This window comes from Spinacia oleracea, chromosome 1 (assembly GCF_020520425.1).
Source record: "Spinacia oleracea cultivar Varoflay chromosome 1, BTI_SOV_V1, whole genome shotgun sequence".
NCBI lineage: Eukaryota > Viridiplantae > Streptophyta > Magnoliopsida > Caryophyllales > Amaranthaceae > Spinacia > Spinacia oleracea.
Genome location: NC_079487.1, coordinates 73,527,636 through 73,599,724, shown reverse-complemented (window position 1 = coordinate 73,599,724; position 72,089 = coordinate 73,527,636). Strand labels below are relative to the sequence as shown.

General features: G+C 37.1%; 1 protein-coding gene and 1 long non-coding RNA gene across 4 annotated transcripts; one reads left to right on the top strand and one right to left on the bottom strand.

Moving 5' to 3' along the window:
- Window positions 1-9,884: 9,884 nt before the first annotated feature.
- LOC110790954 (uncharacterized) lies at window positions 9,885-11,073 on the bottom strand. Its single transcript, XR_002533982.2, has 2 exons — window positions 10,479-11,073; window positions 9,885-10,291 (listed from the first exon to the last, which is right to left on the bottom strand). It is a non-coding gene; the product is annotated as an uncharacterized lncRNA (long non-coding RNA).
- A 14,514-nt stretch (window positions 11,074-25,587) lies between these two features.
- LOC110790960 (mediator of RNA polymerase II transcription subunit 15a) lies at window positions 25,588-47,724 on the top strand. 3 transcript variants are annotated; one of them, XM_021995709.2, is made up of 11 exons: window positions 25,594-25,950; window positions 32,678-32,789; window positions 32,916-33,009; window positions 37,290-38,720; window positions 39,193-39,263; window positions 40,414-40,488; window positions 40,822-42,177; window positions 42,289-42,633; window positions 45,923-46,111; window positions 46,206-46,294; window positions 47,206-47,724. In XM_021995709.2, the coding sequence occupies exons 1-11, from the start codon at window positions 25,841-25,843 to the stop codon at window positions 47,411-47,413; spliced, it is 4,080 nt and encodes a 1,359-aa protein (XP_021851401.1). In that variant the 5' UTR covers window positions 25,594-25,840; the 3' UTR covers window positions 47,414-47,724. The 3 variants fall into 3 exon arrangements, with proteins under 3 accessions (XP_056690285.1, XP_021851401.1, XP_021851400.1); XM_021995708.2 differs by having other exon boundaries at window positions 25,595-25,950; window positions 32,916-33,036; XM_056834307.1 differs by lacking the exons at window positions 45,923-46,111; window positions 46,206-46,294; window positions 47,206-47,724 and having other exon boundaries at window positions 25,588-25,950; window positions 32,916-33,036; window positions 42,351-42,491.
- Window positions 47,725-72,089: the final 24,365 nt, after the last annotated feature.

The following is a 72,089-nucleotide window of genomic DNA, read 5'->3' as shown; positions in this document are numbered from 1 at the left end:
TAGGGCAGCGGTTCACCATAAATGCAGACCGGGATTGGACAACGAACAATGACAATCAATTAACAATCATAACTAGGAAAACATGCATCTCTCGAATCTTATTAATTCCTTAGGATAGAACAACTAGCGGGCTCTCGCTACGTACTAGAAATAATTCCTATCTAATAGCCACAGACCAAAAATATCAGATTTATACCTCTCGGCGCATAATCTAAGGTTAATCAAACTCAAATCAAAATAGTCCGGCCGAACAGAATTGACGAGCAATAATAATAAGCTATAGAAATTATAATGAATCAATCAATAATCAAGTCCACATATAATCCCAATCATGCATTCATGGATCCCCTAAACCCTAGAAATTAAACTACTCACTCATGATAATAAATAACAACACAATTAACATAATGGAAAACATGATTAAAGCAATAAAACGAATTAAAGTAAGAAGCAATACAGAATTGAAGAACAATGAAATAATAAAGCTTGAATCTTTGATTAAAATTAAAAACTAAGTGTTTGGAGAAATAAAGAGAACTAAAAATATAACTAAGTATTCGAAACTAGAATAATTGATGTCACTAAAAATATAAGGGGCTAGTATTTATAGTTTGCCCAAAATAGAGCCCAAAATCGAAAATAAAAACTCGCGAAATACGCTGGAGGTTGGCGTCGCCTGATCGAGCGACGCTTCGCCCGATCGGGCGATGTGCTCGATAGTCGGCCCGATCGGGCAGAACCGATCGGACGGTTACAAAATGCCCAGAACAGCGCCTAGAATGACCGCCCAATCCAGATCGGGCGAAGCCCTCCCGATCGGGCGCGTATTGAAACTGCACGATCCTCTATCTTCAAAACGTCATATCTCCTTCGTTATTCGTCAAAATTAGGCGAGTGGCCACTTTTTGGAAATCTATTGAAGTCTAGAATCCAACCCAATTAGAATTATATCATTTGGAGTTGTAGAACTTGAGTTATGCTTAAAATAGTGGACTATAGTCATTTTTGTACTTCCTTCGTTATTCGCTTTGCTTCAAAACTCTTCAAACTTAATGTTTGTGCTCTCGAAAGTACATAATATCTTGTATTGATTCAAATGAGTAGGAAATGCACAAAAATATGCTAATTCCTACAATGATGAACCTGAAACTACAAACACACTACAAGGAGCACATTAGTACTAAAAATCGCTCCGAAGAGCTCATTTAAGATCAAAAAGTACTAAGGGATGGGGTTAAAAACTCTATATAAAACACACATATCACCCGCACCAAGCCTATTTACAGTTTTCCAAAGCCATGTTGAGCCTTCCTGCGCCTCCAACGCCTCAGAGGCGCGCGCCCGCACCAAGAGTGGTGCGCCCGCACCAAGAGTGTTGCGCCCGCACCGAAGACGGATCTTGATTTTTCTACTTTCTCTCACTCATCGATGCGCCCACACCCAATCCGAGTGCGCCCTCAAAGACCCATATTTGTGCGCGCGCACCCCTTGGGTGCGTCCGCACCGACGTTTGGGATTCAGATTTTTACTTATTTTTGTTCTTTTTCGGGAAAGGGTATAAATACCCCCTCTTCCCCACTTTTTAGGGAACTTATCATTTATTGCTCTTAGTTTTCAGTTTTTAGGGTTTTTTTAGGGAGAGAAACACTTAGCTAGTTTTATTTCTTTGATACTCAAGCTCAATTTGTAGAATCCTTTGAAGCTTCAAGTAATTTCTTTCCTTTTTCATCTTGTTCTTTGAATTTTGCTCTCCAACTTGGTTCTCTTTGTTATTGTTGTTAATCTTCTTCATACTTATAATTCCCCATTCCCAAATTCTTATATGAGACTGTCCTCACCATCAACTGATGGTGAGACCAGTACACTTGCGAATTTAGGTATGTTACTTCTATAATTTAGACATGTTACCTTTTTTTTATAATTTTAGAGAAGATACTTTTTTTAGTTTAGGTATGTTACTTCTATAGTTTATACATGTTACTTTTTTTATACGGAGTAGTTTTAGGGGAGATACCTTCTTAGTTTAGGTATGTTACTTCTATAGTTTAGACATGTTACTTTTTTTTTAATAATTTTAGAGGAGGTATTTTTTATAGTTTAGGTATGTTACTTCTATAGTCTAGACATGTTACTTTTTTTTATAATTTTAGATGAGGTACTTTTTTAGTTTAGGTATGTTACTTCTATAATTTAGACATGTTACTTTTTTTTATACGGAATAGTTTTAGGGGAAGTACATTTTTAGTTTAGATATGTTACTTCTATAGTTTAAACATGTTACTTTTTTTTATAATTTTAGAGGAGGTACTTTTTTAGTTTAGGTATGTTATTTCTATAGTTTAGATCTGTTACTTTTTTTTTAGTTTTAGGGGAGGTACGCTATTGGTTTCGCGCTCGTCACACCATCAAGTTGATGGTGTGACTGGTCTCACAGGAGACGCGTTGTTCCCCATTAATATGCTTGTTTGGTTTTGGTAATTTCTTTGACTTTTTCTTAATAATAATGGTTCTTTGTTTGAATTTCAAACTTAGTTTGTTGTTTCCTTTCATGGCTTGTGAGTAGTTACTTGCTAGGGTTAGGGGTGAAGCTTGGGGATGAATTAGGGATTTTTGAGGGGAATTCATGTTGATGTTGTGATTAAACTTTGATTCGATGATAAGGATATCCATGTCTTGTTATATTAGTAGTTGCAAATGCTAACTCTATTTAGTTGATTGGAATGCTTCATGTTAGTGTGGCAAGCAATTGTGAATTAGTGTGAGCATGTGGATGAACTAGTTCTAATTGTTAGTGACTTAGTCTAGGGGTCATGCGAAAGCTCTCCCTCGGATTAGGCAACTTAATGCATTCTATCCGAGAGGTGTTGAATGCAACATTTCCGATTTTTCCCCTAATTATCATGTCCTTGCAACATCCAAGTGTTTTAATCTTCTTCCTTCCCTAATAAACCCAAGCGGAACCCCAATTCCCCTAGCTTTTCCCCTATTGATCAACTTGTTAATTAGCGTAGAATTATTAGTTATTATAATCCAATTCACATTCCTATTCTAAGCTAGCTTGGTTTTGTTAGACTCGTTCTCACCGTTGGGACAATCCCGAACTTGCCACTATATAAAATCAATATAGTTGGTTGGTTAGGTGTTCTTACAAATATTGTTTGATTAGGTGGTTTTCGTATAACGACGCGAAAAATGCTTGTCACATGCCCGGATATCATTTTGGTGAGTTTGTTAGGTATTCTGGTTCTTTGCGGGACTTGCTCCCACGACATATCCGGTAACATCCTTCTAACTCACTTGCATTCTTTGGGATCGGGCATTATTCATGTTGGGCATTGGTTGGATGGGTAGTTGTGCCCGTCCTTGTTTCGTTTTAGGCCTTGAGGACATGGCCTGATTCAAGCTTGGGGGAGATTTTATTGTGTGGTTGCATGCATTATGATTTTCATGCCATTGGTTGCGTGCATTTGTGTGCTCTTGTATATATTTTCTTGTTTAGTTTCTTTAATTTTAGATTCCTTTTGTTTTCTTTTGTTTTCCTTTTTCGTTCATTTCTTTTCTTTTTCGTTTCCTTTTCCTTTTTCTTTCTTTTTTGTCAAGGCAAGTTCTTTCTAGTTTTTAGGCTTTATTTTTTATTCGGGCATAATAAATTTGGAACTTGTAGGTTAGAATTCTTTTATTCCTAATTGGTAGAGGCCAGTGTGCACGGTTTTGAATGTCTTGGTTCGAGTCCAGGATTTAGGTGTAAAGGTAGTCGGTTAGAACTTTGGATAGCATGAGTCTTGATTCTCTTGAACCCTTAGTTTTTGGTAAGATGGTGTCGTTCTCTCTAGTGACTTGAAACCGGAGAGGATGGTATTTGCTACCCATATGTGAGTGTAGACACCTACTTTTGTCCCCATTCCCGAAAGGGAAGGTTCGATGATGAGAACATAAATCTCCACTTGACAACGCATCTCTTATAAAATAACGAATCTCAATCACCCTTTTCATTTCACCTGAAACCTGCTATTTATAGAAACCTGCTGTTTATGGAAACCTGCTAAAAATAGTAACTGCCGTAATAGATAGCTGTTAAAAGTGGCAAGTCATAAAAGATAGAAACTTGTCAGAATTAGGTGTTGCACTCCAACATAAATCCTAAATGAGATAGAAATTGCGAGAGAATCCTATTCCTAATACGGTTCGAAAATAAGAGTTACGCATTAAATTAAAATCCTAACGAGCCTAGAGTTCGTAACGGGCTCGGACGCATCCCGTCATAAAATTAATACACACTAAAAGACTCGATTAAGTCTCATGCACTCCGGATTCTAAGAGTCCGAATCTGACAAAGAAACGGCCCAGACCCTATTTTCAACGCCTGGCTTTGGGCGCCGAAGAGCGCTGAAATTACCTGGGACGTGTTCTTTCCTAATTCCTCATGGATTAGAGTTCTACAATTCTATCTTTCCACGAACTCTTTTCTATAAATATAGCCCCAAGTTCGACGTGAAAAAGACAACACACACAATTCATATTCTGAGTATTGACTCTAAACCCCTAAGCCTAAGCCTCACGCTGCGAAATTGATCACACGTTCTGTCGCAATCGATCCAAAAATCGAACAGAACGTATCCTGTTCCGTAATTTGAGATTCGTTAAATAAAAGGAGAAATAGCAAAGTCAAAGTGGTTAGTTTTCTGAGAACCGTGACGCACCTCTCAAGGGTGCGTCGTAATGTGTCCCTTTTCCATGGTTTAATTGCTTTCCTCGCCCTTTTATGAACGGTTAAACTAATTAAATCTGATTGTTCTATCACGCCTAATAAAGATAACATTTTTGGGAAATTGGATTATCATGTTAGGTCCCTTAATACAATCTAAATCAGATAATCGCGCTCAATCTAGTATTATATGTTGCATATTGTTAAAATCAACTCAGATTAGTTTAATAGTTAACGCATGTCCCTTCAATTATTTATGCTGAGCTAGTAAGGATATCCTGCCTCTGGAGTTATCGAAGAGCGAGTACTCCTCTCGGTAGTTACAGTCCCCCGAACCCTCAATCTCTACCTTGCGGGTGTATGTTGAGAGATCCCCACACCAGGGATCACAAGGGAACCTACGGCCGTCGTGGTCAAACATAATTGCACTCCCTTTATGTCACGATAACCGGGTTTTGTCAGTTTTTCTCATTGTCGTTAAAAACTGAATGGCGACTCCTATATTACTACTCAATTGGGTGTAAACTCACAGGAAATCCAATTACACTTGATTTGACAAAAAAGAAGCGTCACACCCACGAGGGACGAGGTCACGCATTAGCCTCGTGCTTTTTCGACTCCCTCACAGTGGCGACTCCACTGGGGATAGTGAAGGAAATACTCGTGCTCGTAGGTAATCAAAATAGCCGAAGGGTGAAACAATCCTACCCCGCGTTTATTTCCCCATCAAGTTGGGACGACCTGAAAATCAGCATATTAATGTGAATGGACAGAACCGCATAACGAATCTTGGCTCCCTTGGATGTTTCATCTCGGGAGTTGGGACTAAGGATACCCATCGCCAACCGGGGGGTGCATACGCTTCGAATGTTGTCCACTCGGCACTTTCGCTAGTAGTACACCTGTCCCAAACCCAATCGCTCGCCCATTAGGTCCCTCTCATTGGTACATGCCCCCTTGGCTTACATCGTGATTGGCCTCTTGGGTGAAATTCGTCTGTTGAAGACACTACCTCGACCGGGGCATGTGTTGGGTCTGCGATAGAAGCGGTACCAAGCCAGGCGCAAATGCTACCCATAGAAGCCTATCATAAAACTACATGACATTTATTATTTCCTCATGATGTAATGTTAGTTATGTGTAGCGAATTATGTGATTGTGTGTGCAAATAATGCTAGAAAACCAACGACCTTAAAAAATTGCTCAAACATTCATAACCACCAATTGGCCAAAGAGTTATACCAAGATACGTGTTCCGCAACCCCGAACGATCGCCACAAAAATAAGCGACGCTCAGGAGGGCCCGTAACGAATCCCACAACGCTGCACAACGCGTAAAGGACGTTATTAGGCAAGCACGCAAAATCAAAGTCGCATAAACAAAAAATATGCGTAAGCAGAAAACAAAAACCAGGCAGGGACGCATTTTCAACGCCCCTGGCTGGGCGCCATTATTTCTAACGCCCCTCACTGGGCGCTGAAGTTGCTGCCTGGCCTTTTGGTCAGGCACAGCAGCCTCGGTGCCCGCGCATAAAAAATACGTAGCAAAAAAAAAACTTTTCGTAAAAAAAAATTGCTGCGAGGGCGTATGAAAAGGCACTCGATTCTAAAAGCGAAAAAAATAATAATGAATAACTCTTTGTGTCGTTGATAGGCTTCCTACGACGACAATGTTCGGCACCAAAATCGAGCATGCTAATTAAAATAACCTTGGATGTCACATGGGCAAAGTATTCAAAAAATAATGTTCAAATGAAGTTTTCAAGGAAAAATAATGTTCGAATAAAAAAAAATATCCGAGTCTAGACTAGGCTATGCCGAAGTACAATCTAAATCCTAAGTCTTAGTTGTCTTATCCATAGAATCGGTCCTAATGCTTGGTGTCGTTCTGCAAGTTAAAAGGTTAAACCATATTGAGTCTCCCTTCCTAACATTTAAATCAATAAGCACCCATATGTAATTGTCATCCCTTGCTAAGAATCTACGGCCTCAATACTCTCTATCACCACTAAAAGGAATATATTATAGTATTTGCAAAATGGAAACAGTCACATTCTGAAAATCATTCCCCCATAGTCGCACAACCCCCAAAGTTAACCTAAGGTGTCAATACCATTAGCAAAAATTAATGGCCTCAAGGCTTATGATCACATTGGGTCACGACTATCATAGTCCTCTCGAGCCACTCGCTCCTTGAAATACTCCTAAGTACGGACTAAAAGATTTTCCATGAATGCAACATGACGAACCATGAAAATACCCAAATCGACATGCCATAAGGCTACCATTGGGGTAAAGCAATACACACTAAGAGAGAAGCCGCACTAATGATTCTAGTCTTGCAAAAATAAAAATTCGATCTCCCCAATTAACTACCTTGCCAACATTAAGCAAAATGGCGCATGACAAATGAACACCCAAGGGTTAAAATCTAAAGTGTCAACCAACGAAAGTTATGGTCCAGTTAGCCTAAGTCTGAGAGTCGCTTGGTCAAGTGTTATAGGCTTACGCCACGCCATTATTTCGAGTCTGGGCCACCTCCTTGTATTCATACACGGGTTATAATCAGAAAGATTAATGAAAGTTCGAGTCTAAATCACAACTTCCAATTAAATCCCAGAAACTGGAGTCTGAAAAGAAACAAAAAAAAAATATTTTCGATGTAATTCTTTCGTTAAATTTCAATAAAATAAAAGCAACATTTTGAATCTACGCTATTTGCACATTTTAAAGAAACGACTAAATACGCTTGCAAAGTAAGACAATTTAAAGGTCCACCCTAGGCCTACTAAAGCTAAAAGGTCCACCCTAGGCCTACTAAAATTAAAGGTCCACTATAGGCCTACCAAACGAGGCTCACTCAGTCTCGCCTCGTGACTCAAAGACCACAACCATCTACATTTTAGCCCAAATAAAAAGGGGGGAAATCCCAAGCAAAAAAGGAAAAAAGAGAAAGAGTAAAGGGAGAGCGAAAAGAGCAAGCCATGAAATACTTAAAAAGAGAGAGAAAAGGGAGAGCGAAAAGAGCGAGCCATGAAATACTTAGCCCGTACCTCCCAAAGTGCGAAATTTACCCAAGTAAACGAAGGAAAAGAATTGAGTCAACCAATCCAAATCATGCCACAAAAACTACATAAAGTTCTACGACGTCTACCCCTTCCAATCCTTATGTTCTTAGACGCCTTCGCTCTGGGGCCCCTGTTCAGCTCATTTAACCCATCCATGTTCCCATTGCTATAACCCAAGAAACCATTACTTCGACTCTTGTTCTTGTTGTCAACTGCAAACCACATACGGCCATTGACACGTCCGTCATATCCATTATTACACCACCATTAGTATAATGACCATATAACTTATTTGGATACATCCTTGAGCCGTCCCTATGCTATTCATTGGCCTTGGTTGATGTAATCCTCGTGCTTAACTAATACCTATATAAATTATCCTATCTCATTCGACCCGTCTTTCAAGCCGTCTTGAGTCACGAATAAAAAAAAAATGAAGAGTACGTTCTACGCTTAACGTAAAAAAAAATAACAAAAAAAAAATAAATAATAAAAAAAAAACTTTGCAAAGCGCCTTTAAAAGTTCGTCTAAAAAGAAAAAGAAGCATTTAGCGCACCAAAAAAAAAAAGATCCGCCCAGAAATCATTTTCAGCGCCCACAGCTGGGCGCCGAAATCTTAAACGCCCCAGCCTGGGCGCTGAATCTCTCTGCTTGCCAAATTTTGTCCATAAGTGCTCGTCATTTTATCCGCACATGCACGGAAAAATAACGAACACTTGGCGGGGTACAACACGTATTCAGATATACGTACCAAAAAACACATGAAAAGATTTTTGTGCAAATACATGTACTTAAAAAAATAAAACAAAATTTTGGCTTACGGCAAAGCGGCAGATTACAATAATAATAAACTTCACTTATTTCACCATATTTCAAACATTGCGATTCCACTCGGACGTACTTGTTTAAAATCGGCATTCTAAGAAACCATTTTCTAGGCTAAGAACTACGCAAGACCTGATTCCAAATTAAATCTATTTAAGGCGGATACGTAGGCAATCCATGATTCGGTCCAACCAATTTGCAAAATGTTAGATCCTATAGAATAACAACAATAAGAAATAGAGTCCCTTATTGAAATTTAATTACTTACAACCCAAGTCGAAAGAAAAATTCAAGTCAAAGAATCCAAATCATCAAGATGCCAAAACGAGCACACATCGAAAAATAATAAGGGCACGTACCCTCGCCAGAAAGAGCACTCACACTCCTAGGCACTTAGCCAAGACTCAAAACATCGCTTTGCCTCAATTGAATGGGAGCTAGCGCAAGCGTCCATGACCTCTAAAGTACTCGACTTGACCCTCCCTAAAGCGAACTAACTCACTTAAAGACCTTCTTTCACCACTAGACATAGTCGTTCGCTTAAAGACCATCTTTCACCACTAGACACAGTCATAATCGCCAATAAGTAGTAAAGGCAGTAAGCTTGCAATAAAGAGGATTGTTCTACGGCATCACCCCATCGTTCCTGCAAACTCAGGGCACCCGTTCATGGTACACTACTACAAAAAGTGCCTAAGAAACCATACCAAATAGGCCTAAGAGACCAAAAATTGTATGGTTTATATCTCAATGGTCTCTTTGCATAAGAAACCATGATTTTGGTGTGGTTACTTATATTTGATAAAAAAACCATACTTGTAATATATGTGGTTTCTTTGATACATTTTTTATTCACAATTTAAGAAGGCAAAGTGACCATTTTTTTCACAAAAAAGGTTTCTTTGATAAAAGAAAAGTCACCATGGTTGTATAAAATTTGGTTTCTTTGAACCATATTTTTTTCAAAAAAAAATTAATTCATGAAATACAACTGAATCATGAAACAGGAACGACGGAAACAAAAAACCGTCAATTAAAATAGAGTTCAAAATTTTAACAAGAATTATACTATATTGGTCCACCAATCAGTGCAATTACATAGTTTTTATTTATATATTAGAATATAATCCTTTCCTTTATTGATTTCCAATCAATTGTTTATATACAACCTAATTTAGAGTAACGTAAATATGCTCCATGATTGGATTCCTAAAATCATGGAGACAATCAAGCTATTTACAATGCTGTTACGTTATATTCTACAATCAAGCTAATTACAATCTAATTAATTTGGTAACGTATTATTTGCTAGAATATAGCTCAAAATATATTACAAAGATATTTACAATGCTGTTCCGTTATATTCTCCAATCAAGCTAATTACAATATAATTAATTTGGTAAAGTATTGTTTGCTAGAATATTGCTCAAAATATATTACAAAATATAATATAGCTATTATTTTACAAAGGCAATGACATAGTTGGACAATGCAAAAAACATCAAATGCCCAAGTTATATCGTTGTTACTAAGAGTAGATCAATTTGGTTCCAAATCATTTAACTTGTACAATTTCAGAACTGGACAACTTTTGGATCTTATTCGTCAACGTTGTATTCTTCATATGATCCTGTACAACCTTCATTGGATTCTTCATATCATCTAGCTTGTGTAGCCTTTGGGTTCTCCAGTCTATCAATACCGAATTTCAGAAATCAATCAAATATAATCATCATCCTCATCCTCAATCAATAAAGAATTAATATATAAATTACAAGATCCTACGCAATTCATCATTCTTACAATTTAAATCTTTTAGTTAGAAACAAAATAATTAGGACGAAATCAATAAAATGGGGTAAAATTGAAGATTACTTACTCAGATCTTAGCGAGAACCCCTTTCTTCTCAAGGGTACGGGTGACGATGGTTTTAAGGTCCATCATTTCTCTGGTGTAATCATCCATTTTTTAATCTTTCGCCGCCGTTGTCGTCTTTCTCCCTCTTCAAGTTCTCTGTGTCAAACTCTTTCAGCTCTTGCTTTCTTTGCTTCCAAAGTGAGAGACGAATGGGAAGGAGGACAATGGCTGGAATAGCAGACATGAAGATTTTGCGGATTATGGTGGTAGATCGCGCGGTGGTGAGGAGGTGTGGCGGAGGTTGTCGTGCGAGGCGGAGATGGAAGAATTCGCAGGTTTAAGCTATGAAAAAGAAAAGGAGGAGTATATATGTTTTAAAATAATGAAAATTATAATGGTTAGACAGTTTATTAAGGAGACCAATAAGCCCATGAACTTGCAGTTACAACAATTAAGGAAAAAGATTTTACTTCAAAAGTAGATTAATTTTAAGAATTTAATATTTCGAAAAAATCCTATAAAAAATTTAAAAAACGTTCCCAATAATAATTTAATTTAATTATGATAAAGAGGGAGACCATATTTGTGTTGGATGTAGTTTCTTTGATGTCATCCCTTATTGATTTAATTTAGTTAGATATAAGATACCATATTTCTTGAATTTCTGGTTTCTTATTAATATTCCAAGAAACCATATTTCATAATTGTATGGTTTCTTTACCTAAGAGACTTATTAAGTAACTTATTTGGTTTCTTATTTGTGGTTTCATAGCCCTTTTTTGTAGTAGTGGTAATTCAAATGCTTGCGAATCTCCTTTGAAAAAATTAGACATTGTCAATAGGACTTGACACTTAACCAAGGCTCACCCCACTCAGACATATGACACGGGCATCTAAAATCAAAATCTGAAAGCATCATTAATGGGAAGACATAATAGCAACTGGGGGCTAAAAATTGAAATGAAAGAGATAGGGAAGGAACTAAGTATACCTTGACCTTTTATACAGACATACACCAAGTAAATCTAAGTCAATTTGAAAACGGTTTATATTCCCGCCATTCTGGAAAAGATGGCCCTAAAAGCCCAAAGCATGTGCCACACGGGCACAAGTAATATCTTGACGCCTGCACCCTGGCTTCCAGCAAATCCTTAGACAGCATTCGAAAAATCGTAACAGTATTTTGATTCACTCATGTAATCCTGTACGAACTCTTCTATAAGTCAACCTACTTAGGACACCTCGGATTGTACATAGTAGGACTCGGATTTCAAATAATTTTCAAAGACTTCTTCGAACATAATAAAGTGTCGTTGGTTTAAGCTAAGTAAGCGTTTATCTCGATGTCGCAAGTAAGTCAAAAAGATTTCTAAATATGATTATGGGTAAAGAAAGGCACCTAGCTTTTGGTCAAGGCACACTTCAACATATGACTACCTTGACCATGGCAATGTCGCACAATACGACATTTACAAGAGAAGTAGCAAATCACTACTCGAACGTACCTCGCACTAAACGAGTCTGGTTCAAACTATTCATGATCCATGTCACCAGGAATGCATAAAAACGTATGCCAAGCATTATAGCACCAAGCCAATCTCGTAGCTACAATTGGGGGCTTGAGAAAAACACTCTAAAAATGCTCGAAATGACAATTTTATCGCAAATTCTCGACGCTAATGCTATACACACGTCATAGGGGCACAATCCTAAGCTTTAATCGTGTAAAACGAACCTTAGAATGGCTACAACCCCTCCCAAATTCTAAGCGCTACTTAGAATATATAAAGGCATCCCACTAACAAGGGTAACTGAAAATCACGAGTCACCAAAACTCCGATCAAACTATTGCACATAACGCTCGCCCTACAAAGCGCCCGTTACACAGTCTACGTCGTTCCAAAGCAAAAGCGAAATCGAGGATAAGAACTGTCAAAATATACCCAGAAATCATTTTCAACGCCCAGAGCTGGGCGCCGATATCTTTAACGCCCCACCCTGGGCGCTGAATCTTTCTGCTAGCCAAGTTTTGCCCAGATATAAAAATAAGAAAGAAACACCTATGAATCCTCGCGTCGAACGAAGTAATAAGCCGTGCAAACCCACACAAAAGGTGCTACACTTGCTCGAGCACCTGAACGAGGCGTGATGAAGTACTCCAATGCAAAAAATAATAATGATATCCCAACACCTGGAGGAATGTTCTAAGACACGCTGTTAGGCCACACAAGCCTACATTGCACCATAAGTTCAACCATCCCGCAGTACAAGTCTAAAAAAGTAAGGCACATTGCACTAATGCGGGCACGACCAAGAGTAAGAGGCAAAGACTACTTATCGCCCAAATGCAAGCCACACGACTTCTACATTAAGGATTAAAGGTAGCAAAATATTACCTACCACGAAAGGGATAGCTCGCACCTACACGAGCGGAACCCCAAGGCATCTTTCTCGAAAGAACCTACAAAAATCGTACGCCAAAAGGAAGCATCCCAACATGCATACTTGGGAGCTCCAAGCTGCGAAACGACCATAGCAAAATAAAAAATCACGAAACAAATGTTTGAACGATCGAAAGGGCACGATGCTTTAGCCCACTTCATGAACGGGCCTGAACCCTATCAAGCTTCTAAGCGAACTATTCAAAATCAGTCATTGCTCAAAAAAAAATGATTCAAGCAAACTGATTAATGGACCGCACACAACGGCCATTCTATGAACGCTCGTTCGCACATACATATCATCTTTTCTAAGTATCGAACATTTACAAATGCGTTCAAAAGAAAAAAAAAAGAAAAAAGAAAAAGAAAACGAACGAACAAGAGGCCAACTGTGTCATCAAGAAACCTCGCCAGAAATTATTTTCAGCGCCCAGCGCTGGGCGCCAAAATCTTTAACGCCTAGGCATGGGCGCCGAAAATGATCCCATACCCAAAAACAAACAGCTCTGACTTCTATAGGGCCCTGCCATATTCATTCGACTTGAAAATTGCCGATTTCTTTACTGAAAGTCGCACCTCACGGCTTTGTTAAGAGTAGCACACCACTACAAAGATCGCTCGCATTTACGAGCACAATCCCAAATACGATCAAAGACATTACAGAATGCGTATCGCCAAGGAACCTCTTTGACAAGAAATGACCGTCAAGCACGAATGCTTGGGGGCTCGAAAGAAAATATATATTTCAAAAGAAAGTATGCAAAGTTAAAACAATATTCCCAGACTACGCTGTACGAAGTCCCATGTTTGGATGTCTCAAAAAATAAAACCAGTTTACGACCTCAAGACAAAGGTCGCCGTTGATACTTATAGATAGTCCCCTAATCAAGGACCCAGGTAGTGGCAAAATTGAGCCGAAAAGACTAGCTCAAAACCATGAAAAGGTGATGACCACGAGACTATGGTCCATCTAAACACATTGTCAACCCACATTCAGGTTGCAACTAAATCTGAGCATCCCTCGGAAGAATTCGCTCCAACAAGAATAAATAAAAAGAAATTCTCAAAAGAAATCACAAGAAAAAAAATGAAATAGGGACTTGCCCACCTCAATCGGGCAAGATCGCGGCACGCGAATCCCAAATCGAAAAGACGAATTCAGGTTCGCTCACCTCCAGCGAGCGGGGCGTCCACCCTTAGCGGACAGGGCTCGCCCACCTTCAGCGGGCGGGGTCTGCGTCACTAGCCGCGCAGGTCCTCAGTTTTCGAAAAATAAAATCTTCAAATTCAAAATAGGCTCGCCATCTTTAGCCGGCGGGGTCTACGTCACAAACCACGTAGGTCCTTATTTTCAAATAGCACAAAACAAATTTCAAAATAGATTCGTCCACTTCTATCAGACGGGGTGTCCACCCTTAGCGGACAGGTTCGCCATCTTTAGCCGGCGGGGTCTACGTCACAAGCCGCGTAGGTCCTTATTTTCAAATTTCAAAAACAGATTCGTCCACTTCTATCGGACGGGGTATCCACCCTTAGCGGACAGGTTCGCCATCTTTAGCCGGCGGGGTCTACGTCACAAGCCGCGTAGGTCCTTATTTTCAAATTTCAAAAAAAGATTCATCCACTTCTATCGGACGGGGTATCCACCCTTAGCGGACAGGTTTGCCATCTTTAGCCGGCGGGGTCTACGTCACAAGCCGCGTAGGTCCTTATTTTCAAACTTCAAAACAGATTCGTCCACTTCTTTCGAACGGGGTGTCCACCCTTAGCGGACAGGCTCGCCATCTTTAGCCGGCGGGGTCTGCGTCACTAGCCGCGCAGGTCCTTAGTCGCTGCAGCGATAACTTTTTCTGGTTTTCCCTTTTCCAAAAATTAAAAGGATTGGTTTTCCGTTTTTTTCCAAAAAAAGAGCGATGTGCTGGATTTTCCTTCGTTTTACGTCCCATAAAAACAAGGGGGTTTTCTCGTTTAGCTAGCCCTGAAAATGAGAATCTTTAAAAACATTTTTACCTCGTGGTTGGGCTTGGCCAGGCCCAATTACACTTTATAGCTTTGATTTCCAAAAACCTCTGTAGCTACTCCCAATGACAAGGTGAGGGAGTTTGTACGCCTCTTTATATACTTCCAATGACAAAGTGAGGGAGTTTCTATACTATCCGTTGACAAATCCCAATGACACGTGAGGGATATGTCAACACTTCAAGTGATGACCCTTAAGTCAAATGTTATCACTCGGGGGCTCGTGAGACCCTCGCAAAAACAGGTCACCATGACTTGTGTGACGCACTCCGTCTAATACTTTGACCTCCGTCTTACTCCAAGACTCAGTCAAAGTGGGGGCTAACTGTAGACACCTACTTTTGTCCCCATTCCCGAAAGGGAAGGTTCGATGATGAGAACATAAATCTCCACTTGACAACGCATCTCCTATAAAATAATGAATCTCAATCACCCTTTTCATTTCACCCGAAACCTGCTATTTATAGAAACCTGTTGTTTATGGAAACCTGCTAAAAATAGTAACTGCCGTAATGGGTAGCTGTTAAAAGTGGCAAGTCATAAAAGATAGAAACCTGTCAGAATTAGGTGTTGCACTCCAACATAAATCCTAAATGAGATAGAAATTGCGAGAGAATCCTATTCCTAATACGGTTCGAAAATAAGAGTTACGTATTAAATTAAAATCCTAACGAGCCTAGAGTTCGTAACGGGCCCGGACGCATCCCGTCATAAAATTAATACGCACTAAAAGACTCGATTAAGTCTCATGCACTCCGGATTCTAAGAGTCCGAATCTGACAAAGAAACGGCCCAGACCCTATTTTCAACGCTTGGCTCTGGGCGCCGAAATCTTCGGCGCCCAGCCCTGGGCGCTGAAATTACCTGGGACGTGTTCTTTCCTAATTCCTCGTGGATTAGAGTTCTACAATTCTATCTTTCCACGAACTCTTTTTTATAAATATAGCCCCAAGTTCGACGTGAAAAAGACAACACACACAATTCATATTCTGAGTATTGACTCTAAACCCCTAAGCCTAAGCCTCACGCTGCAAAATTGATCACACGTTCTGTCGCAATCGATCCAAAAATCGAACAGAACGTATCCTGTCCCGTAATTTGAGATTCGTTAAATAAAAGGAGAAATAGCAAAGTCAAAGTGGTTAGTTTTCTGAGAATCGTGACGCATCTCTCAAGGGTGCGTCGTAATGTGTCCCTTTTCCATGGTTTAATTGCTTTCCTCGCCCTTTTATGAACTGTTAAACTAATTAAATCTGATTGTTCTATCACGCCTAATAAAGATAACATTTTTGGGAAATTGGATTATCATGCTAGGTCCCTTAATACAATCTAAATCAGATAATCGCGTTCAATCTAGCATTATATGTTGCATATTGTTAAAATCAACTCAGATTAGTTTAATAGTTAACGCATGTCCCTTCAATTATTTATGCTGAGCTAGTAAGGATATCCTGCCTCTGGAGTTATCGAAGAGCGAGTACTCCTCTCGGTAGTTACAGTCCCCTGAATCCTCAATCTCTATCTTGCGGGTGTATGTTGAGAGATCCCCACACCAGGGATCACAAGGGAACCTACGGCCGTCGTGGTCAAACATAATTGCACTCCCTTTATGTCACGATAATCGGGTTTTGTCAGTTTTTCTCATTTTCGTTAAAAACTGAATGGCGACTCCTATATTACTACTCAATTGGGTGTAAACTCACAGAAAATCCAATTACACTTGATTTGACAAAAAAGAAGCGTCACACCCACGAGGGACGAGGTCACGCATTAGCCTCGTGCTTTTTCGACCCCCTCACATTGAGGATCTTGTTCTTTCTAGCTAGCCCAATTCTCAAACACAAATATTGAGTGGCATGGATCTTTGGCATTGACTTTCTTATATCCTGAATTTGACTTATTCCTTCCCGAGACCGCGACCGAACTAATTTAGGGGAAGATAGAGGCATTTCTTTCGGTGACTATTTTTCTTTTTTAGATTAGGATATCGTTTTTTATTTTTCTCTCATATTTTTGTTTGCATTTTCCCCCTTGCTAGCCATTTGAGCCTTTTTCCTTTATTTATTATAAGCTCACTAGAAGCCGATTAGCCTTTGTTTTATTTTCACCCTTAGAAGTGATAGTGAAACTTGTGTAATTGTGCTTTGTGGTTTTGAATGTTTATGCAAATGATGAGAAATTATGGTTATTGGTTAGAATGGAAAGTTTGGAGAAGTATGTTAATAAAGAAGCAAAAGCAAAAAAAAGAGAGGAAAGTTTAGAAAAAAAAGCCAAAAATAGAAAAAAAAAACAAGGCAAAGAGAAAAGTTTCATTTGAAACACAAAAAAAGAGAAAATCAAATCAAGAAAAGTGCAAAAAGAGTATAGTTTAGTTTTGGTTGAATAAGCTTGGGGGTGCCCCAAATAAGTGGTGTGAATTTGTTTTGGTTCTATTTGCTTGAGTAAAGTTCATTTTGTGCTTCACTTTAAGATTGAGCTCCAATTACCAAATTTATTCCACGCCCTTACCCCTAGCCTAAACGTTTCACCATAAAAGCCCTCTTGACCCTTTTTAGTTGAGTCATTGTCGGTGGAGGGGGGAATTGGTCAAATTTATGGAGCAGGATTGTCATGCTTTCTCTTGTAATTCTTGTCTTTTCCGGCGCCTTCGCGGCATCACGAGAAGCTATCTTTGAGGGTGAATAGGATCTAGAGAGTTGACGCGGTAAGATCGGTTGAAGGGGATAGATCAGTGCAATTCCTTAGTTCTCTATGCTTCACACTTGAATCTTTCGCTCGACTTAGGACATTGATTAGCGTGCATTTGTTTATCGATTTAGGAATATTTGCATCCTTTTGTGCTCGTTCCATAATAAAATCCCGGTTCTTGGATTTTGTAGTTTTGTTTTATTTTGTTTTATTTTCTTTTCTTTTCCTTTCTTCTCTTTTCTTTCCTTTTTCTTGGTTTATTTTCATTTTTAGGTCTTGCCTTGATTCATTTTTTAGAGTTATGGGTTGAACTCTTTGGAAACCCTTGCGAGATCCCACTCGCCCTCATGAGCGATTGTGGGGTTTAAAGAGCTTGTTGAATGTGCTTAAATGCAACCGTGATTCCTACGACAGTGAGTTAGGTTGTATATTCTTGTAGTTCTCGTTTTCGTAATTTCTAGAATCTGAATAATGAGCTCGTTCTTCCCTATTTCATGCTTAGTTTGCTAGAGACTAGCAAACTCTTAGCTTGGGGGAGTTTGATGAGCGGCATTTATGTCGCTCTTAGCTTAGGTTTTCTTATTGTTTTTATTATGATTTGTGTGATTTTGTGTAATTTTAGTGCCATTTATATGTTCTTTTCCACTTTGATGCTTTATAGGAAAATCTTGAAGAAATGTGGAAATCCGAGTAGAATTGTGCTAGAAACAGGCCTATGCGATCGCACAGGAATTTTGTGCGCTCGCACAATGAAGAAGTGGAGAGTATTAAGGAAAACACAAGGCTATGCGCCCGGGTAACAGAGTGCGTTCGCACCAAATCGAAGCAGATTTCCAGTAACTCCCATTTTTTGTACGCGTTCGCATGAAGAACAACGGTGCGCTCGCACCAGCTCCCCCATTCACCCATTCAGCAGAAGTGTGCGACCACACAAGAAATGTTGAAGGAAATGCTGAATTGGCTGGTGCGAATGCGCAGAATTTCCATGCTCTCGCACGACACGAAGGTTCTGAATCGTCGCTCTGTGTGGACGCACAAAATTTCTGTGCGCCCACACACACTTACCTGTTCGTTCGCACAAGGGTGTGTGCGCTCGCACACAAACGCGGGCTGGCACATTTTCGTCATTTAAAATTCTATTTTCGGAAACATATAAATAGTTTCCGTTTATTATTTTTAGAGAGTAAGTTTTTGATCAGTTAGTTTTTAGTAAGTTTCTAATTTCTTGGTTTCATTTTTAGGGAGAGAATTTTCAGAGCTTTTTAGTTTCAAACACATTGTAATTCAAAATTCTAGTGAGAAATCCAAGTTTAATTCAAGTTTACTTTCAAGTTCAAGATTCTTCAAGCATTGAGTAACTTCTCTTCTCTTTAATCTTTTCAATTCTTGCCTTACTTTTCTTAATTGCTTTGATTGTTGAATTTTGCAATTGCTTTCAATTTTGATTTTAATTGAATCCTTGGAAATTCTAGTTTAATTGTTGTTTGCTTTGCATTGTTGAATTTTGCAATTGCTTTCAATTTTGATTTTAATTGAATCCTTGGAAATTATAGTTTAATTGTGGTTTGCTTTGCAATTTCGTTTTTCAATTCAATCATGATGATCATTTGCTTAATTTCAATTTCTAGCCCAATTGCCCCATCAATGAGTAGTGAGTAGTTAATTGTTAGGGTTAGGGGTGATTCTTGGGGAGTAATTGGGGATGTAGAGTTGATTTGTAGAATTGGTGATTTGATTAAATTGTGATTTGCAATTTAGGATTTCCATGTTTGATTGGTTTAGTAGTTGCAAATACTATGCTTGTCATTATAATTGGAGCTTTATTCATGGATTTTTCAAGAAATTGAGAGTCTATGAATGAATTTGAAGTGATTAGTTGATTTAGATTCTCATCCCAGTTCTAAGGTGACGCGAAAGCGTATCATTAGAGTTGGAATTGGCAAGGTTCGCTAACCGAGAGGGGTGTCGAACCATAATTGTTGGTTGCTTCCTTAATTGCATATCCTTACATTATCATGCTTGCATTGCATCTTGTTTTCCCCAATGAACCTAAGTTGACCCTCGATTCCCTAACACTTTCCATAATTGTTGCCCAATTAGCTTAATTCCCTTAGTTGTGACACATTCTGTTGAATTTGCTTTCTAAACTAGCTTGTTTCTTAGACTCAAACGAACCGTTCTCTTGGGACGATACCTTAGCTTGCCACTATAATTCATATGGTGTGTCGGTTTAGGATCTTACAAATATTGTTTGATTTGGTGAATTCCGACACGGGAAAAGCCTCATCAAATAGTGTAAACTATTAGAAGAAAATGGTCTAATGTCAGTATATGTACAAAGTAAGTAGGTTAACTATTAACCTAGTGCTATGCAGAAACTATACAAATAAGTTATAAGTATAATGTTGACTTTCCTAATAACATTAGATTTCCTTCTACCAATATACACGTGTGCAGACTACAAAGTATCCGATAAGGTAGACTAACAAAGTGACTAAACTGAGGATACATAAACACACCATTTATGAAAGGGTTTAAGGTATTTCTGACTGCACTATGAATAAACAGGAAACCACTTAAACAACATATATATGGAGCCTGAGCTGCTAAATGTATTATGAAGCAACATATATGGAGCCTGATGAGGTTTATCAAATATGAATCTACATAATTAGTACTTGTTCCATTTCACCAATAGTACTTGTTCCATTTCACCAATAGTACTTGTTCAAGCACTATGAATAAACAAGAAACCATTGGAGTCTCATAGCCAATATAATCCATAATAAAAAAAAAAGGGCGGAAATCCACAAATGAGGTAACACTAAATGTTCACCTTCCACGAAGAGACATCAAGATTACAAATTGTACAACAATATTAAATAAGTTCCTTAATCTACCACGAAACTACACACGTGAAGAACATCAACAATTGCAAGGTCTAAATTACAAATATGGGCATTCCCAAGATTTAATATTTTCTTAAGTATTGAACAAGGTTACAACAGCTTTAAGGACAATTTAAACAAGGTTACAACATCTTTGAGGACAACAGTTTTAAGGACGATATAAGAAGTCATTTTCAATCAGTATCCAGTTTCATACCCCTCAATGGTTCCCTTATTGCAGCTCCATGTTCTACTCAGACCTTCTCTTTGTAAGAGTTGACTATCTTCTGATCTAACTCACAATAAAATTCCAACTTTTTACATGATTAAAGTAGAATTTTGCAAATATAATCAATTTATGGATTTGTTGTTTTCATTCTTATTCCGTTTGGTATTGGCGTATTGCAGGCTACACTGGGGATGGAGTTTTCTAACTAACAGGCTAAAGTCGTATCACCTTGTCAAAGATAAACCTAAGTCCACTAACAAGATAGTAAGGGAAGTAGGGATCGTATCCACAGGGAAACAAGCGTTCTTTCTACTATTAATCAACTTGTCTAGACTATTGCGAACAAGGAATTTGGTTGGTTTTGATATTAAAACTACGACAATAATTAAACAAAGAGAATTCAGAAATTAAAAGATCTAGGGCATAGGTTCACCAATGAACAACAATCCAGGATGACAAAGAATTGACAACAATCAATAAAACAGTTAATTAGACTAGCATGCTCTCTCGAATCGATACTAATCATAGACTCAGAATTAATGGGCTCTCGCTACGTATTAATCCCAATTCTACCTATTGACACAAGGCTAAACATCAAATTGCATCTCTCGAATCTTAACTTGATGTTGCTAGACTAATACAATTAAACCTGCGCAAATCTAATCGCATAGTAAATGAAACCAATCAATAGGAATTAACCAAAACACCAACAATCAACAACATTCAATCATCCCATTATATTAATTCATGGATTCCCAAAACCCTAGAATATAAACTACTCACACATATTTAATTTTAATTTAAACAAAGAAAACATGATTAAAATTGAATAACGAAGGGACAAAATAAGAAATACCAAATTGAAGAACAAAGGATGAAAGTTAAAGCTTGAAACTTGAATTGAATAATAAAAGTAATTAACAAAAGTTTAGATAGAGAATAAAAACTAAGCAATAAACTAAGGTACAAGAAAATAAGATGCTGAAAAATAAGATGTCCACCTAAATAATAAGGGCTTGGTATTTATAGTTTGCCCAAAAAAATAAGCAAAAACCGGAAATAAACTGAAATCCGCGCTCCAGAGGTTGTCGTCGCCCGATCAGGCAAAGGGCCGCCCGATCGGGCGATCTGCTCGTCAAACTGCACGATCCCGTATCTTAAAAATATCATATCTCCTTCGTTATAAGTCGGAATTAGGCGAGTGACCACTCTTTACTTGAAGTCTAGAATCCAACCCAATTTGAATCGATGTATTTGGAGTTGTATAACTTGAGTTATGATCAAAAGAGTAGACGAGTGTCGGTTTTCTACTTCTTTCACTATTCGCTTTGCTCGAAAACTCTTCCAACTCAATGTTTGTGCTCTTGAAATTACATAATCTCTTGTATTGATTCAAATGAGTAGGAAAGGCACACAAATATGGTAATTCCTACAATGATGAACCTGAAACTACAAACACACTACAAGGAGAACATTAGTACTAAAAATCGCTCCGAAGAGCTCATTTGAGATCAAAAAGTACTAAGGGACGGGGGTAAAAACACTATAAAATATGAACATATAACTAACAATAGGAGTTCCTTCATTAGGCTACACTAGTTACTTTTTTCCCTTTCTATTTAGAATTTGGCTATTCATATGCGCCCATCTCTAGAGTCGAAGTAATTAATATTATTTCTGCTACCCTTCTCATTAATGTCAGTATTTCTCCAGCAGTATTCTATGTAGCATCAATGTCTTCGTCAATTGATTTAATTAAAAACTAAAAGGAATGTTAACACCAAATTGAAATTTGGGAGATCAGGAGTGAAAATTAATGGACCTTTCCCTAACATATGAATAGATTACTGGGAGGAAAAATATATAAAACCCAAACTTACAACAATTCTTCAAATTTCAAGAATCATAATTTATGACAAACTTCACAGATTAGACAATTGGAAAAATAAAATAAAGAATATGGATTGATAGAAAATCTAGACAAACAAATTGACTTTATAATTAACCCAATTTATCAAAAAGAAAATTCAGTTCAAATAAAAAAAAGATGAAATCACAGAAGAAAGGGGTGATTTCAAGGTGAATAGAAAAGAAGAAGATGAAGAAACCTCCATACTTGTACCGATGTACCAATTTACTCCTTGATTTGAGATGGCAGTAAGCATCGAAGATGGAGAGAGAGCGAGGATGAGGGCGATGGAATTAACCGATGAAACCACTTTTTATGGTTTTAGGTTTCCGTTGGGGTTTAGTAAAAAAAGCCCAATTATTTTTTTTACTAAATACTATAGCCGAATAGTAGAAGCTTTTTTGATTAAATAATGGAAAAATGGGAAACCACAACTGTACCTAACAACGCCTAAGTAATAAACTAAAAGTGTTGAAAATTAGATCGTTTCTAAGTCCCTAAAACTTAGTAATTATAGTCTTGCTAAAATTTAAGGAAAATAAGTCATAAAACTAAATAAAACGCGGTAGGTTGTTGTCGCCCGATCGGGCAATTGGCTCCCCGATCGGGCGAATGGCTCGTCAAATGGCCTTAGCTAGGTAGCAGCGAAAACAACATCCGCCTGATCGGGCGCCGTCAGCACGATCGGGCGCCGTCAGCACGATCGGGCGCCGTTTTCTCGATCGGGCGATCGGCTCGACTGCACGATTCCCTATCTTCAAAATGTCATATATATATCTCCTTCTTTATTCGTCGAAATTAGGCGATTGACCACTTGTTGGAAAGATCTTGAAGTCTAGAATCTAACTCAATTAAAATCAATGCATTTGGATCTTTAGAACTTGAGTTATAATTAAAATAGTGGACGATATTCATTTTTCTACTTCTTTCATTATCCACTTTCCTTTAAAACTGTTCCAACTAAATGTTCGTGCTTTCAAAAGTACAACATCTCTCGTAGTGGTTCAAATGAGTAGGAAATGCATTCAAATATGCTAGCTCCTAAAATGATAAACCTGAAACTACAAACACAATACAAGAAGTACATTAGTACTAAAAGTGGCTCCGAAGAGCACACTTAAGACCAGTAATCAATGAGGGACGGGGGTAAATACTCTATATAAAATAGGCACGTCAATTATGCCGTTAAAAACGCGAGTGAAATTGGGTCGATTATTAAGCGTCTCATGATTATCAACCGGAGTTTATAAGTGAGCATTTTCCGTATTTGAACTTAAACGATAAACAACATTAAAATAACATTTCCATATCGTCGATTAATCGGGTCAACAAGGTCACACTAGACTGATTTTTTGTCAATACAACCTACTGTTTTAGCCTACTTTAAATAGAACAACACAAATGCAAATAAAAGCCATGAATACATCAAAGCCATGGAGTAGTTCTTCTCATTTCTTGTAGCCTTCATCACCTCTATACGCAATTCACAAACCTCAATTCTTCATTTCATGGATATCCTCTTCAAGATTGTCCTTCTTCAACTGCAATTTTTTCACTTTTTCTTCAAGTAATTTCTTTAGGTACTCCAATTCAGCAATGGTGGTATCCTTCTTCATCACTTGAAATTGCAAGTGGCATTATTTTCAGGCACCCATATAAAAAACCCACAATCGTACTCCTAATTCACATATTCAATGTTAATTAGAACCCTAATTTAACCAATAATCTATGAACAACAATTAACCCAACTTACCGGCCACAAAGAGCATCCGAGGAATTGCATCCCGCAATTTGGTCCTTTCTTTGCAACTCGCACAACTGCAGAACACCACACCCACAGTTCACCCTAGTATGTATTGAGTTCGTAGATGACCCATACCTAATTGAAGCTTGCTGCTTTGGCCCAACCATGGCTAATTCACGAGGAGAAGAAATGTTAAAAAAGAAGGTAATTTGTCACTCCGTCTTTTTTTTGTGCGAATTGATGTGGAGTTGAAGAGATGAGAAGAGAGATTTTTGTTTGTTTGTTAATGGCGTGTGAGCAAGAACAGAGAAGGAAAGGAGTGTATTTTTTTTGTTAACGCGGTCTGCCCAAAAAAAGAGAAGACAAATGAGAGAGACAAACTTTAAAAGAAGGAAACCTGCAAAAATCAAAACAATCATTGCCACATAGGACAAGTGACCTAATTTTGCAGGTCGTCATTTCAAAAGGTTTGTTTAAAGAAAATAAGTGTGAAAGGTTGGATCAGCGAGAAATATTGCATAAGTGAGACTGTTAATGGAAGACCGACCAAAGGTTTGATATTAGAATTAATTTTTCCTTTTTTTATATATAAAATGTGATTTTTTTTTTATCTTTTAATAAATCTGAGATAGTAGTTAATTTATTTAATAATCTGAAATAATAGTTAATTATACTTGATGACATTGAAATCTTACGTGGCGCTCTGAAATCTCTTGAAAAACTCTCTTTATATAGGGCATGTTCGACGGTAGCGTTTGAGGTAGCGGGTAGTGGTTCGACCTATTCAAAACGCTACTTGTAAAATTGGTAAGTGTTTGGTGTGGTAGCGGGTGAGGTAGCGCGCGGTTAGTGGTTGAGGTGGCAGTTGAGTAACCTTTATAAAACGTTAAAAATAGTAGCATTTAAAGGTAGCGGGTAGCGTTTGATAAAATTATAATAAAGTTAAACAATATACGAAGTATATAACTTTTTTGTATTTTACAATCTTAACCACTAATTTTACCAAACACTCATACTAGTTATCCGTTAATATGATAATTAACCGTTACCCACTATTATTGACCGCTATCCGCTACTCCTACAACTATCAAGTACTCAACCGCTAAATGCTACCGCTAGTTTTGCGGAACATGACTATACGAGTAATGTACTCCGTATACGAGTATTCAGTAGTGCAGGAAGAAAAAGTCGGCCTTACCGAGCAATTCCGAAACTTACAAATAGTAGATGTTTTTTTCCAAACTAACCAACATTCTACAATTTCTTTCCCCTCTTTCTAGAACACCAATACCACCTTAATTTTTCTTCACTTTCTAGGGTTACTCTTCTGATTGCAGATCATCAATTTCACTTGATTCCCCACCCCAAAATTTGGGGATTTCAGCTGATTAATTACAACCAGTGCTGAAATTATTTAATGATGTTTTAATATTTATTAATTTAGAGCTAAATTAGTTCTTTCATAATGGATTCGAATAATTGGCGACCTGCTCAAAATGAGGCGCCACCTATGGACGGTGGCGATTGGCGGAGTCAACTTCTGCCGGAGTCCCGCCAACGAATCGTCAATAAGATGTGAGTTGTTTTTGTTTTAAAGCTTTGATTTTTAATACTTGTTTGATGAAATTATGCAATTTTGTTTTCCCCCCCGGTGAATTCGGTGTGTTTGAGAATTGGGGTTTAAATTCAGAAATATTGATGTAACTGTGTTTGGTTATTGAATGAGATAGATGTTAGAAGTTGTGAATTTGGTACTTTTATCATTGTTTTGATGAGTGATTGGCAGCTTTTAATGGTATTAATTCGGCGAATTCATATTTTCTAATATTGTACTAGAAACGTTTATGTATCAATGATCCATCAAACCCTTTGGGTGGAAGTGGAGTCTTAGGGAGTGTTTGGTATGAAAGTTGGAAAGGAAGTGGAATGTAAACAAATAAGAAGGGGGAAAGGTAATGTTAACCATTTCTATTATTGGTTATTTGGTATATCATAGGAAAGGAATCACTTGTATAAGATTGTTTCACTTAATATTTATATGTATAAATGAAAAAATCATAATGAATCGAAACTAGTACAAATTAACAACAAATAAAACATTGAAGAACAGCCATACTCCTCCCCTGTTTAATTGTTTATAGCATGTAAATAAATATGTACTTTGTATTATATTTATGTAAATAGTTAGTATTAGGACAGCTCATCTTTTGTTGTACGTATATGGGTTTTATCACCTTTTGCTGAGTAATCCAATTAGTTGAGTTTTATAGCACTGTATAAGAAGAGCTTCATCTTCTCCAGATTTTCCCGCCCACCCACCCACCCACCGTCCACCATTGACCCACCACCTTCACCATCGCAACAACCGCCAATAAACTCCGCCTCATGTGCAGCTATGGAGGTCACATGGTCCCTCGCCCGCACGATAAGTCTAGTTTCAATTGGGAGTAAGTTGAGAGGAGAGAGGGGTGAGAGAAGAACAAAGGAGAAGGAGAAAGCAAGGAGGTGGTGTGCATTGTGCATTTGAGGGGAAATGGTAATTGTTACTGTAGCCCTTGGAGCAGTAACGAAGTAGGTGAATCAATTACCCTTGAGTAACGGTAACGGTTACCGTATACTCCATACCAAACGGCTTATAACGTAAACGGTTATCTGATTCCGTTTCCAACTCTAAAAATTTAGATACCAAACATCCCCTTAGTTCCTGTAAATTGGGTAATATGGAGGGTCAAAGAGTTGTTTAATTTGGCCTTTTGCTCTTTTCATGCTATGTGATTTCATTTTTAATGCTGACACAAAGACTATCGGTGTAAACTAAAGCCGTGAAAAACTGACCCGATCTGAAACGACCCAAACCCGTAACCGACCGGGACCCGAAATGTTGTTTAAATAGGAAACCCGTAACCCCACCGTATCCGACTCGACTAAAACTATAATCGATTTTAACCCAATGTTGTATGACCTGACCTCGACACCCGATCGGAAGATGACCGATAACAGTTCTCACCCGAGTGGACAATTATCCGAACATGATTCTACACCCGACCCAACAATGATATGAACCCGATTATAACCCGACACAACTTGTTAGGGACCCGACCTATGACGACCTGTTATCTGTGTTGTCCGATTTAACCCGACCTGTTGATAACTCGACTTGTCATTGGCCACGCTAAATAGTAACTCCAAACTTCAATTCAACCTGATCCTTCTTACACTTCTTACACTGACCAGATCGAATAATATTTTTTTGTCCTAGTTTTATAACTTTATCCATAGTGATTCTGCCTTCCTATTCACAAGGCTTGTGTCTGTACAAACTTTTTGCTATTTTGTTTTGGTCTGTTATCTATCAAGAAGAAAATTTCAATTTTTCTTAGTAATTTTTCTCTAGAGAAACTTCTTTGATCATCCAATCTGGTGACCGTCTCACTGATGGCAGTGTTTCAATGGCGGACCTAGCTAAGAAACGGGGGTTGGGTGGGGGGAACGTGTCACACCCGGAAAAAAAAACTGAAACTCAAATTCAATAGCAAACGTTAATAAAGACATATAATAATTGGGCAGAAGCACATAACATAACATGTCGTAGCGGTTATCAGAGTGTTGCAGAACCTACATCAGGTTCGGATACCATTCTAACAAATTGGGTTTTTTTTCCCTTCCTTTTTTCTAATTAGTCATTTTTAGCTATCACTGTATCTTCTGTTGTTAATATTTTGTATAAGTCGAAACAATTTTTTTGCCTTTTTCCACCTTCATGTACTTCATACTGCGTAGTTCTTACTACATATTTAATTGGACTGCTCTTCTAAATATAAAAACATTTAGTAATAAAATAATTTTCTTAGACTATTACTCTATCATAAACCATAATAGTAGTCATCTTCGGTTTTGTACATTCTTTTTAGACTTTTAGTGATACATTTATAAAAAAAGATTCTCAAGTAATTTGAACTTTGTGGTGTATGCAACTATGCAATCAACTATACGATTTTTCCATCATGAAAAGTCCCTACAAGTTACCCACTTTTAGTACACGAATTTATAACAAAGTCTTTTTATACACTAGTTATACTAGTCGTATTACTTTTGTGTCACCCTTGACTTGCAATCCTGGTTCTGCCACTAAAAGGTCAATTGGCTTTCTGTTCATTCCTCCGTCTTGGAATTGTGATGTTCCTCTTCAGGGAACTTCTTTAGATCATATCTTGGATTATTCTCTATTCCTTGTATTGTTGAAAATTTGTTGATACTATTACATTTTCTCCCAACCCCGTTGAGCTTTTAAAAGCATTAGTTTTCCTTTTCCAAAGAAAGTGCTTACACTATACAACAGAATGGGGACAACAGCTAAAAGAAATTGAGGAGGCAACATTTGGTTTATATTTTTTACTTGCCCAGTTCTTTATCTAGTGCAACATTTGGAGTTTTCTTCTTTTCTTATATATGTACAACTTTTACCATTTATATCTTTAAATATGGAGTATATTTGAGTTAAAATTATAAATCATTGATATTTTAAAAGCATATATGAGACGAATCTTATAAGATCCCAAATGATTATATTGTTCCTTACGTAAAAGTCACAATAAATGATCAAAGGGTAGTGTGTGAACAGTGTAAAAACACAAATGCTGCAATAAAAAAAGAACAGGGGAAGTATTCCGCTAGGTTTAATTACTTTTTGTGCTTGAAGCTTCACAGGAAGCGGAGTCGTTGTGTGATGGTTGTTGTTGTATTTTTATTCTTCTTAAGCCTAGTCAATGCTGCAGTTTTGCACATTGATGATATTTCCAGTTGCATACTATTTAAACTAGAGGTCTTGCCTCTTATGGCCCAAAACGTTCATGAAGAAATTATCTTTATTGTTAGCATGAGGTCTGGAACCAAAGCTTATGTGTGCTAACGCAGGAACACAACAATAACAATAATGCTTATTTAAAGTGACTTTTTATCAGTTTCTTCATGGGCAAAGCTTGCTGGTGCTTCCCAAATTACTCTGTAGGGAAGATATAGAGGACTTGGTTTAAGTTACTTTCTCTGGACACCTTGTCCTTCTTGTGTATTACCTTCACTGAAGACTTAATAAATTATGTTTTACATATAAAAAGCAATAATGCTTATTTTTTGTCATTTAACACCTTAAACAAATTAGTTTTTGTAATTAAACACCTTACTTATTTTTTTATTATATTTAAACACCTTAAAAATCTAAAAATTTATAAATCAACACCGCTTAACGATTTCCATAAGAAAAAAAGGTTGATTTTTAATCATGCTATAACTTCCAAAGCATAATTTGATGGTAGAAGGAGTTGTTTACCACCATATCATGCCTTGGGAACTTTAGCATAGTTAAAAACTAATGTTTTTTCTAACAAAAATTGTCAAGTGGTGTTGATTTCTAAATTTTTTTGTTTTTTAAGGTGTTTAAAAACAATAAAAAATAAGTAAGGTGTTAAATTACAAAAACTAGTTTTTTTAAGGTGTTAAATGACAAAAAATCCTATTTTTATTGTATGTATGAAACTTTTAGATGAGTGGTTAGTAAGAATCACGATCTAGTAACTAGCATTGGTCAGTGAAGAAATTTGGAAGAAACATGTATAGCTGCACAAAGAGAACACAATGTTAAATGGTTATCAAATATCATCAAGTCCTTAACTTTGTGAGGCTGCGCGGTAATGAGGATCTAACTTTTAGGAGTTAAGCATACTTTCAGGATTTAATGTTTCATTTTTTTTTTATTGTTAAGGACCTGTATTTATATTTTGCATCGTTAAGGACCTCAATTGAAACTTCCGTTATTTTAACCAAGAGTAAACCCAAGAGGGTAGTTAACAACATATAAAAGCAAAGTAAAACACATCTTTAGGACCTAAAGTTTCATTTTTATTAATTTTTTTTAATTGTTTGGACCTAAAGTTTATTTTGCATTATATGGGACCTAAATCCAAACTTCGTACTTTAACCAAGAGTAAACATAAAGGAGAGTTAATAACATATGGAATATAAAACAGAATTAACACAATACAAATTAATATATTGTTTGTTGGAATAAGGAAGACATTGTTCAGCTTTATATGTGCAGCTTCTTTCTTCAGTTTGACCTCATCCACCTATCTCCTATAGCTATATATATATATATAGATGATGATGATGATGATGATGATGATGATGATGATCCATATCCACGACAATTCATGAAGAAAAAATCAACTTTAGAGCATAAACGATAAATCAAAGTGCAACCCACATGATAAATCTGTGCTTAGGCACACTCAACCTGTTCCAAACAGCTCTATCCCAGTGAACTCTTGTTGGAACATCAGCCAGTAGCTTGTAAATTTCTTTATGGAGAAACTTACTTGTTGCTTGAACCAAACCTCTGTAAAAAGAGCTTTCATCTTCTCCTTCGTTTCACATACTTTCTTCCAATGCCAGCTACAGTCCTTCGGATGACTGTAGCTCCACCAGTCTTTAGAGCGTAGGTAGACAACATGGATCCACTTGACCCATAGGTATCCTGTTTTGTGGAAACATCCCACTCATGTTTTGCCATTGCAGCTTGGTTCCACCTCACAATATCACATACTCCTAACCCGCCAGCACTCTTTGGCAACACCACATGCTCCCAAGCTATTGCACGCGGGCCTACAATATTATTTCCATACTAAAGAAAGTTCCTGCATATCTTTGTAATGCTGTTCAAAATAGTTCTAGGAGGTACTATAACCTGAGCTCAATAGATGTGAATACTGGTGAAGACGGAATTTACCCGCAAAAGATAAATTCCTGGAACCCCAAGTTCTCAACCGAGCAGTCATTTTATCCACAATCTGTTCACAGTGGGCCACAGAAATTCTCTTCGAACAAATTGGGATACCTAGGTATTTAAATGGTAAATACCCTCTAGCAAAACCAGACATTTTAAGCACCTCTTGTACTGTCTCCACTCTCCTCTTTCATTCCATTGACATACATAGCTGATTTCTGAGAGCTAACCTGCAGCCTGCTGTATCAGAGAAAAGCTTAAGAGCTCTCAAAACCGTGGTGATAGTTTTTCTCCCCTTTGCATAATATCATCTGCAAAACTCATACCTGTAAAACTCATGTGAGTTAGCTTTAAAGCAGAACACCTAGGATGGTATTTGAAACCAGGCTTCTCTCCCATTTTCTTCATTATTTGGTGTTAAATTTGCCAATGATAAGAGGCAAACTTGAAACCTCCAAATATATCCCTTCCCATTTGAACAAGACATTTATTCCCTTTTCTTGATTAACTATGTCGAGCCTCACAAGGTAGAGCCTATTTTATTCAACCTAAATATGAAGTTCATCATGTAAGAAAGGTCAGCAGGAAGGCAAAAATTGTGTTGACATATTAGGCCCCATAAACAAAGTGAAGTTAAAGAAGGGCGAAGGAGAATAAATATTAGAAATTGAAGTGTTAAAGTTTGAAAGCTTTTAAGTGGAACACAAGGAGACAAAGTCTTGATGAACCAAATAAAGTAAGTTTCCTAAAGCATACTGGTTGGAACTTGAAGCCTTTATACCTTCTATTCTTTAACCTTGAGTTTAGCCACGTCAGAACCCTCAAAAGACCTCATTAAGGCGTTTATTGCATAAATTTTGGTTAGTATTTTGGGTGAGATTAGTACATTGTTGTTCTTAGATTCATTAAGAAATTGTTATCTGTAGCAAAATTGTGTTGAGTACTTGAGTGTTACAAGTCAGGAATATTTTATTCCTAAATCCTAATAACTTCCACCAGTTCTAGTTTCCTTTGGCAGTGAGTAATATTAAAATCATAATTTGAAAAATAGCGAGCAGCATTATATTTTAAACAAAATATCAGAAACTTCTCTATACCATATATTAATACTATTTATCCCTAATATATTTGAAAAAGTAGCAGTTATTTTTGAAATAACTAAAGACCGAAGCCAAAAAATGACAACTAGAAAAGGAAAGAAATTGGAACAAACAGACTCATGGTAATACAAGTAGCTGTGCAGAAGTAGCTCAAGCTAGGTGAGCCTAGCAGAAATGTCTACCGCGTGCTGGAGAGAGATAGGTCTATAATCATCTGTGTGATCTTATTAAATTTTAGCTTTATCTCTTGACATGAGATTGCCCGAAGAGGGGAGATAGTGATTTTTGTGGTTTATGTTACAGTTAAGTGGCTGAAATTTATTTAATGAGTTGAAGGGCTGCTTATTTTGAGTTTACTTCTTTTTATACAAGTAACTAAGATTTGGTCATGGTACTAATAGTTCAATATTCTTTGCAATTGAAGAATGGAAACTTTGAAGAGACATCTCCCGTTTTCTGGCCAAGAAGGGCTGCAAGAACTTAAGCAGATTGCCATACGATTTGAAGAAAAAATATATAGCGCTGCGACAAGCCAGGCAAGTTATGCGTTTGCTTATACCTTAATCTTGATATTACAGTTTCTTCTTTTGGCCATCACATTTTAGATACTGTTAATAATTCTCAAAAATATTTTCTTGTTTCTTATTTTACTGTAAATCCAGTCTGATTATCTGAGGAAGATATCATTAAAGATGCTTACAATGGAGTCGAAATCTCAGAATTCACTCCCCAATGCGTTGCCTTCCAACTCTTCTGGTATGAGCAGAAATCCGCAGGATTCAGGTGATTATATTTGATAGAGTTTTCCCTTTTGTGTAGACCATGTTGATACAGTTAAGAATGCATCCCTATACAGTTTAATGTGGCCAACATCTAAACATCATTAGTTTTGTACTTGCAAAGTTGCAAGCTTGTCATCGATTTGTTTTTACCTAGGTTTTTCAAGGTAGTTTTTTTTTTGTTAGATATGAAATGATAACAAATGTGTGCAATCGAAGTGGATGGCAAAGGATGTGCCGAAATCTTATATTCCTCCAACTTGTTTTTGGCATGTCTTTCTGCTTTTGAAATCCGATCAAATGTCCTTTGTGTCTTGTTGAATACCCTATTGTATGTTTAATGGAAAAAAGAGAAAAAGATAACTTAGGTACCTCTCCTCTCAAACAATCCCATAACTAAAATATAAAATAATAAAAGGCATGGCGCCATGGCTATTCAAGTCTAATAACTTTGTCTAGTTGATTAAAGCTATGACCTGAACGTTCTTGCATACCCTTTGGAGAATTGTTTTTGCTTGTCGTGAAGCTTTAGTCGTGAATAAACTAGTCTTATATGCATGCGATGCATGCGAAAGTAAATAAAAAAGTAAAGTCACGTTATTATATTTAATAAACTCAATTAACATGTAAGAAAAATTGTTCATAAAGTTACTCTTTAAGAAAAAATTGTTCAACAATAATTTTGATTAGAGAATTTATGGTGATTGGAGAATTTTTGGGATGTGATTGGAAAGTAAAATTATTTTAATTACTCGTGAACAACTTTTTTCATATTTAATTTTGCCATGTGCGAACAATTTTGAATGGAGATCAATTGAATTGCAAATTGGTGGAGATTGTATCAAAAGAAATGTTGACCTTTTGATTGATTTTGCATCTCTATTCTATAAGAGAACTCCTGGGGTCATTTTAAGAAATGACCTTTTTCCCTTTTGGTGTCTACTATAAAATAGGCTATAATACCCTTTAATTAGTAAGTTCACAATTTAACTAAATTAATTAAAATTTGAATTGTAATAATTCTAAAAACTAATTATTTGATGCCAAGGAAATAAGATCTTTCATAGTTTAGTAAATGGAAGATATTTGCAATTTGTTAACAACAAATTTAAAATAATGTTCAACCATCTTAAATTTGAATCCTTAACCTCTCTTTCGTAATTTATGAAAATTTCTAATTCCTTAATTCTCTCTCCCTTAAAATTGTAATCCCTTTATTGTCTCCTTAATGTTTACGCAGTACAATCTTAATTTGCTATCAGCTATCAAACTCCATTTTATAACCGCCTTCTCCCTGATAGTAGCCCTCTACTTAGTCTGTGACTCCCACACTGTCTTATACCCGCTTCTCATCGCGGTTTCTTGCCGCCGCCATAACCTTTTCACCAGTTTTTTTTATCTTTATAGATCGCTGAGCATGAGAATGGCCATAAAACATTCTATAAAGCCTCGTGTTATTTCAGGTGCATATAAGATTAGTGATTATATATCCCTTGATTAAGATACTTTCTTAATTTGCAGTTTTCTTTGTAATTGCACCTTCCTTATTTGTAGTTCTTTGTTTTATCGTTTTTTTTCCTCTGACAATTTCCTTTTCGGTGTGTTTTGCAATTAAACTCTCATTGTATTTTACTATTAAGATGGGCATTATAGACTATGCATAAGGGGACAACAAAATGTCAATTACCATAATGACCTTAGAAATTCCCTTATAGAATAGAGATAATGTCCATTTAGAGTATTATTTTTTCTCGTATCCTAAAACAAATTTAGCGTGGGTCTTCATGTAGTTTTCACATTGGTTTATCTAACATTGACACAATATAATCAAGTTTTATATCTTTTCAAGTTGAGGAGTTACAAAGGAGAAATAATAAAAACCCTTAAAAAAAAGGAGCAAATAAAGACTTGATAACTATTATTGAACAACACAAAATTTCCAATTAAAATTCTATGAATAGCATAAATGAACTAAAAATAAATAACCTTATTGATTAATACCAACTGCAAATTCTATTAACTTTAGGATATTTTGGTATTTACTACCTTAAAAATACACCACTTTTGTATTTACTACCTTATGAAAATTTATTTTAATTTACTACCTTAAACTATGTTTTTGTTAGTAATCACTACCACTTTACAATTTTCACATTTTAAAATTAAGATATCTTAATCGTTTAAAGTGATTCTGAACCCATTCTTCTCATTTAATGTGTAAAGATTCCATAGAGATATTGTTTTCAAAATTTTGTAAAAGGTAAAACGAATTGAATAATGTTTGTGAATTATCAAGCGAATTGTTTGAAATGTCGATTGCAATGAAATCCCTATAGAAAAAGGAAAATAATGAATTTTGGATCACTTTAAACGATTAATTTTAAAATGAGAAAATTGTAAAGTGGTAGTGATTCGTCTTATTGCTACTCTGCTGCTACCAGAAAATTCAAAATACTCAGGAAATTCATTTTTATTAAAATTTAAGTGTTGATCTTGAAGAAATCTGGCTAATTGATGGGCATTTCATGTTACTCAAGCCTTCTATGTAACCAAAATATTTTACATTTTGGAATTTCAAGGATTCTAAAACATTGATCATACTCTGTCCGTATGTTTTCAGAAGTTACCGAGTTACATGTTGACCGGTACAAGTATTAAGAAAGTTTATTACTTTAGTTGAATATTATATAATAATGAAGTAAGTGGGGTAGTTGATAATAAATAAATAGAAAAAAGGAAATCGGGAGTAAAAGTTACTTAAAAGCAATTGGTTATGATTGCAGTGGGAGTAGGAAATAATAAAATAATTGAAGAGTGGATGTAAAAGTTGCCAAAAAAACATGAAATTCATAATAAAATACGGCCACAAAGTGAAATTGTAACCCTTCAAAAAATACGGAGGGAGTACTAACATTTGCACCATTATCAAAATCATTAATTCTTTTTTATATGATAAAATTTGAGGATGGGTATAATGTTTTCATCCTAGTTCACCGCAGGCTATTCGAATGGTTTATACAGATTAATAAAGTTAACGGATTCTTGAATAATACTCTTTTTTAAACCTTCCCTCAAAAAAGGTATATAATTGATTGTAAAATTTGTTATTTTAGGACCTTTTCATCGTTGCTGATTTTGTTGAGAATGTGATTTATTTATTTTTAGACTTAATTCATGTGATTGATTGTTACGTATTTTTGACGTTATTTATGTAATTGATCACGTAAGTTATCATGATTTCCTTGATTAGTGAAAATCGTTTTTGTTATTCATCCCTATACTATGGGAGGAGGGGTACTTTAGTATTTTTACGTGGACATCAAGTCCTCCCCTATTTCCTTATAGAATGGACTTAATTCCTGTGATTGATTGTTACTTATTTTTGGACGTTATTGATGTAATTGATCACGTAAAAATTATCATGATTTCCTTGATTAATGAGAATTGTTTCTTTTTTAATTTTTTTATCTCAATATGTGAGGAGGGGTATTTTAGTATTTTTATGTGGACACCAGTCCTCCCCTCTTCCCTTTTAGAATAGAGATGAATTATTTTTATATTATAATACTCCTGGTTTGTCTACTCACGAGCCTGTCACACCTGCAACCATATTAGATTTCTCGTGTCAAGCTCAAAAAGATCTTTTTCCCCCCGTCTTGTGCTCATCTAGTGGATAGAGTAGTAGCACTTGTTGTATTTTCTTTATACAGTTGTATACTCTTATATATATATATATATATATAGATGTATGGGAAACACGTCTTTCTGCTCTTTGCTGTTGGATTTTACTAAATCTCTTAAAACTGATCTTGTCACTTTATTAACCTCCGACAGGGTATATTACGAATTTTAATTTTAAGGAGCAATTTCGCTGATTTACCTTTATTATCATGAACTGTGAAAATGCTGCTTTCCTTCACGTTTCCTTTCCTATCCCATGTATAGTACTTCTCTTTCTCCTGTTATTTTTTTTTGGTGAAACCAGATCATCATCCGCGTTACAAATTTATAATTATCTTTAGGTCTGGTCAGTACATTATGCATTGGCGAGTTGGTGATATAGGGCCGATAGGGGGTTGCTTACTTTCTGTATTTCAATTTTATGTTGTGCTAATTCTTTCTAGTCTTGTATTTATTGGTTGATTTAATGGTCTACAGAGTGAGATTTGGAGTGTTTCTAGATGATTGAACTCTGATTTATCATTGAGTATCAAATATGCCCCACTCACTTATCGTCTGTTTCTCTTTCTCACTCAGTACCTTCTCAAAATATGCAATCCCAAGTGCAGAGTCAGAGTCAATCTGTTCCCCACCAGATGGCGTCTCAGTCTCAATCCCGGCAGCAGGTTTTAGCTCAGAACATGCAAAACAATATAGCATCTGCAGGCATGCAAACTACTGCCAGCTTGCCGAACTCTTTGCCGCAGGTTAATAGTTTAGCACAGAACATGCCAAATGCTTCTCAAAATACCAACATGCAGAGTATTTCTGGCATCTCACAGAACTCAATGGGAAGTACAATGAATCCTGGAGTATCGTCCAACATGTTCACAAATGCCCAAAGGCAGATGCAAGGAAGGCAACATACTCAACAGGCTGGTTCCCATCAGCAACAGCAATCACAGAATAGTCAGCAATACATGTACCAACAACAGTTGCAGCATCAGATGTTGAAGCAGAAGTTGCAGGGAAATATCCAACAACCAGTCATGCAGACACCATTACAGCAACAACAACCACAATCACAGGCTCAACAAAATCTGTTACAGGCAACTCAGCAACCAATCATGCAAACCTCATCTGTTATGCAGCCTTCTATGATGTCTGGGTTACAGCCAAACCAACAGTCTTCTATTCAACAACCATCTCAGTCTGTGCTTCAGCAGCATCAACAATCAGTACTCAGGCAGCAGCAACAGCCACAGTCACAGCCACAGTCACAGCCACAGCCACAGCCACAGCCACAACAGACTTCTATTAATCAACAACAGCAAACTCAGCTACCCCAGCAATCAATGATGACATCCCAGGGCCAGCAGCAGCAGTTAATGGGACAACAACCAAATTCTGCGAATGTGCAACAAAATCAACTGGTTGGCCAACAGAGTAATATCTCCGATATGCAGCAACAGCAGCAGCAGCAGCAGCAACAACCACAGCAGCAGCAGCGTATGTCAGGTCAGCAGAACAATCTTCAAAACCTACCATCACAACAGCAAACCAGCCATCAGAACATGCAGCAGCAACATATGATGGGTCAACAAAGCAATCTTTCTAACATGCATCAGCAACAGTTAGGTCATCAAAGTCATGCTGGGGGGCTTTCACAGCAGCAATTGATGGGAACGCAATCGGGGAATGCTAACATGCAGACGAATCAACACTCAGTACACATGATGCAACAACAAAAGGGTGTAGTTCCGCAACAGAACCAAAATGCTTCTTTATTGCCAGGTGGCGGGCAGCCAGCACAGTCACAATCGCAGTCACAGCAGCAGTTGATGTCACAGCTACAATCTCAGCCAGCCCTACAACAGCAATTGGGTTTGCAGCAGCAGACAAATTCCCTTCAACACAATATGCAGCCTCGGATGCAAAATCCAAGTTCTTTGCTTCAGCAGCAAAACATGATTGATCAGCAAAAGCAGATGTTTCAATCACAAAGAGCTCTTCCGGAGGCACCATCTAGTATGTCTTCCAACCTAATTTTTATTTTTTACTACATGGTATCTTGAAGATTATATGTTTGTACTAGTGCGCATTGAGGGTAGCATCTAGTACGGCACTTATTTCTCATCAAGTATTTTTGTCGTTTCTTCTTGTTTGACGTGGTGCCCAGAGTACCATAAGGTCCATTACACATTTAGAATTTTAGACAGTCTTACTGGCATGTTGTATACTTGTATTGAATTCTGTCCCTGAAATTTTTCATTGTCATTAGCTAGGTGTCCAATGGTGATGTTAAAAGATTTTTCCATGTCTTGGATGTTTGCTTTAGAAGATAACATTAGTGCTACATATATTTTTCTTTCTTGTCGTCCGATTTTATATCTCTGTTTTCGGGGTTTGATACAATTCACTTTTCTATCATCTTATGTCTTGTCTAATTGTGGAATCTGTAGTCCTTAAATATTAGCTAAAGCTAGTGCCTTATGAATAGGTTCCTTGGATTCCACTGCTCAGACTGGTAATACAAATGCTGGTGACTGGCAAGAAGAGGTCTATCAAAAGGTGACAGTTTGCTTCCTCCCACTGTCCTGCAGCTAACATTTGGTTTCAACTTTGGTTTTCTAAACTATTTATGCGTGCTTTATGCCCCAGTGGCTGATCTAGATTAGATATTGTTGTCATTTTGTGTGCTATGTTGCCTTTGCCATGAAATAAAGTTCCTCCTCACTTTTGCGTGAATTCTTAAAGTGCCCATGTGAGTAGAACACTTTTTCCTTTGTATATTTGTCCCTGGGAGTAGAACACTTTTCGTTACACATAATAGTACAACACATACGTTTGCCTCAGCAGAATAAGAGAAGAATGTGCGAAGAATTTGCTTCTTCAAGCTACTAACAACTTATAATTATGTCTATTTATATAACCACAACTCACATTAACTAAATTCTTTAAGCCACTAAACTTAGTAATAATGCTCCTTAAATTGGCTTTCCCACATATTGATTTTTTGTAAAATGCTGCGCTGAAGTTTTTCTCTAACAATTCCAACCAAACAAAATAATGGAATGAACCCATTGCCTCCCAGATAGCCCAACCGTACACTCCCTAAAAACGAGATTAGGATCTTTCTAGGATAGGCCGTCGTAATAATTAGTAACTTTGCTTTTGGTTGGAAGCCTTAGAAGTCCATCAAATGTAGGAGTAATCTGTGGTTTTGTAAGGATTTCCTGGTTTTCAATAAGGTCTCGTCCGGTATCGTTTTTTGTTTCCAATTTTCTGTTTTTTACAAAACTAAAAACCAAAATATGAAAACCACAAAAAAGTAGTTTCCAGTTTTTTGTTGTCAGTTTTCAAAATCAACCTGACTACTATTAGTATGACTATTTCTTTATTCATGATTCAACGTAAATCATGACTTTCAAAACTAAAAAACCAAAAACTGGAAAATGACAGTGATACCGAACGAGCCCAGCTCTGAATAATGGATTGTCTCAATGACTTAATTATTCAACGGTCTTGGTATGTTTTTTCTTGAGGTGTGGGAACGTGCGGTGTGGCATATTAGCGATGGGATATGTTTCCTCTTTGTGTATGCAAGTGGTTCATCATCTGTGTGAGACTCTTGAGTTCATTGTTTTTCTGTTCTGCGGCCACTGCTTTTGAATGTTAGCTAAAACAAGAATGCTGACTATCCTTGGTTGATGATTGACAGATTAAAACTATGAAGGACATGTACTTCGCAGATCTTAATGAGATGTACCAAAAAATTACTATGAAACTGCAGCAGGTATCTGATCATCCAATTATGAAGTTTATTTGATTCTTCTTTTTGCTAATCTTATTGCCTCTTGTTCCATTGACCAAGTGGGATATAAGCACTAGATTTGAGTAGTCCATGCCCCATCTTGTTAAAAGTCAATATAGTTGTCGCTTGTTTCTGTTTGACAATAGTTTTGTTCAAACTAATGTTGCAACGCACTTCAAGGGTAATAGTCACCTTTTTTTCGCAGAACAATTTCCCGACCCAGTTGTTGTTTTTTTATTTCTGTGAGACTGATATTTTTATATAAGCTATTGTTACTTTTTGTGATTTTGATGCTATTTGGTATGCATGTAACAGCATGATACTCTACCTCAACAACCAAAGATGGACCAGCTCGAGAAGCTTAGAATTTTTAAAAATATGTTGGAGAGGTTAATGCAAGTTTTACAAATAACAAAGAACAATATTCAACCAAATCACAAAGAGAAATTGCCATCGTTTGAGAAGCAGATTGTGGGATTACTCAATACCAACAGGCCTAGGAGGCCTGTTCCTTCCATGCAATCAGGGCAGATTCTCCCCCCTCAAATGCAGTCTATGCAACAAGCACAGCAGCCACATTCTCAGATTACTCAAGCACAATCACATGAAGTTGGTGTCAACCCACAGTTGCAGTCTATGAATTTACAAGGTTCTGTTACTACAATGCAACAGAGCAATGTTCCAAGCTTGCAGCATGGATCTGTACCTTCTATATCTGCTATCACTTCTTCACAGCAGAGCATGGGAGGTCCATTACAGACCAATCCCAATTTAGATTCCGGACAGGGAAGTACACCTAGTTCAGTACAGCAAGTTGCAATGGCATCTCTACAGCAGAATCCGGTTGGTGCTCCTCAGCAGGGGAACATGAATTCTTTGCAATCACAAAATGGAGTTAATATGTTGCAGCCAAACATTCAATCAAGTTCAAATATGCTCCAAAATCAGCATCTGAAACAGCAGCAAGAGCAGCAGATTATGCAAAACCAACAGTTGAACTTGAAACAACAACTCCAGAATAGGCATATGCAACAGCAAATGATGCAAAAGCAGCAGCTTCTGCAGCAGCAACAGCATTTACACCAGCAAGTGAAGCAGCAACAAGCTTCACAAATTTCAGCTCATCAGATGCCTCAACTTCACCAAAATGATGTAAATGAAAAGATGAGACAAGGATTAGGTCTTAGATCAGGTGTTTTCCCACAACATCTCTCATCAGCTCAACGGTTTGCACATCAGCAGCTGAAGCCTGTGGCATCTTTCCCTGTCTCTTCACCTCAATTGTTTCAGGCTGTGTCACCGCAAATTAACCAGCATTCTCCGCAAATTGATCAGCAAAATCTGCAACAATCTGTCTCAAAAGGGGGAACCCCTTTGCAGTCAGCAAACTCACCCTATGTTCCTTCTCCTTCAACTCCGTTGGCCCCATCTCCTATGCCTGGTGATGCTGAGAAACCGGCTGTTTCCTCACTCTCAAACGTTACAAACATTGGAAATCAACACAGTGGTGTACCTGCTGCATCTCAATCTCTTTCCATTGGAACTCCTGGAATATCACCGTCTCCTTTGTTCGAGTGTGCAGGGCTAGATGTTGCTCATGGTAACAGCTCTGCACTTAATTCTGGGAAATCTAGTTTAACAGAGCAACCACTTGATCGCTTACTGAAAGCTGTAAGTCGTATGTCCTATGAATTTCTTATATTTAGGTGTGGTCTAGACTACGCAGACAAAAAAATGAGTTTATGGATAATGTCTTACTTCTATTTTTTTCCCCCTCTTCAGATGAAATCAATATCCCCAAAAGCATTAAATGCCTCAGTCTGTGACATTGGTTCTGTTGTCAGCATGATTGATCGTATTGCAGGATCAGCTCCTGGAAATGGCTCTAGAGCTACAGTTGGTGAGGATTTAGTTGCCATGACAAAGTGTCGCTTGCAAGCTAGAAACTTTCAGACACAAGATGGAAGTACGGGAACAAAAAGAATGCGCAGATATACCAGTGCAATGCCCTTAAATGTAGCAGCAACGGTTGGTAGTATGAATGATAACTTCAAGCAGTTTGCTGGGTATGAGACATCGGAGTTAGAGTCAACTGCAACATCTAGTGTCAAGAAGTCCAGGACTGAGGTATGTGTGTTACATTGCTCATTTCCAATCTTAGAGCAGATATGCTGGTTAGATACCTCATATGTAGTGCCTGCTTTACTATTGGGGGGGGGGGGGGATTTTTTCATATTTCCTTTGTATTACTGTACACCCTCGGTCCCCCGTCTTCATTTATTGTATTGTTTTTCCATGCCTGTCAACCAACCGCAGTTGTCCCACCAGTAAAGGAATAAATAATTCTCTCAATTTATATCGGTATAAGAAGTTGACCAGTATTTTAGGACATTCCATAAAGGAAAATTTAAATGTTTTTTTTGTTCCTAAAGACGGGGAAAGTATTAATACATTGTGGCACATTTGACGTAGGAAGATGATGTTTTAAGTGCTCAAGCTCTTAGTTAAAGAAATATATTTATTTATTCTGAGACAAGAATGTTTCAAGGTAGTTAAATACTTACATATGTGGGTGCAAATATACTGAAGTCCCAGGTGTGCGCTTGCTGTCTAAAAGTTATAATAAAATCCTCTTCTTTATCTCTTTTTTTTGGCAAATAAAAGTTGTATTAACCAAAAATAGAAAAGAGTACAGCATTAGGAAACAGCCTTTACACCGACAAGCCTAGACAAACAACCAGCCTTTCTAAATGAGAAGCTCAAACACTAAGGCCTAACAAGTTAGAATTCTGCTCAACAGTATTTCTACTAGCTACTTTAAAACTAACTTCTCAAACACACCATAGGGAGTTTTACAATGATTATTAAAAACCATATCATTCTGTGAAGCCAAATCCCATAGATGAACTCCACAAAAAACATTTGAAGCAACTTATATTTGTTGCTTGTCTTTTTGCTACACTTCACTGCCCAGTTTAATTCTTTGTAAATGGACCTGGGGATCTGACAAACTGAAATAGCAGAAGGATGTAATTGCCACACTTGATCTTAATAACCAAATCTGGAAATAGATGCTCCACTGATTCAGTATCAACGCCACAGAGTTTGCACATAGCTGTAGGCACAACCTTCCATGCGAGCAACCTGTCCAAGGTTGGCAATATTCTTCAAATGGCCAACCATGAAATGAATATGCTTTTAGGTGTAGCTTGTTGTTGCAGATAACTCGTCTCCAGGGCACTTTCGGATAGTCTCCACTAAGCTTTTGGCACATTGATGTGATAGAGAAAACTCCCTGATCCACGAACCACTTCAGACCAACCTCCAACCTTCTTGAAAAGATCGACAGCCAAAAATCTTCTTGAGGGACCAAAACACATTACTAGGGAACTGAGAGTCTGACAGTGATTTACCCTTTATTTAATAACAGTCAACCCAATACACCCACAACTTACCTTTTTCACAAGAAGTAGCCTATAATAGCTTACAGATAGCTGCTTTGTTCCCGTTTTCCAGCCTCCTGTAGTACTTGGCAAGCATCAGTGGTGCCAAGAAACCGGCAATAGTATCCCCTTGTATCTCCTTTATTGCCTTCTTAGGAATGACGAACATCTGACACCACCAGAATGATTGAAGACTTGGGGCTTGTTTGGTTGACATGGGAATTTAATTCTTATAGGAAGTTGTAATTCAAGGGAAATTAGTTTCCTTGTTAAATTCATGGGAATTTCTTTAAATTGTTTGATTGACAACATGGGAATTAGAAACCCCCATGAACTTTGATTGACCAAGGGGGGGTATTTCCCATGTTTTGTAGGAATTCAAAGTTTCAAACTTCCCAGGAATACCAACTTCCTCCATTTTTACTTTTTTATGTCAACCAAACAACTGGCCAATCTATAACTTCCCATGAACTTCCACTTGCCCCATTTTTAGATGCCAATGAAACAAGCCCTTAACAAATTAGCCTTGACTAATTGAAGCCTCCCTGCATAAGATAGGTGCCTTGGAATCAACTCTTTGCTCTTGAGATCACCTTGTCAATCAGGGGCTTGCATTGAACACATGAGAGTTTTTTTGTTGACAATGGAACACACAAGCATCAAAAAGGGAACTTCCATGTTGGAATCTTCAAAGCGTCAAGAATATGATTTCTTACCACTTCACTTACACCACCAAAGTACACATTACTTTTATCTAGGTCAGCTTCTAGTCCTGAACAACATAGAAGTTGACACAAGATCTGCTCTATAGAACCGAGTAGATCACCATCAAACATGAATGATGTTTCACTTTTCACATCTAGAGTGAAAATTGAAATCTGGATCATTCTTTAGTTGCAACATACATATTCCTTGAGTGATACTCCATGCCAATCGCAAATAGGACAGGAGAGAAAGGGTCACCTTGCCTTAACCCTCTTATGCAGGGAAGGGATGGCAAGGTTCCTATTTATCAGCACACTATAAGAAACAGTACAAAGAGAATCCTGTCTAGGCACAAATTTGGAATACTTAACTCCATCATTACATCCCTCAAGAGAGCTCCATTTAATGGAGTCGTATGCATTTTTATGGTTTGATCATGCATCTTGGGGAGATGTGCTTCGTATTATAGGAGAGGAGGATATTATCGTCAATATGTCAACCAGGTAAAAATCCTGCCTGACATTCACTCACAATGCTATCAACTACCTTTTGCAATCTAGTCGTTAAGATCTTGGAAATGTCTTATAGACAACTGTACGACTATTGGCCTAAAATCTTTCACCTTTGTTGGATTTATCACTTTAAGGATCAGAGTGACTAAGTGCAATTACCTGCCTCAAGAGCTTCCTATCTGCAAAGAAATCTTGAATTTACTTACAATGTATTGACAACTTTACCAGCCAGCCCACCCTTTTTGTATCATTGTGTATAACATTGGGGTTTGACATCCTCTTTAATCAAAGGAAGTTTTGGGCATGTGCAAATCAAGATAGTGGGGTAAATAGATTGTTTTTCACTGACCCATGCCGCCATGATGACTGCTAGTTTGAAGGCCAGAGAAAGGATGTGTGTGTGTGTGTGTGTGGGGGGGGGGGGGGGGGGTCACTGGAAATCCTTCCACTCAAGATATCTTTCGAAAGAGCCTCTTTTCTTTCTGTGAAACAAAGGGGAAATAAAGTCCTCATATGTCATGCAACTCATCCAACCTTCTCTGCAGCCTCTTTGAGTGAGAATGATGAGTAGTTTATTCTTGTGTTAGTTGTGATATGAGTTACTAGGATTTTATTTTAGCCTGCAAATTAACATTGTAAACTAAGATTGTACTGGAAGACTCTTGATACAGATTTTTGTTTTGGCCTCTCCCTTAAAGAGCTTGAATATCATTTCAATTTGATATAGCTAAGCTGTGTTATGTTTTGCTTTTGCAGGTTAATCATACCCTGTTGGAAGAAATCAGAGAAATAAATGAGCGTCTTATAGATACCGTCATTGATGTCAGTGATGAAGATACAGACCCTTTTGTAGCCGAGGGCAGTGAAGGAACCATTGTCAAGTGCTCTTTTAATGCTGTATCTTTGAGTCCAAAATTGAAGTCGCACTACACTTCAGCCCAGATGGTACGCAATTTTTAACCCATTATAAACAATAGTTTACCGTCATGGCATTATACCATTCTCTCCCTGTTTCTTATATGCTGCCTATTCTATGCAGTCACCAATTCAGCCGTTGAGGTTGCTGGTTCCTGTAAATTATCCAAATTGTTCCCCAATTTTGTTGGACAAGTTGTCAGTTGATGTTAGGTGAGCTTTAACAGATCTTAACCTTCTTGTATTCTGGTGTAATTTCACCACTTTACTTTTATAAGATAATGGGTAATTCCATTCCTCTCTTCTTTTGGACTATAAGTTGGGTAAATACACTACATCAATAGATTTACCAAAACATCTTATCTTGGCAGGTTGCATTATATTTTTTAGGAAAAATTGGCCTCAATGACACAAACTATTGCCGAGGTGCATAGAACAACACAAACTAACACACTACGACCTATCACCCAACCTTTATATAAAACCCTTTATTTAATTTTGTGAAGTCCCCCACGTAAAATTTTTCATTTATTCCTACTCCCATCAATTCCCCATGTTCCAACATCCATCAAATCCTTAATTCAATTTGTCTTCTCCCCAACAAAGACCTTCAATTTTAATTTCATGATCCTCCATGCTATAATTTTATGCTAAAGATATCTTCCTTCTCAATGTTTTTCAGTTGATTTTGATGGATGTTGGAACTTAAAAGGTTGGGAATTAATGGGAGAAATAAGTAATAAAGATAATATGTCTCACGGGACACTTAAATAATTTGAGAATATTTCAATTCTCCTGTCTTCGGCCTCATTTATGTCACTACCTGCACTCAAAGTGATAGTTTGTGATGTGGGATATCTTCGCATTAGTTCGTGTAATTCTATGCACCTCGGTCAATTTTCCCTTTATTTTATTTTTTATTATCTCTGTTTTAATTTGTAATAGCTATCCCTTTGGTCATTTGAATTCATTTTCACCATTATCAATTGCATCAAGTATATAAAGACCGAGTGTTTTTCTTTTTGGGTACGTTTTCCAAATGGCGAGTAAGGTAAAATATGAGTCATAGATTAAAATTGTTTTCCAATAACACGAGATTAAAATGGTCCATTGCGGTTTTGCAGTAATGAATATGAAGATCTTTCAGCGAAGGCAAAGTCGAGGTTTAGCATTTCTCTTCGAAGTCTTTCACAACCAATGTCTCTTAAGGAGATAGCAAGGACATGGGATAATTGTGCTCGGGCTGTCATTTGTGAATATGCGCAGCAACAGGGTGGAGGGACCTTCAGCTCAAAATATGGTACTTGGGAAAAATGTTTAACCGCTGCTTGATCTTCAGCGCTATACCTTCAAAGTTAAGCAGGTGGACTTTAAAATTCATTTCTGCTGGGTCGAGTTTGTGAATAGAATGTTGTGCAAATCTTTGAGGGTGGTCTATAAATGTTCATATCTTGAATTTATTTGGATGTAACTTCTATCCCAACCCCCTATTAGTGATTATTTTTATATTTGTAGCATTTGCTTCATGGTGCCTGGTAGCTATAACTATGTATGAGGACTTGAGGTTAGGCATTTGTTACAATGCTATTGTTGTCTAAATGTAACGAATTACTTGGCCTCAATGAAATACCGTGTGAAGCGTATGGATGCTCGTCTTTCCTTGTTTTTTCTTTTCTTTTTCTGGTATCAGTGATTTTACCAAGGCTTGTTTTTCTTTTCTTTTTTCGTCTTTTCCTTTTTCCTAGTATGAATTGATCGTTTATTGATGCTCATCTTAAATAGAGGTCCTCCAGACTGAGAGGATTCGAAGAGGCAACTCGTCCCTCCTCCGAAGCCATAGGCATGGCATACCTCGAAAGCACGACAACATCCCCAAGTTATGGAACCAAAGCACCTGTCTCATCATTGGAGTCGAACATTATACTAAAGAGTAAAGACCTAGTTAAATAAATAGGTTCCCATTTGTATCAGATTACCAGGACAAGTCAAGTATTGGGGTGAGAAAAGTTTGTATAAAATTGTTGGTCAAGTGGGGAAACAATTAAGGTTACATTGAATAGAGAAGTCATGTTTTCCAAGGTTCTAGTGGCAGTGAAGCTAGGTCAACTTTGTCGAAAAACGATCCAATTTGTGAATGAAAAAACGGGTTGTCATGGACCACATTGTGGAATATGTTTGGCTACCTATATTCTTCTCCTTTTGTAAGGGGATAAGCCATGAGACCAAGGATTGTTCTAGGAAGAATCATACACAAATAATGCCCAAGAGAAAGAGAAAGAGAAAGAGAAAGAGAATTTGGATTCAGAAGAACACACAAACCCATCTGTTTCATAACAAGAAGCAAATAAACATGCTGATCAACCAACTGAAGTTAGGGATGGGGTTGGATATGAGGAGATCAACATGTTCAGTAGGCACTACTGCAGACAATCGAAACCTGTCAACACCAAGAACAACTTCTAGGTGTTCCATGACACAATTGCAGGGGAGAATGACATCATGGTGGATGATCTAGAGTTAGATCAGAGGATGTTGTCGATGAGCCTAATGGATACTATTCTTAGCTAAAATGTTAGAAGATTCAATACAAGAGAAAAACAGCTAGAGTTGTTTACCACATAAAACTATCAAGTCTTCAGGAAACCTTTATCTTGATGTGTGTCATGGGTGGAACTTTACTACCAATCTCATAAACACTGGTAGAATAGTAGGGGCTTGGGATCCTGGATCCTGGATCCTTTACAACAGATATCATCTCAAAGAGTAGTCAACATGTTCGCTGCTTCATCTTCTCTAGTCATATTCATATGAATGACAAAAAGGATAAAACAACCTTGTGGTAACACCTTACTGATTTTGCTCACAAGTGAACTGATGCTTGGATTATCATGTTGATGCAACATACTTCCCTCGTTCTTATTTATATGACACAATTGTGTTTTTGACACTATTTACACAAACGCATTTGACTTCCTTTTGTGATTTATACATAAGAAAAAATATAACCGTGTTGGGTCTTATTAGATTCGTCTCAATAATTTTTTTTTTAAAATATCAATTTTTTATAATTTTTTCTTATCCATAATGCAAGATATTAATGTTTGAAATTGTGCATTGAAAAACGTGCCTAAATAATAGTGTCATTTATAAAAGAACAGAGGAAAAGGGCACCAATTACCAATTACCCATTATCACCAAGTTACCACCAAACACCATAAGCTTGAGTATTAACCGAAGCTGCACTCCGTCCCGTATTCACGATCGTCTGTCGTATTAACACACTATTAAGCAGACTCTGCCCGCATAATCACTAAGTCCAGCCTGAATATACTATCGAAGTTCTGACCGAATCCCAAGCCTAAACTCTGGAAGAATCTCACAAAACAGTCAGTTAGTTACCAGGAAATTCGAAACAGAAAAGGAAGTCTATAGAGACAAGTGGTTAGCGTTCTTGAGAACCGCACTATAGCCTACGCTATACTGTAACCTGAAATCTACGTTTCTAATGCTTTCCCCACCACTATAAAACTGTTCATATAAATCTGCTGTATTGATCACGACTAATCAGATAATTCTTTGACAAACCTGTTACTGTTAGGTGAAGGAAATAATGCCCTTGGTCCAAGTGTGCATTTAATGCTAAGTCTAATATATGTGGTTGAGTATTAATTAACAAGTTAATAATTCAGTGAGATCAAGTGAACTGAATGCCTAGCTAGAGGCCGCTTCAGTTAAAGTGGAATTTATAATATTAATCCACAACTTACTCTTGACTGAACCGTAGGGTCACACAAATAGTACGTGAACGGATCAAGTATTTAAGTGAATATATTATTCATTAAGTACTCCATTTATGATCATTCGGAAATGACAGATCTCGGTTCCAGTGGGAGCTGAAATCGTCAAAAGGCAAAGTAAAGAATATTCCGAAAATGAAGATATTGCCGGAAACGGAAATATGGTTCATAACGGAAATATAAATATTATCCAAGTCGTAGATGTTTCTGGATACGGAAACATGGTTCGTAACGGAAAATATTATCGAAAATAGAAATATTGCCGGAATCGGAAATATTGCCGGAAACATAAATATTACCGGAATCGGAAATATTTTAGGAAAAGGAAATTATTTCCGGAATCGGAAATATTAACGAAAACGTAAATATTTGTTCGAAACGAAAATGAATTCCGGAATCAGAAAACGAATCGGAAGCTCGACGAGCGACAAGCCGGCAAGCGAGCTGGTCCATCGCTCGACAAGCAAGGCAGCAGCCATGGGCCGCGCCCTGCGAGCAAGGCAGCAGCCATGGGCCGCGCCAAGCTGCAAGCAAGGCAGGAGCTCATGGGCCGCGCCAAGCCTGCGGCAAGGCAGCAGCGCATGGGCTGCGCCTAGCCAACGAGCAGCGTGTGCAAGGCTTGCCGAGGCTTGGGCCGCAGCTAGACCTGGAAAACGGGTCGTTTGGATCGGATTCGGGTCGGGTCCATTCGGATCGGGTCGTTTCGGGTGTTTTTTTCCCGGGTCGGTTTCGGGTATTGGGTCGGGTGAATTTCGGGTTTCGGGCCACTTCGGTTTTTTATAATCGGGTCGGGTCTGGTTCTGGTCAAAATTTCGGGTCAATATTGGATCGGGTCAATATCGGATCGGGTCGTACCAGATCGGTTCATATCGGATCGGGTTTTTCGGGTTATATCGGGTTTTTCGGGTTAGATCGAGTTTTTCGGGATGGAACAAATTTTTCGGGTTTCGAGTTTTGATCAAGTTATTTCTCTTTAGCTTTGGTGGTCAAACATTATTATTATTATTATTATTATTAATATTATTATTATTATTATTATTATTATTATTATTATTATTATTATTATTTAATGGTTTATGGTATGAGAGTTATAGTAAACAATACTCCGAACACGAGACTAGTTCTACTATTAATTACGATCGAGAAGACGAGACTTGAGACATGTACAAATATAATACTCCCTAATTACGTACTCTAGTATAACTTTTGGACATAATATTTTGATATATGCTAGTTAGAATAGAACATTGCCTATGACTTTGGCCGTTTGCTTAGTTACTTATCAATTTTTATCTGATAAGTTATAATCCATGTCAAAATGGAAGTCTTGAATTTTTGAAGATATGATTTTTAAATCTATTTTACCATGTGCTAATGTTGGTTTTATTTCCATTATTTTCTTATTATTTGATAAATGATCTTATTTATATGAGCTAAAAAGAACATATGAATTACGAAACTAACATATCATTATTCTATGTTTTTTCACATTGACACTATCATAATATTGAAACCTTTTCCCTATAACACAAAAGAGTATAAATTAATAGAAGGAAAACAATATTAATAATAATAATAATAATAATAATAATAATAATAATAATAAATTAAATAATTATAATATGAAAAGCTAAAAAGAACTTATATTTAAAATAATTGGTAAATTTTAGTTGTTTTTCTGTTCGGATTGGTTCGGGTTGATTTAAATTTTACAGTTATTTTCAGTTCGGGTTAATTCGGTTTCGGGTCAAGATCGGTTCGGGTACTTCGGTTCGGGTCGTTCGGTTATCGGGTCATTTCAAGTCAAATATCTTCCGGGTCGGTTTCGGTTTCGGGTCGGGTCTATTCGGTTTTCGGGTTAATTTCGGGTCGTTGCTTCGGATCAGTTTTGGGTTACAGATCGGGTCAATTGGATCGGTTTTTCGGGTTAATTAAAAAGTTAATAATTCAGTGAGATCAAGTGAACTGAATGCCTAGCTAGAGGCCGCTTCAGTTCAAGTGGAATTAATAATATTAATCCACAACTTACTCTTGACTGAACCAGTAGGGTCACACAAATAGTACGTGAACGGGTCAAGTATTTAAGTGAATATATTATTCATTAAGTACTCCATTTATGATCATTTGGAAATGACGGATCTCGGTTCCAGTGGGAGCTGATATCGTCAAAAGGCAAACTAAAAAATATTCCGAAAATGAAGATATTGCCGGAAACGGAAATATGGTTCATAAGGAAATATAAATATTATCCAAATCGCAGATGTTTCTGGAAACGGAAACATGGTTCGTATCGGAAAATATTATCGGAAATAGAAATATTGCCGGAATCAGAAATATTGCCGGAAACATAAATATTACCGGAATCGGAAACATTGTAGGAAAAGGAAATTATTTCCGGAATCGGAAATATTAACGGAAACGTAAATATTTGTTCGAAACGAAAATGAATTCCGGAATCGAAAAACGAATCGGAAGCTCGACGAGCGACAAGCCGGCAAGCGAGCCAGCCCATCGCTCTATAAGCAAGGCAGCAGCCATGGCCCGCTCCCTGCGAGCAAGGCAGCATCCATAGGTCGCGCCAAGCTACAAGCAAGGCAGCAGCCTCATGGGTCGCGCCAAGCTGCAAGCAAGGCAGCAACTCTTGGGTCGCGCCAAGCCTGCGGCAAGGTAGCAGCGCATGGGCTGCGCCCAGCCAACGAGCAGCGTGTGCAAGGCCTGCCGAGGCTTGGGCCGCAGCGCACTAAGCCGAGGAAGCACGCACACCAGCGTTGTAATACCTCGTATTTTTATAATATTTATAAGTATATTTTATTATATTTATAAAGCATTTTACGATTAATTCGCATTTAAATAATATTTAAATGTATTTTATTTAAATGTATTTTAATTAATTAGAATATTTATTATTTTAATTAATTACGAAACGAATTTAATTCTTGAGTCGGGAAATTAAATGGGTGGCAAATGATTTTTAAAGGCTTCGGGTTTTAAATAAAAAGTCCAATTCGTTTTATTAAACGAGCCCAATCAAAAGAATTAAATTCCAAGCTCTTGGCTAGCCCAATCATTAATTGCTAAGCCCAAACCTAATTCCCTAAGCCTAGCCTATTAAAAATAAGGAGCCTATAAATAGGACTCCTCATCATTAATTGAACCCCTAAAATCTCATAAACCCTCTCTTTTGCTTTGCTTGCCCATCACTCCAACTCCCTCTCCTCTCTCTCGTCCGCACGCCCGCACACACGCAGCCCCGTGCTGGTGCCTTCGTGCTGCTCGGCCTCACGCCCCAGCGCGCGCTGCTCCCTCTCGTCCCTCCTTCGCGCACAGCGCCCCTGCTCCCTCGCTCTCTCGCGCGCCAACGCCCAGCACCCCCTGCTCCCTCTCGTCTCTCTCTCGCGCACAGCGCCCAGCGCCTCGCGCCCTCGCCCATCCGCCCCGCTCGCCCAACGCGCTGCTGCTGCCTCGTCTCTTCATCGCTGCGCGCACCGCACACGAGTTGTGTGTGTGTGTGTGTGTGTGTGTGTGTATGTGTGTGTGTGTGTGTGTGTGTGTGTGTGTGTGTGTGTGTGTTCGTGTTTGTTCGTTATTCAATTCTTTCGCCCAATCACAATTAATTCGTGGTTGTTCCGTGCTATAGGCCGGATTGGTATAATTCTCTTCTTCCTTACCTATTCTATTTCAATTCCGTATTTTAAATTATAATATTATTATCGTTTTAAATAATTAAAATGCCGGGAATCGGTTATGAACACCGTGTTTTGTGGATTTACGTGTTGTGATTCATTTGGCTTGTTTTAATTATTAAATTATGAATTTTCAGATTCGTTTATTTAATAAAGGATTGATTTTTATGATAATAAATTAGTGTTATTGGGATTTTCAAGTTAGGGTTTTAACCTAGACCTAATGAGTCAATTGATTAGCATAATTAGGTGATGATTTTAATTATGATAATCAATTATATTTTCAGATTTGAATAAAGGCTTAATGTTGATTTTTATTGATTTTAAAGACGAAAAAAGTATGTTTTCGTACTAGGGATTGGTTTTGCAAATTGAGACGTTTATACTAGTGAAAAACGATTGAATTCTAAAGTTTAAATAAGGTTTTGGATTTTATAAAGTTGCTGTAAATTTAATGAACATGGAAATAATTTAAGTTTCATTATTTTGATGATAGGAGGTGATTTCTAGTTGAGTGCTCGTATTGCAAAGTGGTCCCTACGCTTAGGTATTCAAGGTACGTACAAGTCTAGGGCGACGACACATTTTGTCAATGACATTTCATGATTGTTGATGATGTGAATTATATTATGTAGATTCATATATGCTTTTGTGAACGATCATGTGGTTTAATATTATTGGAATTATTGAATTGTTGGTTGAACAAGCATGTTGAGATTATTATGAGTATGGATTTCATTGTCAATCATGTTGTTCAATATTTATGCATGTAGGGTTTGTTTCACATGCAAGGGATGGATTATTTATTTGTATGCTATTGTACGGGATGTCTAGCATACTTTGAGCCAATTATTCGTACCTCGTTATACTATTTATTTTACCACATGTGAAGGGTTAGCTCACGTAAGCCACCGCACATGTAGGGTTCAGTTGAGAATATTATGTATGAAATGAATTAGGATTTGTCGTGCAAGGGCACAACCCTCATGTTAATGTGCATCATCTCCACCATAGACCAGGAAGTCATCTTTGTGCCTTTTCAGGTACTTCAGAATGTTCTTGGCAGCAGTCCAATGCGCCTCTCCTGGGTCTGACTGGTATCTGCTCGTAGCACTGAGTGCGTACGCAACATCCGGGCGTGTACATATCATAGCATACATTATTGAACCAATCAATGATGCATATGGAATCCCATTCATTCGTCTACGCTCATCAAGTGTTTTTGGGCACTGAGTCTTGCTTAGAGTCATTCCATGAGACATGGGTAGGTAGCCTCGCTTGGAGTCCGCCATCTTGAACCTATCAAGCACCTTATTGATATAAGTGCTTTGACTAAGTCCAATCATCCTTTTAGATCTATCTCTGTAAATCTTGATGCCCAATATGTACTGTGCTTCTCCTAGATCCTTCATCGAAAAACATTTCCCAAGCCAAATCTTGACAGAGTTCAACATAGGAATGTCATTTCCGATAAGCAATATGTCGTCGACATATAATACTAGGAAAGCAATTTTGCTCCCACTGACCTTCTTGTATACACAAGATTCGTCCGCGTTCTTGATGAAACCAAAGTCACTGACTGCTTCATCAAAACGTATATTCCAGCTCCTGGATGCCTGCTTCAATCCGTAGATTGACTTCTTTAGCTTGCATACCTTTTTAGAATTCTTTGGATCCTCAAAACCTTCAGGCTGTGTCATAAACACAGTTTCTGTTAAAACGCCGTTTTAAGAAAGCAGTTTTGACATCCATCTGCCATATTTCGTAATCGTAATATGCAGCGATTGCTAACATTATTCGAATAGACTTTAGCATTGCAACTGGTGAAAAGGTTTCATCGTAATCCACACCGTGGACTTGCCTGTAACCTTTTGCAACCAATCTAGCTTTGAAAACTTCAAGTTTCCCATCCTTGTCCTTTTTCAGTTTGAAAACCCATTTGCTTCCAATGGCTTGGTAGCCATCTGGCAAATCGACCAAATCCCATACTTGGTTTTCAGACATGGAGTCTAATTCAGATTGCATGGCTTCTTGCCATTGCTTGGAGCTAGGGCTCGTCATAGCTTGCTTGTAAGTCGCAGGTTCATCACTTTCAAGTAATAGAACGTCATAGCTCTCGTTCGTCAAAATACCCAAGTACCTTTCCGGTTGAGATCTATATCTTTGCGATCTACGCGGGGTAACATTTCTAGATTGACCATGATTCTCACCAGATTCTTCTAAAGATCTCTGAGTTTCATCCTGAATGTCATCTTGAGCATTCTCTAGAGTTTGTTGTTCGACTCGAATTTCTTCGAGGTCTACTTTTCTCCCACTTGTCATTTTGGAAATGTGATCCTTCTCCAAAAAGACACCATCTCGAGCAACAAACACTTTGTTCTCAGATGTATTGTAGAAGTAATACCCCTTTGTTTCCTTTGGATAGCCCACAAGGATACATTTGTCAGATTTTGGATGAAGTTTGTCTGAAATTAATCGTTTGACGTATACTTCACATCCCCAAATCTTAAGAAAAGACACATTTGGAGGCTTTCCAAACCATAATTCGTATGGAGTCTTTTCGACAGCTTTAGACGGAGCTCTATTTATAGTGAGTGCAGCTGTATTTAGTGCATGTCCCCAAAATTCTAATGGAAGTTCGGCCTGACCCATCATTGACCTGACCATGTCTAGCAAGGTTCTGTTCCTCCGTTCTGACACACCGTTCCATTGTGGTGTTCCAGGAGGAGTCAATTCTGATAGAATTCCACATTATTTCAGATGGTCATCAAATTCATAGCTCAGATATTCACCGCCTCTATCAGACCGCAGTGCCTTGATCTTCTTGCCTAATTGATTCTCTACTTCACTCTGAAATTCCTTGAATTTGTCAAAGGATTCAGACTTATGCTTCATTAGGTAGACATAACCATACCTACTGAAGTCATCAGTGAAAGTGATAAAGTAGCTGAAACCACCTCTAGCATTTGTACTCATTGGTCCACATACATCTGTATGGATTAAACCCAATAGTTCATTTGCTCTTTCTCCAACTTTAGAGAAAGGTTGCTTTGTCATTTTGCCAAGTAAACATGATTCGCATTTACCATAATCCTCTAAGTCAAATGGTTCTAGAATTCCTTCCCTTTGAAGTCTTTCTAAGCGTTTCAAGTTTATATGGCCTAATCGACAATGCCACAGATAGGTGAGATCTGAATCATCCTTTTTGGCCTTTTTGGTATTTATGTTATATACTTGTTTGTCGTGATCTAATAAATAAAGTCCATTGACTAATCTAGCAGATCCATAAAACATCTCTTTAAAATAAAACGAACAACTATTGTCTTTTATTATAAAGGAAAATCCCTTAGCATCTAAGCAAGAAACTGAAATGATGTTTTTAGTAAGACTTGGAACATGGAAACATTCTTCCAGTTCCAAAACTAGCCCGGAGGGCAACGACAAATAGTAAGTTCCTACAGCTAATGCAGCAATCCGTGCTCCATTTCCCACTCGTAGGTCGACTTCACCCTTGCTTAACTTTCTACTTCTTCTTAGTCCCTGTGGATTGGAACATAAGTGTGAGCCACAACCTGTATCTAATACCCAAGAAGTTGAATTAGCAAGTATACAGTCTATAACGAAAATACCTGAAGATGGAACGACTGTTCCGTTCTTCTGATCTTCCTTTAGCTTTGGACATTCTCTTTTGTAATGGCCTATTCCATCACAATAAAGACAGCTTGATGTGGACTTGTCCTGCTTTGATTTAGCATTGCCCTTGGACTTTCCACCTTTCTTGAATGGTCTCTTTCTAGCCTTGAGTAAATCTTTGGCTTCACAGTCCAGTACTATTTCAGCCTTTCTGACAAGGTGAATAAATTCTGCAACTGTTTCTTCTCTTGGTTCACTTAGGTATAGTTGCTTGAAGCAACCAAACCCACTGTGTAGTGAATTGAGCAAGACAGAGACTGCCATCCTTTCGCTTATTGGTGTTCCTAGTAGACTTAGGCGATCAAAATATGAACACATAAGATCCACATGGAACCTCAGTGGGACGCCTACACTCTGTTTAGTGCGAAGGAGCTGAACATGTGTTTCTTGGACCTCCATCCTATAACACCTGTTGGGAGAACTAACCTTTAGACCAGACATTGATTCAATCAACTCATGGACGTTCAGGTCCCTGTCCTCCGTACTTCCACGACAGATATCCCTCAGATTCTTGATGAGCGTAAAAGGTTCATAGGCTACAAACCTTCTAGCCCAATCATCAGGGATATTGTTCAGCATGAGACTCATAACCTTTTTGAGATCCGCATCCCAGGCGTAAAATCTCTCAGGGGTCATGTCTCTGGCATAGTAGCTTGGCATGGGATGTGACAGTACATACTCAAGTCCATTGAGTTTGACTATTTCAACTAGCTTAGCTTCCCATTCAAGAAAATTTGTCAGGTTCAGCTTGACCATAAGCTCAGAACCCATGATGATGTTTTGATTGTTGTTTGCCATATTAAAAACTACAATTGAAAAGAATAAACAAATAAATAACCATTCACAGTTTCTCTTAATAAACTTAAATTCTAGCATTCATGCATAATTCAATGTTTATTAAGCATTTTATTCAAGTTATGTGTTCCGGCAGGTGTGAATAAAATGATTCCAAGATCCTAAAATCATTGAAGAACTAAGCACAGTTTGTCGACTTAATCCTAGAACATCTTAGGTAAGCAAAAGCCTTTTGCTAATAGTCTAGAAACTATTCTTGGTTGATAGGTACGTCTAAGAACTTATTAGGTAAACCTATCGAATTTGCCACGACATAAAAGGACTCCTTACTTATATCGTTGAGTTTCACCAAAACTAACATGTACTCACAATTATTTGTGTACCTTGCCCCTTTAGGACCAATAAGTAACACCTCGCTGAGCGAAAACTATTACTAGATTGATGTAAAGGATATCCAAGCAAGTGTATATTTTGGCATGGCACCTTTTAACTCAATTTTTTTTTTTTAAGTTTGGAACTTAAGGCTCTTACTATGTTGGTTAGATTTTAAGTGAACTAAAATCCTTAATCATGCAACATAATCAAGCTTTTGATCTCATGCATTTTAAGACATATTTAAAGCAATAAATAACTTAAAACATGCATAAGATATTTGTGATCTAGTATGGCCCGACTTCATCTTGAAGCTTTGACTTCAAAGTCCGTCTTGAAAATCTCCGTGGGAGGCACCATTTTCTTCAAATAGGATAAGCTATAACTAATTACAACTATTTGATGGTTCGCAGACCATATTTGAATTGAAAAATAACTTTGGTACTTTAGACCAATTACATTCAAATTAATGGTACGCAGACCATATTTTCTATCCTATTTGGGCCATACTAGTCACTTCATAACCTGCAAAACAGTACATATACAATATATACCATTCACCCATTCATTATCATGAATGGCCCACATAGCTGGTTAGTAAAACACATTATGCATCACGTAAACATTTGCAGCAATTAATCAAGGGCACCAATAATCTACCAATTATTCAGTCCTTATTAATTCTAATCAAGTTGTTTTAACCTTAAGGATTTGTAGACCTAATCAAGAGTTTATGACTAAAAAGCGCTCCCACTTAAACCAATAAATTCATATGCTTTACCAATTTTAAACATAAAAATGTATTTCTAGTCCAACCGGAAACATACAAATTTAATTAAAATTTAAAGCTCATATCAATTTATAATTGAATCCAAAAATTTAATTTAATTTCAGTCGTATTTAAATTAATTTATGATTTTAATTTTAGTAAAATAATTAGAATAAATAACATTTATTATAATTATAATATTCAAAGTTAAAATCCAAGAAAATAATTCAAATTATTAATTTTAAAATTAATTAAAATTACGTGAACTGAAATTTTCAAATTAAACATTCAAAACGATCTAATCGTAACGCAAACACCCTACGCGTTGCACGCCCATGGGCCGTACGCACACAGCCATTGCTGGCCATGTGCGCGCAGCCCATGCGCTCGTCGCATAGCTGCTGCTTCCCTATCGCAAGCCTCCGCACGCATTGGTGCTCGCTGCGCGCGCCAGCGCTCATCGCACGCGAGCTATCGCTCGCAGTGCGCGCGCGCGACATCGCTCGCTGGGCGCGCGACATCGCTCGCTGGGCGCGCGACATCGCTCGCTGTGCGCGCGAGCCATCGCTCGCTGGGGCGCGACATCGCTCGCTGGGCGCGCGACATCGCTCGCTGTGCGCGCGAGTAATGCTGGGCGCAGCGCTCGTGGCACGCGAGCTTGCGCTCGCTGCGCGCGAGGCTGCGCGCTCTTGTGCGAGGCAGCGCGCGTTGTGGCGCAGCTCGCTTGCTGCCCACACGCGACTGCCTTGGCTCGCTCTTCGCCCATGCCCATTCGTTCATAGCTCGTGGCACACGACACAAGGCAGGGCTGCTGCCTTGTGCTCGTGCACTACGCCCTTGCTCATTGCATTCGTGCCGCACGGGCGACGAGCTCCCTTGCTCGTCGTCGCATGCCCGCATTATACAACACCCCTTAAGGGTAACACGAAGCGTCCATTGCTTCGTGCGTGCAAGTTTTATGAACGAATCGCATAAAAATTTAAAATTTATATTTAAAATTAATGACAAATTAATAAATAATATTAATTTCATAATTTTAGGGCGAAAAATCGAAAATTTATTATCCAATTGATTTCCGATTTTTATGGATTCAAGTCTAGGTCATAAAAATTTAAAATTTATCGTAAATTTACAATTTTTATGGTGGTTTTTAATCATAGGTTTCTAATTAAATTACAATTAATTATGAAAATCAAATTAATTCTAAATTATTCTAATTTTCAACAAATTAATCATAATTACAAATTAGATTGCATAATTAACAAGACTAGGCATTCAAACTTGTTAAACATATGCAGTAGGTCAATCAAAAATTCAAGATTTATCAACAAGAATCGCAAATATTTAATTTAACATCTTAAATTTACGAAATTTTGCATTCGAAAAACTAAAACCTTCGAAAAGTCATAGTTAGGCTTCGAATTTGAGAATTCTGGGTTCGGCAGAAAAACACTATTTTTGTCAAAATTTTAGAATGCCTTTTACATGCGGAATTGACACAAAAATCACTCGATTTGGATGAGTAACGAAGAAACTGCCGAAAAACTGCGTACGTATAATTAAATAAACGCAATTTGCAATTAATTAACAATTACGAAAATTAATCACCCCTTTTAATTCTTGCAAATTTGTAATATTTAACCATGTTCATGCAATTTAGATTATGAAAATAATAAGGGGCTCGTGATACCACTGTTAGGTTATGATTCATATGACAGTTCATAAATCATGCGGAAAAACCATAAAGCCAGGAAACATATTATTTACACATAATCATTTAGCATAGTTTAGAGGCAAGATTGAATTAATATTTAAAAGTTTGTTTGAGATATTGCTAATATAACGATAGATATGCAAGCGTCTAATTTCAAGGTTATTAGCTCAAATGGCAGAGCAATGTACACTAGTGTACATGGTGCGGGTTCAAGCCCCGCATAACCTACATAACACTTGCGTATTAGTATATTGCTACTGTTGGTGTTGATCATTGTTACGGTTTGTGAGAACTGGGAAAGTATATATATTGCTTAGGATTTTAGCCTTTGGTAAGGGTCATTGTAGTCTTTGGTTAGGGTGTCTTTTGCCTTTGAGTAAGGTCACTTTGTTAGGTTATGATACATATGAATAAACATAAATCATGCGGAAAAACCATAAAGCCAGGAAACATATTATTTACACATAATCATTTAGCATAGTTTAGATGCATACTCTTTGTTGCGTGCCTTCCCTAGCTGCGCCCGAACCGAACAAGAACAAGTCTTTAGGACTCCAAGTGTCGTCCCTCCGTAGATAGTCCACAGCACGTCCGGATCCGCCTTAAGATTGACCAACTAGAATCGCCCTTAAGGTTCTAATATTTTCGGTTAGGTAGGCAAGAATATTGGCTGATTTTTCTGCTTAAAAATCTTAGTTTTGAATACTTAAAACTTGTGTATAAATAATGACCCCTAGGCCTTTATTTATAGAGTTATGGAAAGGAATCGTAATCCTAGTAGGATACGAATTAATTGAAATTAGAATCCTACATGAATTCTATTTAATTAATTTATCCAATTAGGAATAGGAATTTAATCATACACTAACTCTTGTAGATTTAGGAATCACGCATGAGCACAAACTCACACACACACGGCAGCCACAAGGGCTGCCCATGCGCGTGCGAGCAGCAGCCCACGCAGCGCGGCCCACGCATCCGTGGCCTTGGCGCGCGCTGGGCCTTCCTTGCGGTAGGCCTGGGCGCTGCCTTGGCTGGGCTTGTGGCGCGCGTGCTTGCTGGGCGATGGCCCGGCTTCGTGCTGGGCCTTCGTCCGGCAGGCCTCGTCCGATGCTAATTCGTACGATACGCTTCCGATTAAATTTCCAGTTCCGGAATTTATTTCCGATACGAACAATATTTAATATTTCCGATTCCGGAATTAATTTCCGTTTCGAACAAATATTTAATATTTCCGTTTCCGGAATTATTTTCCGATTCCGGTAATATTTCCGATTCTGACAATATTTCCGTTTCCGGCAATATTTCCGATTCTGGTAATATTTCCATTTCCAATAATATTTTCCGATACGTACCATGTTTCCGTTTCCGGCAACATCTACGACTTGGATAATATTTATATTTCCGATACGATCCATATTTCCGTTTCCGGCAATATCATCGTTTCCGGAGTATTCATTTCTTGCCTGTGACGATCTTAGCTCCCACTGAAACCAAGATCCGTCGGTTCCGAATATTCATAGATGGAGTATTTTAATGCCATTAAATACTTGATCCGTTTACGTACTATTTGTGTGACCCTACGGGTTCAGTCAAGAGTAAGCTGTGGATTAATATCATTAATTCCACTTGAACTGAAGCGGCCTCTAGCTAGGCATTCAGCTCACTTGATCTCACTGAATTATTAACTTGTTAATTAATACTGAACCGCATTTATTAGACTTAACATAGAATGCATACTTGGACCAAGGGCATTATTTCCTTCAGAGTCTCACTTTGGTGAGAAGGAACATGGTAGTAATTTCACAAGAGTTCTGCTTGGTTGATCACAAGTCTTAAAGCATTAAAACAAGATTGTTTTGGTTGTTGTTTATTGATTGTATTAGTATACATTGTTGGGTCTTGAGTTCACCCCTTTAATAAAATATTAATAGACGTAAAGTGCAACCAGAACAAGCTTCAAACTCTTGGAACGTATATACCTTGAGTATGAACAATGGGGGGAGTCTTGCCGGAAAGCTCGTACTCCTACTAATGATACAAGACGTTGTTTCATTTATAATATGCGCAGGAATTCCGTCGGTATGGCCCGACACGGTATGGCCCGATTTTATTATTTATTATTTGGTGTATGGTTGGCTCCCATCACCTTTTCCTTTATGGAACTTTCTTTTGGCCCGTTCGAAGGTTATTCTAATTGAATTGTGAGTCAAGAGTCGAGTCTTGTATTCATGATTGATTGTTCATTTTTATATGGCTTTTGCATGTTGATTAGTGCTTAGTGAGTGATGCATGCTTTAGTTTCATTCACTCTATTTTTGTAAGTACTCAGCTTTTGCTGACTACGTGCTTTGTGTGTCTTGGTCATGGCCTTTGCCTTAATGACCCTATGATGATCTATCATTTGCACTTGCATTGATGGGGAGTAGAATAAAATAGCAGGTTGGTAGATCGGAATCATGTGGCTTGGGATGATCGAGAGAGTTGCATGTTTTCGTACTTTGAAACTATTTAATTATACTTTAATTATGTTTGAAATGTTTTAACTATTTATGTTTTGGTTTTTGGGCCGTTATGGTTCCAAATTGTAGGAGGCCTCGATATTACATTAATTATGTTTTTAAAAATTAGTTGACATTTAATTCCGCTGCGTAATTCTGTTAATAGCCTTAACCGTTATCACGGTGGCGGTAATGCTTTAGTAATTCCTTTATTTTAAGTTGGAAAATGGTTTTATAAAAGCAAAGAATTATTAGGGTGTTACAAGCGTTGCCCTTGTGGCTGCGTTGGGTTGTTTCGTCTTGGGCTCCAAGAAATATCCGATTGCTTAATTCCCAAGTAACCTTGGTTAAGTATTCCTAGTTTGACTAGAATTCAAATAATTAAGAGTTTAAATAATGTTGCAATTCTAATTGAATAAGAATTTCAATCCTAGTAGGTTTGGTAATTATATTCCTAGTAAAACTCAAATTCCTTATTTCCTACACTATAAATATAAGGCTAGGGTCTCATAATTATATACATCAATTGAATTGAAAATCATATTCTTTATTCCCATTGTGTTCAAGGGAGAACATAATACAAGCCTAACCCGAATACATAAAACCTTAAGGAAAATCCTAGTTGGTTGAACCTAAGGCGGATCCGGACGTGCTATGGACTTTCTACGGAGGGGCAACGTTTGGGGCTCTAAAGACTTGTTCTTGTTCGGTTTGGGAGCATCTAGGGAAGGCTCACATCACATTGCATTCACCTAAATTATGCTAATTGACCATGTGGCAATTAATTTGGATTCTGGCTTTATGGTTTTTCCGCATGAATTATATTGTTGTATTATTCATAACCTAAAACAGTGATATCACGAGCCTCTAATTAATTCCATAATCAATTATAGTTAACCTGGATTAAATTTTATAAATTTGCAATGAATTAAAGGGTGATTAATTTCATGAATGTAACTGATTGCAAATTCCTGCGATTATTTGATTATATGTTCGCGAGATTTTTTGGCAGTTTTGTCAATAATGGTAAAAATCTTATGTTTTTATAGTGAATTTCGCATGTAAACGACGTTTTAAAATTTGACAAAAGTCAGATATTTGATGCTGAACCCAGAATTCCAAATTCGAAGCCTAACTATGACTTTTTGGAGGTTTTAGTTTTTCGAATGCAAAATTTGTAATTTTTATGATGTTAAATTAAATATTTACGAATCTTGTATGTAAATATTGAATCTATAATTGACCTACTGTATATATTTAACAATTTTAAGGTCTAATTTTGTTAATTATACAACCTAATTTGTAATTATAATTAATTTGTTGAATTTCAAATAATTTAGAATTTGTTTTGAATTTCATAATTAATTGATAATTCAATTAGGACCCTATGATTAAAAACCACCATAAATTTTGTTAAAATTGAAACATTTTAAAATTTTATGACCTAGATTTTAATCCCTAAGAAAATATGTAATCGGAAATTCCCAAGTAACAAGTGCAGGGCATCAACACAACGAGCAAGGGAGCTCGCGTGCCGCTGCGCCAAGCCCCCTGCCCAGCGTACAACAGCAAGCACAACGTGGGTTGTTGTGTTTCTTGTTGTGATGCATCACCCAGCCAGCGACAAGCAGGCCATAGGCGTTGCACTTGTGCACGCGGCCCATTGGCGCTGCGGTGTGGCTTGCTTGGGCGAGGCGTGGGCTTCGGCCTACGACCTTGCCTTGGTACGTTGGGTCGTTTATTTGATTTTCAGTTGAGCGTGGAATTTAATTAAATTTCGTAATTTTAATTTTTCTCGGAATTTAATTTTGATTAATTTAATTATTATAAATTATTTTATACTAATTATTTTAATAAAATTAAAACCTTGGTAAAATTATAATATTAATTTTAATCAACTGAAAATAATATTAAGGGATTTAAAAATTATTTTATATGAGCTTTAAATTTTAATTAAATTTGTAAGTTTCCGGTTGGACTAGGAAATACAATTTTATGTTTAAAATTTGTAAAGCATGTAAATTCTTGGTTTTAGTGGGAGCTTTTAGTCATTAAACTCTTGATTAGGTCTTTATTCCTTTAAGGTTAAAACAACTCGATTAGAACTAATAAGGTTGAATAATTTGTAGATTGTTGGAACCTTTGATTAGTTGCTGCAAATGTTTATGTGATGCATGATTTTTCTACTAACTTGCTATGTGGGCCATTCATTGATAAATGAATGGATGAATGGTATATTGTAAATGTACTGTTTTGCAGGTTATGGAAAGTGACTAGTATGGCCCAAATAGGATAGAAAATATGGTATGTGTACCATTAATTTGAATGTAAAATTGGTCTTATGCACCAAAGTTTTTATTTAAATATGGTCTGCGTACCATCAAATAGTTGTAATTAGTTTTAATTATAGCATATCCTATTTGAAGAAAATGGCGCCTCCCATGGTGAAATTCAAGACGGAGTTTCCAATCCATTTTCAAAAACGGAGTTTGAAGTTGAAGCTTCAAGATGAAGTTGGGACATACTAGATCACATTTAAATCTTATGCATGCTTTAAGTTATTTATTTCTTTAAATATGTCTTGATAATGCATGAGATTATGGCTTGATTATGTTGCATGATTAAGGATTTTAGTTCACTTAAAATCTAACCAACATAGTAAGAGCCTTAAGTTCCAAACTTTAAAAATTGAGTTAAAATGTGCCATTCCAAAATAACGCTTACTAGGATAACCTTTACATCAGTCTAAGTAACAATTTTCCGCCATAGCGAGGTGTTACTTGTTGATTCTAAAGGGGTAAGGTACACAAATAATTGTGAGTACATGTTAGTTTTGGTGAAACTCAACGATATAAGTAAGGAGTCCTTTTATGTCGTGGAAAACGGGATAGGTTTACCTAATAAGTTCTTAGACGTACCTATCAACCAAGAGTAGTTTCTAGACTATTAGCAAATGATTTGCTTACCTAAAATATTTTAGAATTGAGTCAGAATACATAATGTGCTTAATTCTTAAATGATTTAATGATCTTGGATTCATTTTATTCACACCTGCCGGAACAATAAATTCGAATAAAATATTGAATGACTTGTTTAAATTGCATGATTGCTTTAATTTTCAAGTTATTACTCATGATAAATTTTTAGACTTTGCATGTTTCAATGTATGTTTTAATTATTGTTTATAATAAATATCTTGCACTGCAGTAAATCCTTTTAGAAAGGTAACATTAAATTTCCTCGATTGGTAGTGAATCCAAGAACGATTCACGGAAATGAGAGAAAATGAGCAATTTAAAATGTACGTTTCTTTTAGCGACTTTATGGTTGTTTTCAAGTATCAAAGTCGAATGGAAAACCGATTGGTGTTTGTGAATTCAAAATACAATGTAGTTTTGAGATCATAAAGCATTGAGTTTAAACGCTCAGCTTTACCAATGGTTAACAACTTAATATCTTTGTACATTTAATTCTCGAATGTGTCTAGTCCCTAGACATTCGAATAGATCGATGATTAGAGAACTTTAGAAGCTTCTGGTAAAATCATCTAGTTGAAGCAAAATATTCAACATAAATAAAATGGTAAGAACCTTGTTGGAGTAACATTATACATGTCTAACAAAGTATAAAAGTCACCACTAAAGAAGTAAATTCTTAAGACTATAAGAAAGGGTAAAAGAAATAGGAAAACAAGGAACAAGTGAAAGGAACTTACAATTCCGTTTCTACCTATAAGTATATGTTTAAAGAAAAGTAACCTAGAAATCAAACTTCCTTGGTATCATATACCGCTTGAGGTTCTTACTTCAGTAATAACTCAAACGATGGAAGCTAGGCTACACTAATGACCTACAAGTGGGAAATGAAGCATGGCGTTGCTACATTAGTTTTAGAGTCATCTAGTTTGTTTTAAGTCTTTCAAGGCTAGAACTTAATGACTATTTTGTTCCATAATCAGCATACCTAAAATTCTGTTTTCAAACACAGAAAGACTCACATTCAAGAAAAACAAAAACAATGTTTGTTTGTTTGAATGAAATGGTCATTTTTCAATATGCTTGATTAAAACAAACAACTCTAGCTTTAACAATAAAGAACTTTACTAGGTTCAAATCAATCTCTTGATTTGAGTTCCACAAATCTTTGGCATTATTACTTAGACCATATCAACAAGTTAACATTCTAAAGCTCTATTTTGATGGACTTTTGAAAGTTGATTGATTTCTAGATCATTCAAGACGAGCTAGTCTTACTTGTTGAAAGTAACAAAAGAAATGAACTATTATTAGAACTCCTAGACAATAGAGTTCAAAGCTAAAGAAAGATTTTATGACTTTATTATATCACCTAGATTTGAGTGAATATTGGTTTATTTACTCAATGTGAAATAAGTTGGAATATGTTTGGCTAGTTCAAAGATATATAAATGGTACGAGTCGACTCAAACCCCAAATCCTTCAACTTCCTAATATCTTCTAAGTACTGCATTTCCACACTTTTCATATCCTACATTCGTAGCATACATGCTGATCAACATTTACCAAAATCACAATAAATTCTTCATACTGTTACTTTCTAATTCAGCATCTATCATATTAAAAATCAGAAAATTATTAATCCTTCAATTAACTCACTTAGAAAAAAAGATAACAAGTTCAAACATTAAGACCCACGATTTCTCATCACAATCTATTATCTTATGACTAAAATTTCAAGCTATCTACAAAACAAAAAGGGTATAATTAATATAAGAATTTGATACTTTAATAAGCATAAACGGCAACAAATTCATACCCCAAATTCATTTAATCGAAAAAAATAACCAAAAAACACAAACCTAAAATGACTTAAACGAATCTCTCAACCAACAGAAACCCAGAAATTTACATCAAATTAACATGTCAAATAAGAACAACAAATCAACCCTAAAAATAATCAGATCAGCTAAACATTAATCAAACAAATTAAAATAAAACTAAAGGTTTAAAGATTGAATTCTTACCGCAAACGTCGAGGCGAAGGTAAAACAACGAGCATAATATGACTTCGACGTCTTTCTCTCTCTTTCGCCCCATAAACAGAATAACCCATTCAAAAAATTTGATCAGAGAATCTCAAAATTAAACACAAATACTTATTGTTAAGTAACAAAATACAGAGAACCAAATGGAAATAGAAAGAATAGCCTTTAGAGTCCCGCTAGTTTCCAATTATTACCTGAACACATTCAACAACCAAAATTAATCAAGAAGTTTAAGAAATTAGGGATTTAGGAAAACCTCAAGCAAAGCAGACAAAACCCTAGAAAAAGACAACGATGAACAATTCGAAAAGAGAGAGATTACCTTGACGTAGGCGAAGCAACAAACTGGAAGAATCATGGTTCAATTTGTGTGGCTTCACTTTTCCTACTATGGTTGTCTTCTCACATGGCTTCGCTTCTCCAAACCCAAAGAAAAATGATAAAATTAAATTGAAGCTTCCTCCATAAATACCAGGTCATGAAATTCTGAAATAGCTCCAAAATCTAGTGGAAAAACACCAATCCATGACCTAAGTTTTGGACTTCTGGGTGAGAGAGAGAGAGAGAGAGAGAGAGAGAGAGAGAGAGAGGGGGTATGCCAGGGTTTGAGTGAGTCCGAAATGGGCGAGCGGAAAATTCGAGAGATGGAGTGATGAAAAGGTAAGTTACAATGCGCCCATTTCAAGAGTAAGTTGCAAGCATACAACTTATTCGCAACATTCACTCACTACGCGCGTTGCGATTACAGTTCTGGTTTTCCCACCATTATTTTGCAGCGTTTGGAGCCCACCAAAGGTTTCTAAAACATCATTAAACATTTGACCCGCGTTGACCATAGACTTTTCGTAGCGATCAGTTATCACGTGAGTTGCAAACGGGTTGCTGCAAATGACATTTTTTCTACGAGTGCTTTTACATGGATCTTGGTTTTGCCGCTTTCTTAGATTAGCAAAAATCCTAACACTGGGTCCCTTGATTGAATTTTTGGCCATTGTGGGTGGTGTAACTCTCGTTGTTATCCTCTGTTGGCTTAGTGTTCTGTTTTCCTTCTTATTGGTTTAAGGCGCTTTCTTGCTTAATTTCTTAATGTTGTACATTATTAGGTTGGTGATGGTAGTAGGTTTGTTATTTTTTGCTTGTGTTGGTAAGTTCTTGTTTAAGTTTGTTAATTGATATTGGTAATCAATTTTGGTTTTGGTTGGTGCGGATGTTCATTGGAGATGTTTTGTCAGTGAAGAAGTTGGGGTTAGTGTGTGGTATATTCCATTCCTCTTTCAGTATGGAGTTCGATTTAAGGAGGAAGTGAAATGGGAGACATATTCACCTTCGAAAGTGGCCTTAGAGAATGGTTTTCATGTAGTTTAGCGAGGGAAGAATAAGTTTATGGTATGAATGTTTGGTGTTCATTGGGTTTTAATTAGTTGTTAGTTGGTGTTTGTGATTAACTTTTGGTAATTCCCAATTTAGGTTAGCGCTCGGTTTTGATCTTGACGCTTTCAAAATCATCTATATGAATGCTGCTCCCCTATTTATGGGGATTATAGCATGCTACTCGAGTCACACTTGGTGACTCAAGATACCTCGTGAGCGATTAACAAGATCTTTCCAACTAGCTCGAGACATTGTTACACTTTCACTTCTTTCTTTGTCTTCCATGGCTCACAGGTTAACAAAGAAGTTTCCCAGCAAATTACCAACCCAACTCATGATTTATCTCCAATAAGGAAATCACCGCTAATGGTGGCTTCGACACGATAACATCTCGATTGTGGTGCAAGCAAGGCTATATCGGCAAACAAGGGCTGACACAAGGGAATACTACTACATGTTCGTGTTACACCAATTTGTGTTTTGAATGTTATGTATAATGGTCTCTAAAGACCATTGTAGTATAGTTTGCTTAGGTTGTAATAAGTGAACTTCGTTTTTTTAAAGCAAATTTAGCCTATGTTAAAAAAAAGGCTTGTGTCATTATTGGACGTTAACAAGTTGTATTGGTACAAAATTATTATGTTGTTGGTATACATTTGTATGTTATTGGTAATACCAAATACGCAGTACACAAGTAATCACTACCAACTGAGGTTGACGTGAGTGGTTAAGGACTTCTTGTTTCTTAACCAAAGTCTCGGGTTGGAGCCTTGTGTGTAGAAAAAACATTAGCTGGTACAAAAGTTGTCCATCTAAATATCCATACAAACTCCGTGAAAAGTTAATATAGTAACAAAAGGCGATGGAACTCCTTGTAGTTGAACCAATAACAAATACTCCGTAATTTTGTTAGCGTCCAAAATAACGCAAGACTCCCTCGACGGCTCTACCTAAGGAGATTTACATACAGCTTTTCCCCGAATGTAAAAATAAAAATAAAAAACTTTTACATGCCCCCGATCTACAGTAAAATACTGTACATCTGACCCTTTCGCGTAGCTCACACGTGCGAGACCTTTTTTTTACAATTCATGTGCAAAAATCAAATATAAGCGGAGAGAACGAGCCATGGAGAGGAGTGAGAAAGCGACATCGTGCGAGATGAGAGAGAAAAGTCCATGAATCTTCAATCAAATAATGGAGAAATCATCAAATCAATTCAACCTGAGCAGTTGTGAAAATCTAATTCATGGTTTTCTACAATAGCAGCGGGAAATTCGAGCTCCAACAAGCAGAAAACTCGAAAAATCAAACCTACTGCTGAAATCGTCCTCAACAACACGATCACTGAAGACTTAACATTGGATTTGAGAAACTAATCCAATTGATGATGACAATAGTATTCCAGTTTCACAATTTAGGGGAAATCAAACCTAAAAGGTAATATTTCTCTCACATCAGTTATTCAATTTTTTCAATTTATTTGTTTGAGTTTAGAATTATTTTTACAGAATCGATATTCATATTAACACGTACAGAAATTGTTCTTTATCCAATTGAAGAAATTGCAGAACACATAGTCTTGAAGGTCTTGAAGGTAATTTTTGAAACAACATATTTTAAAACTTATACGTTCTCCATTATTATCATATAAGTTTACCATTAGTATCCTATAGGTTTACTAATTTAGAGGATGTAAGAGATTTCTTCATTGCATAATAGTTTGGTGTGTTATTGAGACTTTGTTAGAGGCTTATTATAATTAGTATCTAGGAAAACTTGTATAAATTAACATGCACACTTGTTAATACAGTAATATGGGTAGCATTTTAGAATTATGGTGTTTAAGATATTAGTTGCATTGCAGTGTTCTGTTTTTAAAATTTGAAGGGTAGTGTATGTGACGTAAAATCATTCTACATGGTGTTGTCGATAAGCCTATTAGTTTAATTGGCCGAACACTTTGTGCTTGCACAAATGATGTAGGTTCGAATCCTACATAGACTCTTGGTTGTATTTTGTATAAGAATTAACACTTATCTATTTAACAATATAGATCTCTTATAAGGTGACTTTTAACTTTTTTTTTGGATAGAAGTGTTCCTTGTTCAGGATAAAAGTGTTCCTTGTTCAGCTAGTGTCTAGCCATTGTGTCAGCTAGTGTTCCTTGTTCAAGATAAAAGTGACCCTTGTTAAGGATAAAAGTGACCTGAAGTTTAGGATAAAAGTGACCACGACTAAGGATAAAAGTGACCCTACTCTAGGACACAAGTGACCCTAAGTGAGTAGG

Excerpts from the sequence above, each read along its gene's own strand:
- LOC110790960 (XM_021995708.2), top strand. The coding sequence starts at position 25,841 with ATGGATTCGAATAATTGGCGACCTGCTCAAAATGAGGCGCCACCTATG. Across the intron at positions 32,790-32,915 it reads ATAGCGCTGCGACAAGCCAG|TCTGATTATCTGAGGAAGAT; the intron begins GCAAGTTATGCG and ends CTGTAAATCCAG. Across the intron at positions 42,178-42,288 it reads TTGATCGCTTACTGAAAGCT|ATGAAATCAATATCCCCAAA; the intron begins GTAAGTCGTATG and ends CCCCCTCTTCAG.